We start from the raw sequence: 72,089 nt of genomic DNA, 5'->3' as shown, positions 1-72,089 counted from the left end.
TGTCATGATATGTAGACATGCAGATAATGATATATAGACAGGCACAGACAGGCAGGTAATGAACACAGAGAACAGGACATGACCAATGAGCAGGCAAGACACTCAGGGGTGGTATCTCACTATAAAAGGCACGAAGCATTCACATTCCACCTCTTTCCACTGATGAACATCTACAGAGTGAGTCAGGGTGCATGCACAGTATCACACCTCCAGCACGTGGCTAAGAGCTAGTCTGGTTCAGTCAGACAGAGTAACCACACTTAGGTTAGCAGAGAGTTGAACTTATAGAGAACAGTGCTAACTGCTACTGGTTCAATAAATCAGATTGAACTAACTTCAAGGTCTGGAGTATCTATTGGTTAAAGCTGCATCCAGTTGCAGCCTGTGTTATCCCAGAGTACATAACACAACACAGCCCACCCCAGCCCAGGCCATGGGTGGCCACCCCCCCCCCCCCCCTGCTCTGCACACCTCCTCCCCTGACTAATGGTGGCCCACCCCGACTGAGACTGGCCCTCCCTTGGGGCTCTCCCACCCTGCTCTGAGCTCCGGGGCAGCAACCCCAATCCCTCCAAGCTCATTGCCTGGAAGCAAAGATGGCTACTCACCATCTCAGGTCCCCACAACAGACACCCCTCAACCCCACATACACACACACATGGCCGTTACCCCACAGCCCCCCAAGTGAGGACACCCCATAATGAGGTCCCGGGAACCCCTTCTTCAGGCCCCCCCACACCTCCTTACAGGCCACCGCCTTCCGGACCTCCCACCCCTCACCCACCCAACCTCACAGAGGCCCTTTCTTACCTGCCTGAACACCCCATCCTTCATACCCCCACTCCATCCTCCTTTCATGGGCATGGGCCCATGACCTTTGTCAATGCCCCCTGGCACCCACGCACTGCCAAACGGTCACCCAGGCAGTGCTCCTGCCAGCTTGGCAGTGCCACCCAGGCACCTTGGCAGTGCCAGGGTGGCAGTGCCACAGTGCCCACGTTCCAAGGGTGGCCAGGGGTCCACCCTGCCCTATCCCTGGCCTCCCAGTAGGTTCCAATGGCCTTGGACACCCTCCAGATGCCCTTCCACCTGGTTCATGTTTGTATGAACCAGTATTGAAGGGACCCGGCTGTGGGTGACTCTCTGGGGAGGCTGGTAGATCCAGGGAATCCAGTAACTACCAGAAAGTAAGCCTTACTGATCCTGATGACTTGCAGGACTTGGGAAGATCCAGTGAGGTTCCGTGGCCGTCGGGAAGCCTAAGGGAGACTTCATCCCGCCTTCCCCCCCATATCCCTTGATCCCTTTCACCCCAAGAGCTATATCTAATTCCTTCATGAAATTACACAACATTTTGGCGTCAACTACATTCTGTGGTCGCAAAAATCGCTATTCACAGATTCACCACTCTCTGGGTGAAGAAATTTCTCCCTGCATCAGTCCTAAAAGGTTTATCCATTACCTGCAAATATAACCCCTAGTTCTGGACTCCCCCACGATCAGGAACATTCTTTCTGAATTTACCCTGTATAACTCTGTTGGAATTTTATAAGTTTCTATGGGATCCCCTCTCTCTTGTAAACTTCAATGAATATAATCCTAACCGATTTAGACTCTCCTCATATGACAGTTCCATCATCCGTGGAATCAACCTGGGGAAACTTTGCTGCACTCCCTCCATAATAAGAATATCCTTCCTCAGGTAAGGACACCAAAACTGCACACAATACTCCAGGTGCAGCCTCACCAATGCCCTATACAGTTGCAGTAAAACATCTCTATTCCTACACTCAATCCTCTCGCTATGAAGGCCAACATACTATTTGCCTTCTTTATTGTCTGCTGTACCTGCAAGCTTACTTTCAACGACTGATGCACAAGGACACCAATGTCTCACTGAGTATCCATCTCTCTCAATCCAAGACCCATTGAAATAATAATCCGCTTTCCTATTTCTGCTACTGAAGTGGATAACCTCACATTTATCCACATTATACTGCATCTGCCATGCATGAGCCCACTCACTCAGCCTGTCCAATCCCACTGAAGCATCTCTGCATCCTCCTCACAGCTCACTCTCCCACCCAACTTTGTATCATCGGCAAGTCTGGAGATAATACAGTTAGTTCTCTAGTCCAAATCAGTAAGATATAATGTGAACAGTTGGGCTCCTAGCACAGATCCCTGCGCTACCCCACTTGTCACTGCCTGCCAATCAGAAAAAGATTCATTTATTCCAACTTTTTGCTTCCTGTCTGCTAACCAGCTTTTTATCCATCTCAAGACACCACCTGCAATCCCATGCGCTTTACCTTTACATATTAATCTGCTATGTGAGACCTTCTTGAAAGCCTTCTGACAGTCTAAATAAATCACATCCATTGGTTCTCCCTGGTTAACTCTACTAATTACATCTTCAAGGAATCATGGTAGATTTGTCAAGCATCGTTTTCCTTTCATAAATCCATGCTGACTTTGTTTAATTACACTACTGCATTCCAAATGCTGTGCTATGAAATCCTTGATAATGAACTCGCGCAACTTCCCCACTACCGACGTTGGACTCACTGGTGTATGATTCCCAGTTTTCACTCAACCTCCCTTTTTGAATAGCGGGGTTACATTCGCTATCTTCCAATCTGTAAGCACCATTCAGAGTCCAAAGAATTTTGGAAAATGGCCACCAATGGATCTACAATTTCTAGGGCCAATTCCTTAAGTACTCTGGGATGAGGTATATCAGGCCTTAGGGATTGTCCACCTTCAATCCCATTAATTTCCCCAAAGCCATTACTTTACTAATTACTAATTTCTTTCAGCTCCTCGCTAAAACTTGTGCTTCTCAGAATTCCGGTACCTTATTCATGTCTTCCTTTGTGAAGACAGAAGCAAATACAAATTTAGTTCCTCAGCCATTTCTTTGTTCCCTGTTAAGAATTCCCCCATTTCTGACTGTAAGGGGCCTGCATTCATTTTTATTAATCTTTTTCTCTTTGCATACTTATTGGAACTTTAACAGTCAGTTTGTATGTTCCCCGCTAGTTTACTTTCAAATTGTATCTTCCCCTTCTTAATCAATTCCTTAGTCAAACTTAATGACAGACGAATTGATGGCCGTCGTTAATTTTAAGCAGGGTTCCATGCAAAAAAGAGATAGGTCGGCTAGTTTATGCCAAAGGAGGCAGTCTGACAGGGCTCTGCCTGAAGTTCAGAACACCTGGCTGTACCATTCAGACCCAACCCGCTTTGTAAAAGTTCTGGCCTACGCTGGGGCATTGTGGGAGGTGGTTAGCAGTGGGGCGAGGGGGTTTCTGTCACAGTTTTATAACCTTGGAGTATTGATTCAGATAGAAGAACCATTCACTAGACTAAAGTTTCAGATAAGCAAAATATATCTGCATATTTGCACGTTCTCCCCGTGTCTGCGTGGGCCTCATCCCTACAACCCAAAGATGGGCAGGTTAGGTGGATTGGCCACACTAGATTGGCTCTTAATTGGAAAAAATTCTTGGGTGCTCTAAATATATAAAAACAAAAGATGGGCAAAGTATATATCGGGTGGGATTTCACAAAATGGGAACAAAGATTTTTAGCCTCGAGTTTCCTGGTGCTCGCAGTACCGGGAAACACAAATCTATAAAACTGCAATCACGTTAAATAATTTAATAATAACCTTTATTGTCACAAGTAGGCTTACATTAACACTGCAATGAAGTTACTGTGAAGAGCCCCTAGTCGCCTGTTCGGGTACACAGAGGAAGAATTCAGAATTCATCTAACAGCACTCTTTCGGGACTTGTGGGAGAAAACTGGAGCGCCCGGAGGAAACCCACGCAGACACGTGCAGACACCGCACAGGAAATGACCCAAGCCGGGAAACGAACCACTGTGCTATCATGCCGCCCCAAATATGGGGCCTCAGTGGAAAATGCATGGCTGAGGTCACACATAGCCCTGTTTTGTGCAATGAGGAACTCCGCTCGGCAGAACTCAGTGTTGCGAGAGACCGAGATGCCATTTAAAAATGACATACCAAGATCTAGTGTCCCCAAAGCAACCCAAAGGGCATGCACCTGGGGTCCTCCAATCACCTCGGAGAGCCCAACAAGGCCCATTTGTGAGGCCCACTATTGAACGGCACTCTCCTGAGGTCTCCAAGGTGAAGAAGATAGATTCCACACATCGGATACCTTGGGAGTCTGCACATTAAAGTTAGACTGGCTATCTTGCTTCAATATGCAGATGTGCTAAAAAATTATCCCACCCACTATGGGCAGGATTTACATCGCAATGTCTCGCAAGATCCAATGCGCTCTCGCGAGGTGTTGCAAGCTGGGTAGATCCCGCATGCTGGGTCTCCCGGCTTCTATCGGCCACCCTGCGCCCGCAGTGAGCTGTTTTTCGGGCACAGCATGGCTGTAAAATCGCGCCCATAGTGAGTGTGCCACCATTGTGCTCTCAATATTTCTTTTTTTTTACCCTACCGCTCCATATTGGTGCAACCTCAACATTCACAGAAGAGGTGGAGGCAGCCTGCTGACTACTATGCCCTGATGTCTGTGATGACCTTGTTGTGCATCCTCTAGACTAGAGGACTGAGACCTGGACAGACGCACCTGCTTTAGTTCTCCTCAGCCTGAGCAGCTAGAATTGCTGGGATGACAGTCAGAGGGGATTGGATAGCCCACAAGAGTCCTGAGTGGATTGCCCCAGGATGCACGGCTGGTGCTCCCCCTGTGTGTGCCGAGGGGACCCATACTGACACATTGTGTGCAAGTGGCTCCTGGCGGGGGTGGGGGGAGATCGAGGTATCTTGTTCCCCTCTCGAATAGCCATTGATGGATCCCACTCATGACTACAGCAATAAGTAAAAGTAAAATCGCCATAGTCCCAGATGATCCCCCTTTGAGAACAGACTGGTGGTGATTTAACCTGTGAGTCACCACACCTCAGGCATGGGACAAGGCTGAGAAGGCGGAGCCTTTATGAATAACCTCAGCTGGTACAGGAATTGAACCCACACTGCCTCGCTCTGCATCATAAACCAGCTATCCAGCCAAATGAGCTAGGAGGGTTCAGTTCCATATAACGATAATGCGCACATCTGAGCACAGATCTGGCTCAACCTCTAGACCAAGAGGTAGTCGGCATGATTTAGTGGCGACCTCAATGTGCCAGCATGTCAGTGCCACAACAACAGGTACAACAGGCCTCCTCCTGTTCTAATCTGCTGATTGCCTCTGACAACCTTGGCTCCTGTGGCCCTGCCTGCATTTATAGTTCCAGCATCTCTCTGGTTTGTTTAGTGGATAGGTCATTGGCATATTGGGGGAATGCCAATCTCATCTTTAGCACAGGAATGGTCTGTCCACACTGCCATCTGTTCTGTAAAATGGGTGAATGGCCTGAGCTCCGGCAGTCATCACCCCCCCCCCCCCCCCCCACACCCCGAATTGGGAATTTGTTTCCCGCTGCCGATCTTGTCTTGTGTAGAGAGATGGACAGACGGATGCCAAAGCAGATGATAACTTGCCTGCCTTCAGAATGTTCTGAGTGGACCTATTTAAGGGCTGAACCTGACTTGTGCAAGATGTGGCAAGAGATGAAGACGTGAAAGTGCGTGTGAGAAAATCAGTGATGATATCCCTCGTGTGAGATTCTTGTGGATTGTAAAGCTGCAAATGCCTGATGGCCTCATTGTGACGACTTTCCCATCCGTCACCATACTCAGTCTCCAGAGCAGACAAATCTGCCCATTGCATGCTGCAAGACTGCATCTCATTTGAAGAAATTTGAAAAGGTCAAACTGAAAGGTGCCTTAAAATGTCTCTCTTAGCACAGCATGGCTTCTGAAAGTTATACACAAAGGTCATTGTATATTGTGGTAGTGTCAATCTACTCTTCATTAGACAAAATGTTCACACCATAACAATGCATATGAGCAGATAGGAACAAATGTATCTTGTAAGGTGGTGTGAGAGAAGGCTTTTCGGAGGATGTGGTTTGACTAGTATTTTTGTTTGGGGGGATGTTGGCAAGGGTGCAATCAAAAGCAACATTACAAAGTTCCCATATCGGGGTGCTGAGTAACAACAGGAGCCCATAACATTTAAATGGGTTAGTTTCCTTTTAAAATTGTGTTTCATCACTAACTCTTTAAAACATGGTTGTGGTTTGTGAAGCGAAGCAGAAGCATCCAACCTTTAAAGTGCCACTCTCTCTTCTATTACAGTTGAATAAGTATTACCCCGAATCATGTTTTCTCGTTCCTGAATGTTGCCACACTAATCTTTAAGCCACAAAAGAGAAGACATTCAACGTGACCACACAGGGGAGCAGGGTAAAGATCAGCAGGTACAGCCATTAACTTAATGTGATTAACATACATGTACTTTGGACTGGTTGTTCGTCTAGTTCCCTCATTAAAGGGTTCAGCAGCTCTGAGTTCTTCCTAGTCTAGTGATGTCATCAGCATTTCCTCTTTAAACGAGACAAAATATTCAACAGTAGTTAAGAAAAATAAAGGGATGAAAGAGAATTTGTGCAGCAAGAAATAGGCAGATTTACAGATGATAACAAAAGAATAATTTATTTCACATTGCAGTCATTCTTCTTGAATATGGGTGGGCTGGCGTGGTTGCAGTGTTTGCCTAAGCAACATAATTCACTGTCATAGAAAAGAAATTATTGGCGTGAAGCCAATAATCTAGTGGACATTTTTTAAAAACTTTAAGCACAAAGTAAGTTTATGAAATTATCAGTCAGAATTTCATGGCCCCCCGCCCTTGATGGGATTTTAGGCAGGGGTGGGGAAAATGTGAAATTAAAGGAACGTGAGTCCCCCCTGGTTTCTGCCCGCCCCTACTACACAGCGATTTTTACACTGTTGGTCACTTAAAGGCCTTTTCCCACCAAGTCTCAATTTTTAGACAGGTGAGAGGATTTACCTGGCATGAGGGAAGCCGGAAAAAGAAAATGGGCTTAGATTTGGGATGAGAAGTGGGGAGTAGGGACAGCACCTTCTCTCAGAAGTCCCCTTCTGACTGTTAGCTATCCCCGCCCCTCCCCCAACCACCCAATGAAGGTCCGGCGGTCTCTGGACCTCACGCCCCCATCGTCTCAGTCTTTCCCCGATGCCCTGATTACCCCCTCCCCGACATTTGTTGTGTTATGTTATTGCTAGTAACATAAGCTGCTACTTGACGGAGGCTCTGCTGAAAGATGCTCCAGACTCGGAGATAGTTTTAACGCATTTATTGAACGATTAACAATTCTCCCAAATATGTTCGACACTCTGTTAACCTGCCTCTCTAGTAACTCAGTCTATTCTTCTAACTGCACATGCTTGCTCTTGACCACGTGCTATTGTGTGATGTTGCTGTTCATCAACCCTGTCCTACTCTCTAGGTCTCTGACGGTGGAAGAGGCAGAGCCTGTGTGCCTTGTCCTTTTTATATGGATGGTGTAGTGCCCCCTTGTGGTAAGGCCACCTCTGGGTATCCTGATTACCCATTGGGTGTGTCCTGTTCTAATGACCCATTGGTTGCGTGTCTGCATACCATGACATCGCTGGTGCTCCCTCTAGTGGTTACTTAGTTGTAGTGTATTTACATTAACCCCTTGTGCATGTACAGTGATGCATATCACTGCAACATTCTGAACCTCCCTGCCCGGGGATCCTTTAAACATACCTGGTCCTCCAATCCCAGGACTTAGACCTAGGCATCCTCTTGAAGTTCCTCTTTAGTCCACTGCAACTCCTGCGACAGCAGGGATAAGAGAGCTATCGATCAATCAGATTGACCGGCAGATCTCTAAGGCGGGACTTCCTCCTGATTTGAGGGGCAGAGGTCCACTTGAGGCACCTTCAAGGGTGGAGTGCTTGTGGGGCACTCGGAGTTGGTGAGTGTGTGTCACCCACCAACTTTCGGATGATGGGAAGGGTGACCCCACCATCCAAAAAATAATTGCAGTACAGAAGGAGGCCATTTGTCTCATGGTGACCATGCTGGCTCTCTGCATGAGCAATTCGTCTAGTGCCACTTCCCAATGTTTTCCCCTGCAAATCTTTCCTTTTCAGGTAATGAACTAATTCCCTTTTGAAAGCCTCAATTGAATCTGTCTCTCCCACACTTTCAGGCAGTACATTCTAGATCCTAACCACCCGCTTTGTGAAAAGATTTTCCTTATCACGCCACTGCTTCTTTTGCCAATTACCTTAAATCCGTAGGTTTATGAATAAACAACTTGCACAGACCCAAGAAATTACTTTCTTCTCTGGACGTCCTTAGAATAACTACAGGGGATTCAGGAGACAAAATGTGTTTGGCCGCAGAATTGTGCATGTGAATTGCTAGGTGCGATTATCCGTGTCAGAGTAGGCTGCATGCAAACTGTGCTCCCTGCTAACCAACATGATTGCAGTGTGCAGTCAGCATTAATTGCGTTGCTGATTGGCCTCATGCCTCAACAGGGACTCTAAAATCATATTGCAAGGCTGGTGCCACTTAAAACCTGCTTGAACCAGCCTGTCTCTCCGAAAGGGAAGGAGCATTGTGATTGAAGCAGTTGCTGAAAGTCACTCTGCCACTGATTCTGAGCTAAAAAAACACTTCATTATCATCAACGTGAGTTTGCCACCAGTTTAAGCTGGTCCTTGGCAATAATTTGTCAAACTACTGATAAATATATGCCTTAATGTAAACTATAGGGAAAGGGGAGGAGGCCGTCCCCGAGTTTACCTCAGATGGAACAGGTATTGAACACTGTGTGGTTAGTTTTAATGTGAACCACGTGCTCTCACTGTCCAACCAATTGAGCTAACTCAGCTCAACAATGGAACAAAATATGATCAGTGCCCAAGGTTTTCTGCTGCTGGTGGTGGAGGCCTTGCTTGAGGAGGTTTTATCCACATGGGGCCAGGAGGCTCACCAGACAAACTCTGAGAAGACAATGGCACCAGATGATTGCAGAGGTAAATGAGCAGGAACCAAGTCCTGAGGAGCTTGTGCAATGCCACAAAAGGTTCAACAACCTGATATGAGTGGTTAAAGTCAGTGAATGTATCTCCAACCTCACCAACTACATCACTAGGTTCAGCCACTGCTCAATTCACCACAGCCACATCGTTCATCTACCAACAATCTTTGCTAACCATGACTCAAACCTGACGTCCATACGCTTCACCTCACCTTCACACACTTGGAACTTCTGTCAGCCTCACATCCACATCCCTCAGCTTGGACACACCTTTTTAACCACATCACCCAAATGTATTGCTCCACGTTCATTGACACATTTCCCTCACTCTTTGCAGGAAGAAGTGGTGCACCACTGAAGGCAGCAGTAGCTGCCCATTAGGGAACAGGTCAGGTTGCATTTTCTAACTCTGATGGATAAGACACTGCTCTCCATCATTGGAGCGGCCATTGCTGAGGTTGTGGCCAATATCAGGGCTGGAACCATCAAAGATAATGATGGTCAAGTCACAGAATGTATTCAAAGTATTGGATTTTAATGGCATCAGGGTGTATGGGGAGAAAGGCATTGGGACCGACGATCAGCCATGATTATGTTGAATGGTGGTGCAGGCTCCAAGGGCCAAATGGCCTATGCATGCTCCTAGTTTTTACGTTTCTATGTATTCTCATCCCTAATTCCCCTCCTTACATTCCATTTCCCTCTCATCTGTCACTTTCTGCTCGCACCCCACAACCGCACCCCCCTCTCCACATCACAGCATTAGCCCTGTAACATTCTCCTGTCAGATAACCAAGAATTGTCACCTGGCCAGGCAGTGCTGGAAGAGCAAGAAGGATGTGAATAAACACTTTCACTTGATTTGACACTTAGCTGCCAGCTCAGATTCTGTGTAAGTTAGGAGGTAGCTTTGAGGCGGGACTTCCATGTGTGAGACACTGGGTACGAGTGGTTGGCAGCCAGGGTGGCAGCCAGGGTTGGAGCCGGTTTCAGTTCGCAGGAGGGTAAGGTTGTACATGAGTAGAGACTCAGATAAGGACTTCGATGAAGCAGCCTATGGAGGAATTCTGTTGGATGGTACACAATGAAGTGATAGGTGAAGACTGCAAACGCGTGATCTCGAGGAACTTGAAGGAGTCTGGCACCAACTTGGCATAGGCCTTCCTGTGGAGCATTGGGGCCTATGCTTACCTGTGTTGAAGAAGTGTCCATCTCCATTCATGCACTTCTGGATCTAACCATGATCTAGCCTTGGATGGCTGATGTTCAAGCTTCCATTTGCAACACGAGCTGACTGCTGCACTGGGAGCTCAGGTTGAGGTAAGCAGGTTCTGCTTGCTGCCCATACACACACAGATTGCTGTCACCATGGCAGCAGATACCAGTGCTCCAAGAGGCTTTTAAAAGGCATCACAGGAGGCCAACAAACTGTGCTCCAGCAGATTGCTAGGATTGTCAATGTGCTAACCAGGATGAATAGCAGCGGCTCCGTTGAGCATGAACCTTTTCTCCTCTCTCAAGGTGATAGTATACACCCCGGCTACTGCTGCCATTCTGCCAATGCCCTTGCTGTTGCCCATCAGCCAGGCAATCCATCTGGAGTCTGCTGCTGGGCCTTCTAGGCTGTCAGCAGCCCCTTTTCACGGAGTCAGCAGCCTTCCATCAGCTACTGGATAGAACCAACGAGGTGAAGAATCACATGGAAGACAGGCATTAAAAGAAAGCAGCAGGGTTGATTTTTGTGTGCAAAGTGACATCATTTTATTTTTAAAGTTGATTTGGTATCCCTATCTTGCGGGTCTTTTAATTTACTTTGTGACAAACACTGCGACAATCAGTGATGGAGAAAAGATAAAGAGTAGGCCTTGAGGGGAACTTGAGCAGATGGGTTGTCTACAGACAGCTCGGATGCAAAGGGACTGTCTAGTTTTTCAATAAACACCTTCCTCCTTGTCCTCAGCCAGTCACTGTGAATGCCTGGAAGAAAGGGCTGTACCCTCTGCACCTTCGATACCTTCGGGCATCCCCACAGTCCTCAAATCTTGCCTTCAGATGGGAAAATGACCGAAAAATACCCTCCCCTACGCCTGCACTTCCGTTGGCGGTCATGTAGTAAGCGGCCGCACATTTGGTAGCTCCCGCTCAAGGTGGTATTTTTCAGCCCTTTTCCCACCTGAAGGCAAAATGTGAGGATTGTGGGTTTGCCCGAAGGCATCAAAAGTGCAGAGGCTGGCACATACGTGGCCAAAATGTTGCAGCAGTTAATGGAGGAAGGGGCCTTTGACCGGCCCCTGGAGGTCGACTGAGTGCACAGGGCGCTGGTGCGGAAGCTGCAAGCAGACGAGCGGCAAAAGGCAATGGTAGTGTGGTTACACCTCTTATTGGATAAAGAGAAGATTCTTTGGTGGGCGAAGCAGACGAGGGAGTGCACCTGGGAGGCGAACAAGCTGTGGGTGTATCAAGACCTGGGTGCAGAACTGGTGAAGAGGAGGGACGGCACGGTAGCATGGTGGTTAGCATAAATGCTTCACAGCTCCAGGGTCCCAGGTTCGGTTCCCGGCTGGGTCACTGTCTGTGTGAAGTCTGCACATCCTCCCCGTGTGTGCGTGGGTTTCCTCCGCGTGCTCCAGTTTCCTCCCACAGTCCAAAGATGTGCGGGTTAGGTGGATTGGCCATGCTAAATTGCCCGTAGCGTCCTAAAAAGTAAGGTTAAGGGGGGGGTTTGTTGGGTTACGGGTATAGGGTGGATATTTGGGTTTGAGTAGGGTGATCATTGCTCGGCACAACATCGAGGGCAGAAGGGCCTGTTCTGTGCTGTACAGTTCTATGTTCTATGTTCTAATTGTGTCAAGGCTGTCCTCTTCAAGAAGGGGGCAAAGTTGTACCCGACTCACCGGACTGTACCGGAGTGCTGTACCCGACTCACCTCTGGGTGACTTTCCAGAAGTGAGAATGTTATTTTGGCATGCCAGAGGAGGCAATGGAGTTTCTGAGAGACAATGGATTGGCAAGAGAATTGAAGGAGGACATTGAACTTTGGAGGAGTTTGTGAGGTTTCTTTGTTCTTGGGTAACTTTACCCCTTGAAATGTTCCTTTGGTTTTGATGGCAATATGTTTGAAGGGCAGGTCCCTCCTGGGGGTAAATATCAAGGGTGAGAGCATCTTTTCTGTTTTTTGGGGGGAGCATGGATGTTGGTGGGGGGGGGGGGGGGAATGGGGGTAGGCCAGTGGGTTTGGAGGCCCTGGGCGGGAGCTGCAATGCTACTGGGCAGACTAGTTAATGGGAGCACAGTGGGGCTGGCCAGGAGATAGGCGCAGGGGAGGGTGATGGGACTGTTGCATTGTTTGGAAGGGGGGAAAAGGGAGGGGTTGCTGACAAGGGTGTGGTTGCTGTAGTGCAGTTGGAAAAGGAGTGATGACGGTGGACATCGAGGGTGGGCCTCAAGGGTCGCGTGACATGGCTGGCCCAATAAAGGATATGGTTGATCGGCAGGGGAGGTGGGCGAGCAGCCCACCTCCAACCAGGTTGGTCACATGGAACATGAGGGGACATGAGGTGAAACGGTCACGTGTGCTCGCGTACCTGAGGGGTCTGAAGGCGGACATGGCTTTTTTGCAGGAGACTCACCTGAAGATAGGGGACCAGACAAGGTTGAGAAAAGGATAGGTAGGGCAGCTGTTCCTCTCGGGACTGGACATGAAGACGAGTGGAGTGACGGTGCTGGTGAATAAGCAGGTGGCGTTCAAGGTGGAGAACATTGTGAACGATCCTGGGGCGGGGGGCGGGGGGGGGGGGGGGGGGGGGGGGCAGTTTGTGATGGTTTGTGGGAAGCTGGAGGGGATGCTGGTGGTCCTGGTAAACGTTTATGCCCCAAATTGGGATGATGTAGATTTGATGAGGTAGATGCTGGGGAAGATTCCTGACTTGGACTTGCACCGTTTGATTATGAGCCAAGCTTGGATCATTCGAGCCCGAGCTCGGGGAAGGTATCAGCAATGGCGAGGGAGCTGAAAGGGCTTACGGAGCATATGGGAAGGGCGGACCCATGGAGATTTGGGAGGCCGAGGGCGAAGGAATTTTCATATTTCTCCCATGTGCACCGGGTATACTCCCGGATTGACTCTTTTGCGTTGCTAGCGGGGGTGGTCGACTCAGAGTATTCAGCGGTTCCTGGATGGATTGGAGTTTCCAAGAGTGGACGAGGAGTTGGTCAGGATTTGGGGGCCCCTATCAGGGTTGAGAGAGGTGATGGAGTATGGGGGCAATGCATGCAGGGAAGGTTCTAGGCCCAAATGGGTTCCCGCTGGAGTTACATAAAATGTTAGTGGGACCTGGGCCCGCTGCTGATGATGGTATACAATGAGGTGAGGGAGAGGGGGGAACTTGTCCTTGTCGCAGACTTCCATCTCCCTGATATTGAAAATGGACAAGGATCCGGACGAAAGTGGATCATACCGTCTGATATCGCTATTGAATGCGGAAGCCAGGTTGTTGGCGAAGGTGTTGGCTTTGCGAATTGAGGGCTGTGTCCTGGGGATAATAGGCGAGGACCAAATGGGTTTGTGAAAGGGAGACAGTTATTGGCGAATGTGAGGAAGCTGCTTAATGTGATTGCGATGTCTCCGGAGGTGGAGGTGGCAGTGGCGATGGATGCTGAGAAGGCTTTTGACTGGGTGGAGTGGGAATATCTTGGGAAGTGCTTGGGTGGTTTGAGCTTGGGCAGGGGCTTGTGGAGTGGGTCCGGCTGCTGTTTGTGCAGACAAACTGGGTGAGTTTGGGATTTTATGGACTGCACCGTGGGACACGGTGGGACGCCCGCTCTCCCTGTTGCTCTTTGCCTTACTATACAGCCATTGGCAAAGGCATTTAGAGCATCGAGGTATTGTAAAGGGATTGTGCGGGGGGAGGGGCGGCGCTGAGCACAGGGTTTGTACGTGGACGACTTCTTATATATTTCGGACCCACTGAGTGGTATTGGGGGCATTATGGGGTTTTTGGAGGACTTTGGGCAGTTCTCTGGGTACAAGTTGAACATGGGAAAGAGTGATTGAGACCAGAGGGCAGGAGAGGAGGTTAGGGGAGTTGCCGTTTAAGGTAATGATGGTGAGTTTTCAATACCTGGGCAGTCAGGTGACGCAGGGATGGGCGCAGCTGCCCAAGTTAAATTTGACTTGGTTGGTGGAGCAGATGAAGGGGGATTTTAAGGGGTGGGGTGTGCTGCTACTGTCGTTGCCAGGACGGGTTCAGAGAGTAAGGATGTTGGTGCTGCCAAGGTTCCTGTTCATATTTCAGAACCTCCCGATCTTTGTCCCGAAGTCATTCTTTAAAAAGGTTAAAGCGCTGATCTCTGGGCTTGTTTGGGCAGGACGAGCCAGTGGGTCAAAAGGTTTTTTTGGGAGGGGGTGCGAGGAGTGGTGGGGGGGTGGTCAGCGTTGCCGAATATGATGAACTGCTACTGGACGGCGAACATTGCCATTGTTAGCAAATGGTTAGTGGTGGAGGGGTCGGCCTGGGGGTGGATGGAGGCGGCTTCTTGTAGGGCAATGAGCTTGAGGGAATTGTAAACAGCATCTCTGCCATTCTGTAGCTATGACTCATCTTTCATTCTCACTCCACAGTATAAATACTTCCCACTTTCTCTGTCTGTTAGCTTGACAAAGAGTCATCGGACTCGAAACGTTGGCTATTTTCTCTCCCTACAGATGTTGCCAGACTTGCTGAGATTTTCCAGCATTTTTCTCTTTCGTTTTAGATTACAGCATCCACAGTAATTTGCTATTATGTCAGCCGCTCTTGCTGGCCATGTACTCTGTGAGCCCAGTGATGGAGTCGGCTTGAGGGTATAGGGGCAGTGGAGGCAGCATTTGGGACTGGAGGGTGCCTCGATGTGGGCGCCGATGGGGTGGTGGTTGGGGGGGGGGGGGTGGATGCGAGTGGAAGAGATTGAGAGATTCAGGGAGCTGTTTGTAGGGGGCAGTATGAGCTGCCCAGGGGGAATATTTTCCAATACTTGCAAGTTCGGGATTTTGTGAAGAGAGAGGTGCCGTCCTTTCCCAGGTTTCCACCCTTGGGGCTGCAGGACAAGCTGCTGTTGAAGTGGGAGATAGGGGAGGGGAAAGTGTAGAGATCTACAAGGAGCTGATTGATTGGGAGAGGGCCCAGGTGGGTGATATAAAGCGGAAGTAGGGGAAGCAGCTGGCTGGGGAGATGGAGGCCAGGACGTGGGAGGAGACCCTGTGGAGGGTGAATGTGCCCTCGTCATGTGAGAGACTCAGTCTTATTCAGTTTAAAGTAATCCATGGGGCGTATATGATGGCTGCGCAGATGAGTAGGTTCTTTGAGGGAGTGGAGGACAGGTGTGGGCTGTGCGGGGGAGGCCTGCGAATCGTGTCCACATGTTTTGGGTATGTCTGAAGCTAAATGGGTTTCTGGCAGGGGTTTGCAGACGTGATGTCCGAGGTGTTGGGGTAAAGGTGGCCCCGAGTCCAGAGGTATCGATATCTGGGGTGTCAGAAGATCTGGGAGTCCAGGAGGCGAGAGAGGCCGATGTTTTAGCCTTTGCCTCCCTGATAGTCCGGAGATGGATCTTACTTGGATGGAGGATCTCGGTGCCACCGAAAGCCGGGTGTGGGTGAGCGACCTGGCAGAATTCCTGAGGCTGGAGAAGGTCAAGTTCATCCTGGGGGAGTCGGTTGATGGGTTCACTCAGAGGTGGAAGCTGTTCATTGACTTCTTTAAGGAGGATTTCGGTGTCCGCAGAGGGGAAGGGGGGAGAGGTGGGGTAAGGGGGTTAAAATAGGGAAGGCAGGATGGGAGGAGGGGGTATGATTGGGGGGTCAGCGGGGGAATAGTTGTTGATTATTTATAATGTTGTATAATTTTACTTCTGTTTTTTTATGAAAATGCTTGAATAAAATACATTTTTTTTAAAAAGGGCTATCCCCTACCGCGGCACTGTGGTGCAGTGGCTAGCACTGCTACCTCACGGCACTGAGGACCCGGGTTCGATCCTGGCCCCAGGTTACTGTCCGTGTGGAGTTTGCACACTCTCCCCGTCTTTGTGCCGGTCTCACCCCTACAACCCAAAGATGTGCATGGTAGGTGGATTGGCCACTCTAATTTGCCCCTTAATTGGGAAAAAACAGAATTGAGTACTTTAAATTTGATAAAAGAGAAAGGCTGCACCCTCATGATGATGAGGTTGTGCAGCAGATATAGGAATAAGATTAGGCCATTCAGCCCCTCAAGCCTGTCCCACCATTCAGTGAGATCATGGCTGATCTGTGACCTAACTCCATATACCTGCCTTCGGCCCATGTCCCTTAATATCTTTGCTCAACAAAAATCTATCGATCTCAGCTTAAAAATTAACAACTGACCTTGCTTCAACTGCTGTTTGTGAGAGAGAGTTTCAAACCTCTATCATCCTTTGAGTGAAGAAGTCCTTCCTAACATCTCCCCTGAACTTTTTAGCCCTACTTTTTAGACTATTCCCCCTAGTTTTAGAATCTCCAACCAGTGGAAATAGTTTATCTTTATCTACCCTGTCTTTCCCTGTTAATATCTTGTGGCAGGCAATGAAATGAAATGAAATTGCTTATTGTCACAAGTAGGCTTCAAATGAAGTTACTGTGAAAAGCCCCTAGTCGCCACATTCCGGCGCCTGTTTGGGGAGGCTGGTACGGGAATGACAGATCAGACTGGGCTCAGGGTCACAGTCTGGTGAGCACATCACAGATACGGGTCCACAGCTGGTGGAGGAAATGACAGCCGAGGTCTGACACTCGGAAGACTGCTGAAGACCAGGTTCCTGCTGAGTTCCAGGCAGATGACGAGCCTCTGGCGCCTGATGGAGATGGAAAGATAGACAAGGCAACGTCAGGCAGAGATGTCAGAGGCAGCACAGTGGCACAGTGGTTAGCCCTGCTGCCTCACAGCGCTAGGGTCCTGGGTTCAATTTGGGCCTAGGGTGACCGTCTGTGTGGAGACTGCACATTTTCCCCATACGTGTGTGGGTTTCCTCCGGGTACCTCCCACAGTCCAATGGTGTGGACATTAGGTGGATTGGCCATGCTACCTGTCCCTTAGCATCACAAATATGTGCATGTTGGGGTAGAGGGGAGTGGTTACAGGGATAGGGTGGAATGTGGCACTGGGAGGGTGCTCTTTCAGACAGTCAGTGCAGACTCAATGGGCCAAATGGCCTCCTTCCGCACTGTAGAAATATTGTGATTCTATGTTCTGACCTCTGAAAATGATGTCTGTGCAGAGTGTTCGATGAGGTTGTAGCATCTCCTGCTGCTGTTGCCTGAGGTGAGATGTTTGTGGATGCACGGGGTATTCCAGGGGAGTTACATCTGCTATGTGAGTGGCACTGTAAATTAAACAGTGAACCTCTAAATTAACTCATTAACAGTAGAAAACCAGAGGCTGTCCGACATACCTGGAGAAAGGTGTGGTGGGACCGGTCAATCTGGCCTTCCTTGGTGATCTGTCACTTTGAGCTAACCAGCAGTTGGAGGCTGAAAGTAAGTGTTTTGTTACCTGTGTGGTCGGTAACATGTGCTACTAAATTCTTGGTTAATGATGAGGTCTTCTGAATCTCGATGAAGAAGACTCGAACTCCGCCAGTAGTAACAAAAGGTTTATTGAGTAACTATAACAATAATTGCATGAGTTCTTTACTTTAAGTTTGATACTAGTGATAAGGTTACAGTGACTGCACATAACTCCACTAACCATCTGAACTAATCTGATACTCCTGTCCTGGTTACAGTACACTCAAAAGAGAGCGAGAGACACAATGTGGTTGCTTTGTATACCCCTGTTGGTCCGACCCTCGAGTGATCATGTGGTGCTACTGGTTACACATTAACCCCTTGAGTACATGCACTTACAGTAAGGAGGCAATGGGTGAGTTAGCCTTGACTGCAAGATGGATTGAGTGTAGGATTAAGGAGGTATGTGTGCAGTTGACTGAAGCCTTTGTCAGACCTCACATGGAGATGTGATTGGCCTGTTCGTCTCCTATGGACCTCGCACAAAGTGTTTGCTACCTAACTGCAGTGGACTTCATTGAAGGACCAGGTTCTTAGTTCATGAGCTGAGAGACAGTGGAATGGGCATGTGTGTTGGACCGTGCCGAGGACTGTGAGACTATCCATGTGAAACAGCACCAGCAGGGCTCTGCAGGGTCCATGCAGAAAAGATGATGGGCGGGATTCTCCGAGCCCCTTGCCGGGTCAGAGAATCCTCGGGGGGGGGTCAGCCTCGCCGCCCCGCCGCCGGCTGCCGTATTCTCGTTTTTCGGGCGGGGGCGGGATTCCCGCCACACCGGTCGGGGGCCGTGGCAGCAGCCCCCCCCCCCCCCCCCGGCAATTCTCCGGGCCCCAATGGGCCGAGTGGCCGTCCATTTTTGGCCAGTCCCGCCGGTGTGAATCACTCAATTCACGCACCGGTGGGACCTGGCAAGTGAGTATGCATGAGGGGTCCCCGGGAGGGCTGACGCGGGGGGGGGGGGGGGGGGGGGTGTGGCCTGTGATCAGGGCCCACCGATCTGCGGGCGGGCTTGTTCCATAGGGGAACTTCTTTCTTCTGTGCCGGCCCCTGTCGGGCTCCACCATGGCCGGCATGGAGAAGAGAACCCCTGGGCAAGCGTTGAAATATGCCGGCAATCTGCGCATGCGCGAGATCAAGCCGGCCCTTCGGTGCATGTGCGAACTCGCACCGTCCCTTTGGCACCGGCTGGAGCAATGTCAACCCCTCCGGCATCCATCTAGCCCCCGAAAATGCAGAGAAGTCCGCACTTTCAGGGGCTGTTGACGCCGGTGTGGGGACTCCCCAGAAGGGAGAATCCCGACCAATTACTTTGGCTCAGGTGTCCAGAATGATGGATCACTGTCTCAAACTATTACTAAGGCCAGCTAGGGCAGAGACTTGCAGGGGTCTCCACAATTGGAGGGTCTGGAGTAGTTGCCACTCAGCAACCCACAGTGCAGGTGAGACATTCCCAATGAGTGGACTCCAAAGTAACAGCAAACCCTTTTGGCATGATAAAGATTTCAAATGGGTTTGCTATGGTCAGGTGTTGACTGGAGGGGCAGGAAACAATTTGCATGGCGGAGTTACCTTGAGGGCCAAAATGATGCTTCCATGCAGCTCCTCCCTCGACCTTGCTATCTGGTTCTGACGGGAAGAATTCTCTGCAGGATCTGCCCCTCATTTAGGTGTGAGGATGATATACCTGCATCCCTGCCAGCGTTAGTTTTGATATGCTTCCAAGTGGCCATGCACACCGACTTTGTGAGGGCATGGAAAAATCCCAGTTCTACTTACAGGTGCCCGAGGTTATGGGAGAAGGAAGAACTGTGCAGGCTCTAATGTACACAGTTAGTGCCAGGGCTCTGTTAGTAAGCCCAGTTTGGCGTATGCAAAGGGTCAGACCACAGTAAGGCAGAAGCTAAGTAGTGCAATTTAATTCAACTAGCATAAATCAAGGTGCATTAGAGCAAAGTATATTTGTGACTGATAAAGAGCTGGAACCTTCTTGCCAGCCTCTGTCAGTATCAGATTGTCATAGGCCTGTATGTCATCTTGATCTCCTATGTCTCGCTCTGCCAAGATATTCCCCCTTTGTAGCATGGGTTTGTGCAGGGCTTAACAGACAATGATGCTCCGGGACAGTCTCTGGTGAGTATTAGAGAGCCTGCTTAAGGAGTTCAAACATTTGAACTTATCTTTGGAAGATTTTTTGCCTGATCAATCATGGACCTGGTGGAGGCATGTGTGGTGTTGTAGCTCTCCTGTCCAGATGGTGGTCTGGTGTCATCAACTAGGTCTTATGATGGTATCCCGTGACCCCAAGGAACCATCCCTGCAATTGCTGAAGTCCTTCAAAGGCCTGTGACAGCTGAGAGTGTGTCAGAATGTAGGTTTCATGAGAGCTCCCTGGGAACAGCACAAAGAGATGCAGGTTTTCCTTCTGTAATCACGTGTCAGCTGCACATTCCAAGAGTGAAATCCTTTCTTCTTGATGAACGTGACTAACTGATTCCATGGAGCCACACATATGCAGTCAATAGCCTTTGCACTTGCAGGAAACTTGAGATTGCTGCAAAACCAAATCCGCTGGCAGCCTGGCTTTCGAGATCCTGGTAGGATTGGACAAATTGTTGCACTCTCTTGAGCAGGATGCCTGTCACCTCCCCGGATGCACTGGCGTGACACTGACTGGGTGATGCCTGCACAGGTCCCAAATGGATCTATGGAAGAGGCCCCTGGCAAAGCAGTTTAGGGCAGCCAAGATCTTTAATGCCATTAGCATGGGATTCTGTCCAGGTCCTTGCAGTTGCAGGTCTTCATGGAGAAGCTCCATGAATGCAGAACAACCTAAGGTGCCTCCAACATTGCTCATTTGTAGATGGTCGGGCCAATGTATGGTGTTGAGCTTCTTGAGTGTTGTTGGAGCGGTACTCATTCAGGCATTGGGCAGCACGGTAGCACAAGTTGGTAGCACTGTGGCTTCACAGCGCCAGGGTCCCAGGTTCGATTCCCCGCTGGGTCACTGTCTGGGCGGAGTCTGCAGATTCTCCCCGTGTCTGCGTGGGGTTCCTCCGGGTGCTCCTGTTTCCTCCCACAGTCCAAAGACGTGCAGGTTAGGTGGATTGGCCATGATAAATTGCCCTTAGTGTCCAAAAAAGGTTCGGGGGGTTTATTGGGTTATGGGGATAGGGTGGAAGTGAGGGCTTAAGTGGGTTGGTGCAGACACGATGGGCCAAATGGCCTCCTTCTGCACTGTATGTTCTATATATACTGATCTATATATACAAGTGAAGAGTATTCCATCACACCGAATGGCCTTCTTCTGCACTGTAAATTCTACGATTCCATGATTTTATGAACTTTAGATAAAGCGCCAAGGAGGGGTACAATCGTAGCAAAAGTCAACAGCAACCAATCAGGACCTAACCTTAAAGTTGTTGATGATCCCCTGAAATAACGTTGTGGGAAATCCTTCCTGCTGCTGACTATGTGTTAAGTGGATGTTATTGACTATTGGCTAACGTGTACTCTTTTTACATCACAGTTCCTCATTGAGGTTCCCATATCAGTTGTTTTGTCTTTGTAACTTCATATCTTGTGGGGGCAATAAAATCCATCTTCCATAAATAACGTCTACATTTCCATTGTCCATACTCTCCTGCCTCCATGATAAGGACACACCAGGTTCAGCCTCTAGCTTCCCCTGAGAAGTCCTTGCTGTTGAGGGGACAGAATGACAAGCACCTGGTGACATCACACTTTTCGACACAATGGAAAGTGAAGTCTAGCTTTGTGCAGGTACTAGGCAGCAATCGCTCTGAAACCATCGTTACCAGCTCCACACATTGTTACTGAAACACTCCCTGTTCCTCAGTCCTTTAAACACTTCACTTCTGCCACCACAGCTGACCCTGATATCAGCCCCATCTTATGGGCCAGTTAGATAACGAACCGAATTGTGCGTGGTGTGGATCCCAATTCTGGCCTCTCCTGCTCTTTAACCAGCGCGCCCGGATCTGCGCCGGGCTCAATATGTTGGTTGAATCTCGCCCCGGATTCATTTGGGGAATTTCTGCCTCTAACCGAATTGAAAACACCAAATAAATGACAGATTTCCATTGCCCAGTTCAATGGCGGACTGATTAAGTCTTGATCTCTTCCATGCCCTTCAAAAAGGACAGTGAAAAGATACGGGTGATGATTTTCTATACTGACAGACTGAACCATGTTAGACCAATCTGCTTTCCTATCCAATGTTCTCAAGGGGATGAAGGTCAAGAGGGCTTTCTAATGGGAAGGGTGACCCCCTCAACTCGGTTGCCACTTGGATAACATAGGTGACCATTTATTTATTCAATGCTTTTCCAAGAACTTTTGATCTTCTGAATATTTCATTGGAGGAAATGAAATGAAAATCGCTTATTGTCACGAGTAGGCTTCAAATGAAGTTACTATGAAAAGCCCCTAGTCGCCACATTCCGGCACCTGTTCGGGGAGGCCGGTACGGGAATCGAACCGTGCTACTGGCCTGCTTGGTCTGCTATCAAAGCCAGCAATTTAGCCCAGTGTGCTAATCTTTGCTCATCCACTGTTAGATTGTTGGACTCTTTCCAGTTGTTGGCCATGGCTATTCCTAGATTTCACAGCTCAATAAAAAAAAGCATAGCAATCTTCGCAGAAAATCCAGAACACGTTTAAGAATTCTGTGAAATGCAATTCACTGTTAACGAACCGTCTCGAAAGCAAATCTCATTTCCTTCATCGTAAAATTCATTATTTGTCTTTTCAACCCATACAGTCCCTCTCAGTAGCTGGGAAAGGTATTCTCTCATATTCTGTCATTTCTATTTATGCCATGTGCAGAAGCAATAGCGTTTTAAAGGGCAATGCAACTCGAACCATGAACCGTGTGTGGGCTGAAAGGTCACTAAAAATTACAGTAAATGCGGTTTTTTCCCCTCCAGGTGGGTAATGCTGGTAATGTAAATCTGTGTGAGCCTCACATTTCTTAGTATTATCCGGGATTGCTGGCTTGGAAGTAAAATAAAATAAGTAAAGTACGTTGCTTTTCAGTACAACACTGCGCGTGTCCCAGCAATCATCATGCAAATGGTTTGTTTGGTAAATGCTTGTCTTTGATCCACAGATAGTGCTCAGCACGCTGACCTAAGCTGAAGTAAAGCTAATGATTTAGTCAAGGGTTGATAAACAGAGGTCCACAGATTTAAGGTAATCGGTGTAAGAATCAGAGGGAAGCGGAGGAGATTTTTTCTGATGCAGTTACGATGTGGAATGCTCAGCTTGAGAGGGTGGTGAGGCAGGTCCGATACTAACTTTTAAAAAGGAATTGCTTGGGCAGTTGAAAGGGAAATATTTGCTGGGGTATGGGGAAGGGGCAAGGGAACAGGAATAATTCTGTTGCTCTTTTCTCCAACATAACAGTGGCAGATGGAAATTTGACGGGTGTGGGTACGGGGACAGCAGCAGCAGCAACCCGGGGAGGGAAAAGGGGAGGGAAAAGGGGGGGGCCGACAATGACTATGTTTGTTTATTTAATTTTAATATTTTTAAAGTTCTTTTGTTGTTCATTAGGGTTGGGGGGGTGGGGGGATGTGATACATGCGCCGATACGGTCTGGGGGTGTCACAGTTATTATGGGTTATTTTGTTGCATTTCATTGTTTGTCGTTATGTTTTATATTTTCTGTAAAAAAAAAGAAAAAAAAAAAAACACAAAAAGAATACAAATAGATAGAATGGAACCTTATAAGGTTATAAAATATAATCTATACACTAAAGAATAATTGGCAGTACAGGGGGACAAATATTGTTTCACTCTTTTAATAGCTGCAAAATGAATTAGTTGGGTAGAGGAAGAAAGAGAGAAGTGAAATAAAAACAATGTGAATTCCTAGTCCATATTCTGTGAGCGCATGCATAGAACCTGTGACATCCCATTTGAGATGATGTGGAGGTGCCGGCGTTGGACTGGGGTGAGTACAGTAAGAAGTATTACAACACCAGGTTAAAGTCCAACAGCTTTGTTACAAACACTAGCTTTCAGAGCGCAGCTCCTTCCTCAGGATACACCAAAGCTAGTGATTTGAAACAAACCTGTTGAACTTCAACCTGGTGTTGTAAGACTTCTTATTGATCCCATTTGAGGGTAGGAAAATGGGCACACAGCTCTTTGCTGGCTACAGGCAGGAATGCGTTTTAACATTACTGCCAGCAAACGCCAACATCTGTAGAACGTGGAATTCCCGCAGCAGAAGATTTCATCCTTTAAGGAATATAGGCAGCACCAGTATAATGACTAGTTAGCCTGGAATTGAATGCCACAAGAGTTGCCCCTTGACCAGTCTGACAATTCGTACTCACCAATGTCGAAGCCTGACAAAAACACAGCTCTTGCATTGCCTATTCATACAATAGTAAGGCACATATTCAGGATCTTCCGAGGCTCCTTCATCATCCTGGGACATTACATCTCTATTACTGGCAAACACGCCAGCTTCACTTTACATCATCAGTTAATGATGTCCATGTTGGCTGTGTCCATATATCTTCATTTTCAGAGGGTCATGGGTCATTGCATCTTTCTTCCTAAAGAGTTGCCAGAAGCAGAGTCCTTGAATATTTTAATGGTGGAGGTGGATAGATTCTTGGTTAGCAAAGGTTATCAGGGGATAAACAGGATGCAGATCAGAGGGTACTATGAGATCAGCCATGATCTTATTAAATGGCAGAACAAGCTCGAGGGGCTGAATGGCCTACTCCTGTTCCTTGTTCCTATGTTCGTGCAAACTAAAATGGGACTTCCTTGCCTTATATTTCCTAATGTTTATGCCTAAAACATTATCAAAAATGCACTTGCAGAAAATGATCATACTTCCAAAATCACTTTCTCACCTTCAAAATGTTGATTCTTAACCCCAAAGTATTATAAGTGACGAGAAAGTGTTTTTTTTGCCTATTTGCAATTAGTGTGCTGCCATTTATTGCTATTCTAATCAGAAAGTTAAGCTTCATATAGCCACAAGCCGTACCCACTGTCCAATCAGCCCTCTACCCCCGAATGTAAATATGGCAGCTCAGGCAAGAGGTAGAGATGTAGAGGCGCGGAGGACAGGAGCAGAGTGGTGTCCCATATGGGAGGGGTTAGTACGGAGATATAGGGAAAACTTGGCCGATGTGGTCAGACATTTGATCAGGCACCAACAGATCCCCGTGTGGTAGGGCACACTTGGTGGGAAGACATGAGCGAAATGCACAGGAAACGTCCGTTGATCTGTAAGAAGCCATTGGCCGCACCTACGGCATCATTGAAGTGAAGAGCCATCACCACACCTCCCAACCCAGCAACTGCAAGGTTGACGCCTTAGCCAGAGACGGTAACCCTGAACCCAATGAATGCAAGCAACTGACAGACGCGGGTCTGGAGGCCAGGGGAGGTAGATGATTCCATGGATGAACCTCCCATGGGGGTATTACAAGAACAACTGCGGAGCGCAGTGTTCTGAAGTGTGTGGAGCACAAACATTCTGAGGTGTCCAGATGATGGCAATCGGACGCCTCCCAATAAGCATGGTACACGATTTCCTGATGAAAACTGCCCCATTACCTTTGCTCCATGCGCGCTAGTGTTTGTGCATTGTTTCACCCTTGTCTCCCCATCCCTTCTTCTCCTCCCTGCAAGTGATTTGCAATTCGAACTGTCCATTGCCTCTCACTGATCAGACTCTGAGAACACCTTCATTATCAGCACTCACGCTGAGCCGTAACAGACCACCAACCCATACTACACTGTGTGCCTGCCACACAACTCCATGATCGTCCCCCACTACTCAAAGAAATTGCTATGTACACTACTTGCACCCTTCCCCCAAGTGTATTTCACTGGGATCAACCCACAATTATATTCCCCCCCCCCCCCTAATCAGAGTCCGATTTTCAACTTCACTGTGCGCGGGGATCACCCCACCTTTCACAGACTAGGAGGCAGTCCCTCACTGACCACATACTCTCGTCCTGTTATCTGTCCTTGGAAACCCAACATATCACCATCGTGTTCCTGCTGTTCCATCCACCGGTCTGTTCAGAGCTATGAAGTAGCCCCTTCCTAGGAATACACACTTGTCCTGTTCTTCAACACACTCGGTTCGTGGAGTTATGGCATTTTTCCCGCCCTACCCGGGGACCCACAGACCATTCAAAACACTTGGGTAGTGAAGTAATGGCATTTCCCCGCCCTACCTGGGGACCCCACACATTCTTCGCCCGCCGCGTCCCATAAGCACTTCTCTCACCACTACCCTCTTCTTCCCTCTGACTCCCACTATCTGGAATCGCTACTTACAGTACCGAACACTTGGCAGGTCTCAAACCAAAACCTTTGCCCCACACCTCACTGTTTGGCTGTGGGACAAAAAATGTATTCAGTGACTCAAGTCACAACTTATCCTCTTCTTCACTCTTCTACCGAGGTCCCTTTGGACCGACCCCACATGCTATTTATGCTGAGCAACCTTATGGTGATTGCTGCTGTGAAGGAATCGGGCTGCCCTACAATTCACCCCCCCCCACCCCCTCCTCAGGTCAGACCTCTGTGGTCCTGGGACGAAACCGTATACAGCGGCCCGTCTTGAAGTTCGGCTGGTTAAGCCAAACCTCAACCAGTATATGGTTGCGTTAAGAAGGAAGTGGTCGAAGAAAGGTTCTGACCACTCCAAGCATCAGCCAAGAGGATGCTGTGCTGGGTTCGAACATGTTTAAATAAAATGCGGAAAGGGGGGGAGGGTGTCACGGATGGTGACAGTATGATAGAATGAACACAGACATTAGGCGTGCGATAATAAGACACTATGCTTGGTCCCCCAGGACACCCAGAGACAGAAAACCCAGGATGTCACCCGCCAGATGCAGAAGGCACAGCCAGAACTTGGTGGAATGATTCCTGGGATTGGGGCTCTAACCTTCAGAGACACCCATTGTTCGACTCCTCTCCCACCTGGCTGATAAGCTGATCCTATTTACCTCAAACTATCTCATCATCCTCATAGTCCAATTCCGCAGGTGGACAGCAGAGATCAGATTGATGATCAGAGTGAGAGTAAGGCCGATCAGGGATACTGGAAGGAACTTGTGCCGAGTGTCTGAGGAGATGGTGAGGCTCTAAATGAATATTTTGCTTCAGTATTCACTGGAGAAAGGGACCTTGTTGCTCATGACAACAGTGTGAACCAGATTAATAGACTCGAATTGATATTAAGCAGGAGGATGTGCTGGAAATTTTGAAAAGCATCAGAATAGATAAGTCCCCTGGGCCCGATGGGATATACCCAAGGTTACTACGGGAAGCGAGGGAGGAGATTGCTGTGCCATTGGTGGTGACCTTTGCTTCCTCACTTTCCACTGGAGTAGTACTGGATGATTGGAGGGAGGCGAATGTTGTTCCCCTGTTCAGGAAAGGGAATAGGGAAATCCCTGGGAATTACAGACCCATCAGTCTTACGTCTGTGGTGAGCAAAATATTGGAAAGGATTCTGAGAGATAGGATTTATGATTATTTAGAAAAACATAATTTGATTAAAGATAGTCAGCATGGCTTTGTGAGCGGCTGGTCATGCCCCACAAGCCTGATTGAATTATTTGAGGATGTGACGAGACACATTGATGAAGGTCAGGCAGTGGATGTGGTGTATATGGATTTCAGTAAAGCATTTGATAAGGTTCCCCATAGTAGGCTCATTCAGAAAGTTAGGGGGCATGGGATACAGGGAAATTTGGCTGTCTGGATACAGAATTGGCTGGCCGAAAGAAGTGGTCTATTCTGGGACATCTGCTCTTTGTGGTTTTTATAAATGACTTGGATGAGGAAGTAGAAGGGTGGGTTAGTAAGTTTGCCAATGACACAAAGGTTGGGGAAGTTGTAGATAGTGTTGAAGGCTGTTGCAGGTTACAATAGGACATTGACAGGATGCAGAGCTGGGCTGAGAAGTGGCAGATGGAGTTCAACTTTGATGAATGTGAAGTGATTCATTTTGGAAGGTCAAATTTAAATGCTGAATACTGGGTTAAAGGCAGGATTCTTGGAAGTGTGGAGGAACAGAGGGATCTTGGGGTCCACGTACATAGATCTCTCAAAGTTGCCACCCAGGTTGATAGGGTTGTTAAGAAGGCGTATGGTGTGTTAGCTTTCATTAACAGGGAGATTGAGTTTAAGAGTCGTGACGTTTTGCTGCAGCTTTATAAAACCCTAGTTAGACCACACTTGGAATATTGTGTCAGGTTCTGGTTGCCTCATTATAGGAAGGATGTGGATGCTTTGGAGAGGGTACAGAGCAGATTTAACAGGATTCTGCCTGGAATGGAGGGCATGTCTTATGAAGAAAGATTGAAAGATTTCTCACTGGAGCGAAGAGGGAAGAGAGGTGACTTGACAGAGGTGTGCAAGGTGATGAGAGGCATGGATAGAGTTGATAGCCAGAGACTTTTCCCCAGGGGGGAAATGGCTGTCACGAGGGGACATAATTTTAAGGTGATTGGAGGAAGGTATAGGGGAGATGTCAGAGGTAGGTTCTTTACATAGAGAGTGTTGGGTGCGTGGAATGCACTGCCAGCAGAGATGGTGGAGTCAGAGTCATTGGGGACATTTAAGCGACTCTTGGACAGGCACATGGACAGCAGTAAATTGAAGGGGTGTAGGTTTGGTTGACCTTAGGTTAGGATAAATGGCCGGCACAACATCATGGGCCGAAGAGCCTGTAATGTGTTGTACTGTTCTCTGTTCTATGTTCTATCACGGTGCCTCAGGATATGGGACCAATGTTTACTGCATGGGCTCTTTTAATTCAGCCAATCTAAAGATCCCCGGGGACTGATATGTATTTTGCAATGAGTATCCAAGTTGGCTTACATATGACCTTTGTAGAACTGCAAATCCTGTTTCCATTGATCTCCACGACCAGCGATATTTTCTGAAATTTGTACCGGAAAGTATTTCTCCACTTGTGTATTAGGTTTACGATATTTGAAAAGGCCTTCGACAGAGTCGAATGGAAATACCTCATAGAGGTACTGGAGCGGTTCGGGCTTGGAACAGGGTTCACCGCTTGGGTAAAGCTCCTATACAACGCTCCCATGGCGAGTGTACGGACCAACAATACCAACTCCCAATACTTCCAGCTGCACAGGGGCACCAGACAAGGATGCCCACTGTCCCCGCTGCTGTTCGCCCTAGCAATCGCGCTCAGGGCAGCAAAAAATTGGAGGGGGATCCAAAGGGGAGGTAGAGAGCACAGAGTCTCACTCTATGCGGATGATCTGCTCCTCTATATCTCGGACCCACAAAGCAGCATGGACGGAATCATAGCGCTCCTGAAAGAGTTTGGAGCCTTCTCGGGCTACAAACTCAACATGAGCAAAAGTGAGATCTTCCCAGTACACCCGCAAGGGGGGGGGGGGGGGGGGGGGGGGGGAAGCACTAAAGGGGCTGCCGTTCAAACAAGCCCGAAATAAATTCCGCTACCTGGGGATCCAAATAGCCCATGACTGGAAAGGGATCCACAAATGGAACCTCACCAGCCTAACGGAGGAAGTTAAAAAGGACCTGCAAAGATGGAACACACTCCCGCTCTCCCTCGCGGGGAGAGTCCAGACGATCAAAATGAACGTACTGCCCAGGTTCCTTTTCCTGTTTAGATCCATTCCGATCTACATCCCCAAGGCCTTTTTCAAAGCGCTGGACAAACATATCATGGCGTTCGTATGGGGGGGTAAAAATGCTAGGATCCCAAAGAAGGTCATACAAAAAACAAAATCCAGGGGGGGGCTAGCCCTCCCGAATCTACAATTCTACCACTGGGCGGCAACAGCCGAGCGAGTAAGGGGATGGATCCAGGAGCCAGAAGCCGAGTGGGTGCGTGCGGAGGAGGCCTCCTGCATGGGAACCTCCCTCCGGGCCCTCGCCACGGCAGCACTCCCATCCCCACCCAAAAAACACTCCACCAGCCCAGTGGTGACAGCCACCCTCCAATCCTGGAACCAACTGCGGCAGCAATTTGGCCTGTACAAAATGTCGGACAAGGCTCCCATCTGCAACAACCATAGGTTCAAACCAGCACTGACCGACGCCACCTTCAAAAGGTGGAGGCAGGACGGGGGGACACTGACAGTCAGGGACCTATACACGGACGACAGGATCGCAACACTGGACGAACTGACAGAGAAATTTCAACTAGCTGGGGGGAACGAGCTACGGTACCTGCAGCTCAAAAACTTCCTACGAAAGGAGACAAGGACGTACCCACAACCGCCACGACAGACACTATTGGAAGACCTACTGGACGCAAGTATCCTAGAGAAAGGGAACTGTAGTGACATGTATGACCGACTGGTAGATAGGGACGACACCGTACTGGACGCAACAAGAAGGAAATGGGAGGACGACCTGGGGATGGAGATAGAGTGGGGACTCTGGAGCGAAGCACTGCATAGGGTCAACTCCACCTCCACGTGCGCAAGGCTCAGCCTGACGCAACTAAAAGTGGTACATAGAGCCCACTTAACGAGAAACCGTATGAGTAGGTTCTTCCCGGAGGTGGAGGACAAATGTGAGCGGTGCCAGAGAGGCCCGGCCAACCACGCCCACATGTTCTGGTCTTGCCCCAGACTTGTGGAGTACTGGACAGCCTTCTTCGAGGCTATGTCCAAAGTGGTGGGGGTGAGGGTGGAGCCATGCCCGATAGTGGCGGTCTTCGGGGTTTCAGACCAGCCAGATCTATTCCTGGGGAGGAGGGCGGACGCCCTTGCCTTTGCCTCCCTGATTGCCCGCCGTAGAATCCTGTTTGGCTGGCGGTCAGCAGCACCACCCAGAGCTGCAGACTGGCTGTCCGACCTCTTGGAATCTCTCCAAATGGAGAAAATCAATTCGCCATCCGAGGGTCGGACGACGGCTTCCACAGAACGTGGGAGCCATTCATGCAACTGTTCCGGGACCTGTTTGTGGCCAACGTACATGAGGAAGAATAGTCGGGTGGCCAAGAACCAGGGGAAAATGGACGGGAATCGGGGGAAGATAGCCGGGGGGAGGGGGGGGGGGGGGGGCTACGGGCTCGGTATGGGGGTTTGATGGCAAGCCAAGGCCCAAAACCAAACTATAAATAAATGCCTATAAACATGTGCCTCGGCCATATTGGGGAATGTAAAATATGTATGCTGGCTAAAGGGGGCGGCCACAATTATTGTTATGAAGATGCTTACCTGTAAATATTCATGTTAAATTTTTGTGTTTTCCTTTTTTTTTTTTCTCTCTCTCTAATAACTTGTAATTTGTCATATATAAAATATGAAAACTCAATAAAAAAACATTTATAAAAAAAGGTTTACGATATTTTCCAATCTTTGCTTTAGACTGACAATTGTATCTTACAGTAAGGACATTTCCATTTTTCTAACCGTATTGGGTCCATTATGCAATGTATATTATCTTTGTTATTCGTGTATTATGTATTACGGATTTGTGCATGTACAGTTAGGGTCTTAACTAACAGACAGGTGACTGGGGATGCAGGGCAGGTATTGGTCTGAGTCTGTGATAGAACATAGAACATAGAAAATAGAACATACAGTGCAGAAGGAGACCATTCGGACGACTGAGACTTCACTGACCCACTTAAGCCCTCACTTCCACCCTATCCGCATAACCCAGTAACCCCTCCTAACCATTTTGGTCACTAAGGGCAATTTATCATGGCCAAACTACCTAACCTCCACGTCTTTGGACTGTGGGAGGAAACTGGAGCACCCAGAAGAAACCCACGCAGACACGTGGCGAACGTGCAGACTCCGCACAGACGGTGACCCAAGCGGGGAATCGAATTTGGGACCCTGACGCTGTGAAGCCACAGTGCTAGCCACTCGTGCTCCCATGCTTTGTCTTAAGGATCAAGAGGAGGGATATGTGGCCTTCTGAAACGCCCGTCCGCAAAGATCGATGGAACATTGGGCAACACATGGACACAGGCAGGCTGCAGCTTGCAAATATATAAAGCCTGCAGTCCAGATGTTGCATTGGAACATCACAAATAGACGCAGGAGGAGGCCACTCAGCCCTTCGAGTCTGCTCTCGACCACTGACGGCAACAGCAGTGATACCTTCACCAGCCAAGGAGAGGAACATCCACACCATCCACAGAGGGCCCAGAGCCGGGGACACAGATGACCAGCAACAGACATCCAGCACTGCCAGACGACGGATTCCAGATAACGCCATATCTGTTCTGTACTTGCCAGCCACCCGGACAACAAGTTAGGGGCCATTCTTGTTCTTGTGTGTTAGTTTTGAGTTCAACTTGTATGTGTGTGTTAACTTTGTGTGCGTAATAAACTACTATCATATTAAACAACTTGTGTGGTCTTTGGCCACCGTATACGGGTTAAAGACAGACTGGTTTAGAAGACACAGCAGGGGTGAGTGGGGTGTGGGCTGAGGGGGGTGAGGGGGGCTGATGAGGTGGGTGTGGTTCGAGAGGGCTGTGGGAGTGCCTACAAATGTGTCATGGTGATCCACAACTAAGCAGGGTCTCACTTACTCGCCTGCCATCGACCTCCACCTTGGTGACCTTCCTATCCTCCGGGCCGCAGACCATGTCCAGTGTCCTCTGCTTGGACATGGTGAGAGGCTGCAGGTCTGGTGGTCCCCCTTCGGTCTTCTCCCACTCCCAGTGGTTGTGTGCGGCCTTTTCCTGGGGCGTGGGGGGCGGGGAGGGGGCATACAGAAACAATGACACTGTTAGATGCTCCGACGCATGCAGCCCAGCGGGTCCGGGCGACATTGACCACCTCTGCCACCTGGGCCCAGGCACGGCGAATGGCGGCGCCTTGCAGCCTTCCTCCTGGACCAGGGTTCAGCGTCATCCTTCTCTCCTCCATGGTGTCCAGGAGGGTGCCCAGCTCAGCGTCCCTGAACCGTGGCGCTGCTCTCCTTCCAGCCATCTTGTTGGCTGGGACGGTGCGTGTGGGGGCATGGATTGTTCAAGTGCGGCTGCGGCATGTGAGCCTCATGTGTGCCAATCATTGACCGGACGAATCCGGCGACATTTTGCACGGAACCGGTTGCATTCCACGTGGCGATGCTGCTTGACCATTCAAAATTGCTGAATCGTTGCAGCTGTTGTGCCATTTTCCTGTCGTAAAACACCATCGTTCCCACACCGGCATCATCACTTAGTCTCAGAAACGTAGAATCCAGCCCATTGTCAATTGTCATAAAAACCCATCTGGTTCACTAGTGTTCTTGAAGGAAGGAAATTTGGTCTACAATTGACTCCCGCCTCTTGGCTGACTTTTAAATGGCTTTGCAAACAATGCTCACACTGTTCAAGGGCAGTTAGAGGAAGGGCAATGAATGCTGGCCCAGCCAGTGGCACCCACGTCCCATGAATGGACAACAAAAAATGGTATGTTCGCCCTTCACCCTTTCCATCATTTGTCAGGCATACAGTTAGATGGGTTTATACTGGGCAGTTCATCCATTGCAATTGCAAAGTGCAATCGAGTGGAACAGCTCACTGGAGAGTAAGCTTAACTCCCAGCTACCGTTGATATCAGCACACATCCCCATGGCTCATTCAAAATACGGCAGATAGTTATTTTTCCTGAAAAAATAAACTTTTGCGCTGATATTGGAAAAATGTTTTCAAGGTATGTTCCTGCCCTCATTGTTAGCCAGTACCAACTTGATGGGCTGAATGGACTCCTGCAGTACTGGTTCTGTGATTGACATCTCTCAAAGGTGTAACATAGAACCTAGGCAAGAATTACATGGAAATATCTATCATAGCAAACTGAAACATTTTTTCAGTTGAAATTTTGTTTGTGCCACTATGCTGCATAGTCAGAGGACGAAAAGAAAAGTTTCTATTGGAAAAAGATGCTTACGACAATATTAATCTCTTGGAGCGCATTTCTAAACATTTCAATCCTGTCCTGAGTTAGCATATTTTCATATTGAGCAGATTGATCATTCCCTTCATGCTTTCTTTCATTGTGCTTTTACTCCGACCATTTGAAATTCTGACTGATATTTCGACATTTTTGGGGGTTTTCTCGTTGAATTCAAATCACATCTTTTGGTTTCAGTTGAACAATTTTGCAATAATTCTTCAGCACATTTTTCACACTAATTGTTTCATTTTCAATTTTCGCTCAACGTGCCACTGTGTTGCAATTGTTTCGTTTTCGATTTTGCTAACTAATTTACGGATTTCATCACACTGTCTGTTATTGTTTACTCCTGGAACGTCACTCGGCAGATAGTCTCCATGAGTAGTAAATAGGAAGTGAGTGGTTCAGTCAAAATTCATCATCTCCTGGATTATCTCGGCCTCATTAACGAGACTCCTTTCGGATTCTTAACGGCTTGGAAAGGCAATGGCAACAAAGTGCTGCCTTTTACATAAAACAGGACCCAAGTCATTTTAATGTCATGATAAATTATCATCCCGATTTCCATATTATCTTAGAAGTACATAGAATATACAGCACAAAAACAGGCCATTGATTCAACTAGGTCTTGCCAGTGTTTATGCTCCTCCCAAACTTCCTCCCATCCTTTCTCATCGAACTCCATTAGTGAATCAGTGTAATTCTCTATTCCCTTCTCCTGCATATGCTATCTTGTTTTCCCTTAAATGCATTTATTCCAGTTGTCTCAAATCTTCCACATTCACATCACAGTCCTTCCTGACTTTGTTTTTTGGTTGTCTTTAGCTGCTAGCTTTTCTCTTTCCACAGAAGTGGATATGAGGCACCCTCAATTACGATGCGAGAGCGAGGTCAGTAATCAAAAGGCTTTAATCTATAGAGAACAGGACAGCAATCCGAGAGAAGTGTGCTCACCACATGGAGCCTTATCCTATATACCGTTTCCTGGGGGCATAGCCAGAGGCGGAGTCCCCCAGGGTTCCAAGCCTCTTAAAGGGGCAAGGTATTAAAGGTCAGGTACCGTTTACGGCAGTTATTAATACCGTTCATCACATTCACTCCCTGTTTAAAAAAAACACATAGTCCGTCGGGGGTGAAGTGGAGTTATAAGTTCAGTCTTTGTGGTGGTCTGATAGTCCGTGCTGACTTTCGCTATTCCGGTGGTGGTGCCGTGGATGCGGTCGGTTCTGATGGTGGTATATCCGGGAGCACGGTTGACTGAGCCTTTGCCCACCTTTGGGGGGGGGCGGTATCAGGGGTGATTAGAGTGGTCGGTGCCGGTGCTGGCTGGGGGGCAGGGGGCGCTATGGGGGGGGGGGCGCTGTCGGAGTCGGCGTTCGGTGCGGGGCGGCGAGTGTCGGTAGAAGGGGGGGGTGTCGGTGGGGAAAACGTCGGGGTCGGTGGGAGAGTCGGTGGGGTCGGTGGGAGAGCCAGCGGGTGCCAGGTCTCGCAGGGATACTGTATCCTGCCTGCCATCGGGGTGCTCGACGTAGGCGTATTGAGGGTTTGCGTGCAGCAGGTGGACCCTCTCGACTATTGGTTCCGTTTTATGGCTCCTCACATGCCTCCAGAGTAGGACTGGACCTGGAGTCGTCAGCCAGGGTGGAAGCGAGACTCCAGAGGTGGACTTCCTGGGGAAGACAAACAAACGATTGTGAGGGGTCTCGTTCGTGGCCGTACAGAGGAGCGACCTAATGGAGTGCAGGGCATCGGGTAGGACCTCCTGCCAGCGGGCGATTGGGAGACTCCTTGACCGTAGGGCTAGGAGGACAGCCTTCCAAACTGTCGTGTTCTCCCTCTCCACTTGCCCGTTTCCCCGTGGGTTATAGCTCGTCGTTCTTCTCTCGGATGCTGTCCTGTTCTCTGTAGATTAAATTGAGGCACCCTCAATTATGATGCGAGAGCGAGGTCGGTAATCAAAAGGCTTTAATCTACAGAGAACAGGACAGCATCCATAAGACCATAAGACCATAAGACATAGGAGTGGAAGTAAGGCCATTCAGCCCATCGAGTCCACTCCGTCATTCAATCATGGCTGATGGGCATTTCAACTCCACCTACCAGCATTCTCCCCGTAGCCCTTAATTCCTCGCGACATCAAGAATTTATCTATCTCTGCCTTGAAGCCATTTAGCGTCCCGGCCTCCACTGCACTCCGCGGCAATGAATTCCACAGGCCCACCACTCTCTGGCTGAAGAAATGTCTCCGCATTTCTGTTCTGAATTTACCCCCTCTAATTCTAAGGCTGTGCTCACGGGTCCTCGTCTCCTCGCCTAACGGAAACAGTTTCTTTGCGTCCACCCTTTCTAAGCCATGTATTATCTTGTAAGTTTCTATTAGATCTCCCCTTAACCTTCTAAACTCCAATGAATACAATCCCAGGATCCTCAGCCGTTCATCATATGTTAGACCCGCCATTCCAGGGATCATCCGTGTGAATCTCCGCTGGACACGCTCCAGTGCCAGTATGTCCTTCCTGAGATGTGGGGCCCAAAACTGGACACAGTACTCCAAATGGGGCCTAACCAGAGCCTTATAAAGGCTCAATAGCACATCGCTGCTTTTATATTCCAACCCTCTTGAGATAAATGACAACATTGCATTCGCTTTCTTAATCACAGATTCAACCTGCATGTTTACCTTTAGGGAATCCTCGACTAGCACTCCCAGATCCCTTTGTACTTTGGCATTATGAATTTTCTCACCGTTTAGAAAGTAGTCTATGCTTGGATTCTTTTTTCCAAAGTGCAAGACCTCACATTTTCTCACGTTGAATTGCATCAGCCATTTCCTGCACCACTCTCCCAAACTGTCTAGATCCTTCTGCAGCCTCCCCACTTCCTCAGCACTACCTGCCTGACCACCTAACTTCGTATCATCGGCAAACTTCGCTAGAATTCCCCCAGTCCCTTCATCCAGATCATTAATATATATGGTGAACAGCTGTGGCCCCAACACTGAACCCTGTGGGACACCGCTGGTCACCGGCTGCCATTCCGAAAAAGAACCTTTTATCCCAACTCTCTGCCTTCTGTCAGACAGCCAATCCTCAACCCATGCCAGTAGCTCACCTCGAACACCATGGGCCCTCACCTTACTCAGCAGCCTCCTGTGTGGCACCTTATCAAAGGCCTTTTGGAAATCCAGATAGACCACGTCCACTGGGTTTCCCTGGTCTAACCTACTTGTCACCTCCTCAAAGAATTCTAACAGGTTCGTCAGGCACGACCTCCCCTTACTAAATCCATGTTGACTTGTTCTAATCCGACCCTGCTCTTCCAAGAATTTAGAAATCTCATCCTTAACGATCGATTCTAGAATTTTACCAACAACCGAGGTTAGGCTAATTGGCCTATAATTTTCCATCTTTTGTCTTTATCCTTTCTTGAACAAGGGGGTTACAACAGCGATCTTCCAATCGTCCGGGACTTTCCCTGACTCCAGTGATTTTTGAAAGATCTCAACCAACGCTTCCGCTATTTCTTCAGCCACATCTCTCAGAACTCTAGGGTGTAGCCCATCGGGGCCAGGAGATTTGTCAATTTTAAGACCTTTTAGCTTTTTTAGCACCATCTCTTTTGTAATGGCAACCATACTCAACTCAGCCCCCTGACCCTCTATAATTTTTGGGATATTACTCATGTCTTCCACTGTGAAGACAGACGCAAAGTACTTATTAAGTTCTCCAGCCATTTCCTCGTCTCCCATCACTAGCCTTCCGGAATCAGTTTGAATTGGCCCAATGTCTACTTTGGCCTGTCGTTTGTTTCTTATGTATTGAAAGAAACTTTTACTATCATTTCTTATATTACTGGCTAGCCTGCCTTCATATTTGATCCTCTCCTTCCTTATTTGTCTCTTTGTTAACCTCTGTTTGTTTTTGTAGCCTTCCCAATCTTCTGATTTCCCAGTGCTTTTGGCCACTTTATAGGATCTCTCTTTTTCTTTGATACATTTCATGACCTCCTTTGTCAGCCATGGCTGTCTAATCCCTCCCCGGATAATCTTTCTTTTCTTGGGGATGAACATCTGTACAGTGTCCTCAATTATGCATACAAACTCCTGCCATTTTTGCTCTGCTGTCTTCCCCACTAGGGTCTGCTTCCAGTCGATTTTCGCCAGTTCCTCTCTCTTACCCTCGTAATTACCTTTATTTAACTGTAACACCATTACATCCGATTTTGCCTTCTCTCTTTCAAACTGCAGACTGAACTCAACCATATTATGATCGCTGTTCCTAAGTGTTCCCTTACTTTAAGATCTTTTATAAAGTCTGGTTCATTACATAGCACTAGGTCCAGAATAGCCTGCTCCCTTGTGGGCTCCATGACAAGCTGTTCCAAAAAGCCATCTTGTAAGCATTCCATGAATTCCTTTTCTTTGGATCCACTGGCTACGTTATTTACCCAATCCACCTGCATATTGAAGTCCCCCATGATCACCGTGACCTTGCCTTTCTGACATGCCTTTTCTATTTCCCGGTACATGTTGCGCCCCTGGTCCTGACCACTGTTAGGAGGTCTGTACATAACTCCCATTATGGTTTTTTTGCCTTTGCGGTTCCTCAATTCTACCCACACAGACTCCACATCATCCGACCCTATGTCGTTTAGTGCCATAGATTTAATTTTGTTCTTAACTAACAAGGCAACCCCACCCCCTCGGCCCACCTCCCTGTCTTTTCGATAAGTTGTATATCCTTGGATGTTTAACTGCCAGTCCTGAACCCCCTGCAGCCATGTCTCTGTGATGCCTACCACATCATAATCATTCACGATGATCTGTGCCATTAGTTCGTCTACTTTGTTACAAATGCTACGAGCATTCAGGTAAAGTACCTTAATGCTAACTTTCTTATCATTACAGATATTGGAAGTCCTAAGATGTCCAAAGTTATCCTTCCTTTTTGTTGAATTCCTAGTCTGCATCAAGCTTAAATCCACCTGCCTACATGTTATCCTCCTGCGTATCTTGCCATTTAACTCCATGCTCCCTGTCGCTTTCACTTTCCCTTCCCCCCAACTCAGAAGTTTAAAGTCCTACTGACCACCCTATTTATCCTCTTTGCTAGAACACTGGTTCCAGATCGGTTCAGGTGGAGACCGTCCCAACGGTACAGATCCCCCCGGTTCCAAAACTGATGCCAATGTCCCATGAAGTGCGAGAGAAGTGTGCTCGCCACATGGAGCCTTATTCTATATACTGTTTCCTGGGGACGTAGCCAGAGGCGGAGTCCCCCAGGGTTCCAAGCCTCTTAAAGGGGCAAGGTATTAAAGGTCAGGTACCGTTTACGGCAGTTATTAATACCGTTCATCACATTATATAAGGGGGATTTTCTCCCCTCCCTGTCCCTTGCAACCCCCTCCCCCCACCCCCACACTCCATGGTGTGTTTCCCATGGCAAAGGCGGCTCACGATTGGCCAGCAACAGGATCTTCCAGTCCCACTAATGTCACAAGGGAGGTAGACCGAGCGCACAGGGCACTGATGAAGAAGCCGCAGGCAAACAAACCACCAAGGGCAATGGTGGGGGGTCTCCACCGATTCCTGAATAATTCCTGGAGAAATCGAACAGCAGGAGCAGGAGGTGGGGCTGACCATGAGTGCCACCCAGGCCAACACCCAACGGTTGGCGTTCGCAATGGCGGCATTGAGGGTTGCGGCTATGGATCAGCATGTCCAAGGCCTAGGGCATTCTGTGTAGGCGCTGGCCGAGGCTCAGGACAGGGTTGCCGCCTCACAGGCAACAATGTGCCAGAGCGACTTGGAAATTGCAGCGCCAATCCTAAGTGTGGCCCAATCACAGCGGGCCATGGCTGGGAACGTCGGCAGAATTGCCCAGCAGCTGGCCTGATGTGGCGCAGACACAGAGGGAAGTGGCCCAGTCCCAGAGGGAGATGGCGCTGTAGCTGGCTGATGTGGCACAGACCCAGAAGGTGATGGCACAGTCAATCGTCGATGTGGTGCTGTCCGAGATGGCTATGGTCGACTCCCTGTGCTCGATCCTGGTCAAGATCGGAGTGGGCCTCCAGGACAGGCAACGGCAGATGGCAGCGTGCCTTAGAGGATAGCCCCGCTCGCACCCCTGCCCTATGGAGTAGCTCAGGAGCTACCAGGCAACCCAAGGGAGGAGGAGGCAATGGGGCCCGAGCCGGTGGCTCCCGCAGGGGAGGTGCCGGAACACCGCAGCATCTCGGAGCTCCCTCTCTCCTGTCCCTGCCGCATCTGGTGGGCAGCGGGCAGAACACACCAGCTGTGAGACCCAAGCAACAATCGGGCCAATCCAGGCCTGGTCACCCCAAAAGGCGGCCACAAATGAGGACCCAGGTTGCAGGGCTGGAATCACAACAGGCCACCTCCACTCCCGCTGTACTATCTGGGGATCCACCAAGAAGTAGCATAGGGTCCAAAAGGCCAAAAAGCTAAACACCAGTTAAGTTGGCATGGGTGCAGGGCACAGTTCAGTGAAAGGGACTCTGTATCTATGTTGTCACATTAAACACTTGTTTACAGTGTTACAACCTGTCTTGGTGCTCTGTCAGATGGGTGTGTAGGGTGGGCTGGTCTGGGCTGGCTAGAGAGGGGATGCGGGGGGGGAATGGTGAGACTTTGTGGGTGGCCTGGGCTCCTTTGCCCTCCCCCGCCCCCCCCCAACAACCCCACCACCGTCACCCTCAGGATCCGATGGCACCGCGAGATGGAATGGCCAGCTCGCATGCAGGGATCATACAGGTGGAAAGTGATACCATGGGCAGGAGACAGACGTCATACAATCTGGAGCACCGGAGTTCATCGTAGAGCGGGTTGTCATTATCCTCCACCCCAGTGACACCTCCAGCCCAGGGCCCGTATCCTGTAGTGTGGCAGGTATGTATCACGGAGGGAGTTGCAGGCGAGGGGGTGTCCGGGGATGGAGAGGGTGGGGGGTAGGTGGTGGTGGGATGCGGCATCTGTGCCCCTGGCCAGTTTCCGCCCCCCCCTCCCCCAGTTGGTGAAACTGGAGGCGGTCAGAGGTTCCGATTGCGTTGGCCCTGGTGCACATGTCGTGTGGCCTACCATGCCTCTGCCTCGGCCCCATGTCCTGCCCATCCTCACCCTCTCCTGCATCCTCCTTGTCGGACGAGGATTGGTGTTTCTCCTCCTCCTCCAGCATGTTGCCCCTCTGCTGCACGCTGTTATGGAGGACACAGCAGGCTGCCACGATGCGGGCGACCCTCAGTGTCATACTGGTGGGCCTCTCCAGAGCAGTCCAGGCACCTGAACCAAAGCTTCAGGAAGCCAAAACACCGCTCGATCACGCTCCTGGCCATAGCGTGGGCGTCATTGTAGCTGGTCTCCACATTGGTTTGTGGCCTCCGGATAGGTGTCATCTGTCACGACCACAGTGGATAACCCCTGTAACCCAAGAGCCAACCCACCAGCCAGGGATTCATGCCGAACATGTCAAGAATCGCCGAGTGTGCCAGGATGAAGGTATTGTGCACACTGCCCAGTATCGGGCATAGACGTGCATGATGCGCAGCTGATGGTCACATATCAGCTGCACGTTCATCGAGTGGAACCCCTTTTGGTTGGTGTAGAGCGGTCTGTCATCTCCAGAAGCTTGTAGGGTGACATGTATCCCATGTCGATCACCCCCTGAACCCAGGGCATGTCGGCGAGGTGGCAAACCCCACTGCCCTGGCATCCTGGTGAGATCGGTCCACATCGAAATGAATGTATTGAGCCTCCTGGGCATATAGGGCCTCTGCGACGGCACGGATGCACCTGTGCACCGAGGTCTGTGAGATCACAGACATGGCCCCACTCGACGCCTGGAAGGACCCTGTCACGTAAAGTCCAGGGCAACCGTCACCTTGCCGGCCACAGGGAACGGGTGTCCTACTCCATGCCCTCGCGGTGCCAGGTGTGCCATGATCTGGCAGATATGTTCCACAGATTCCCTGCTCAGCCGGAGTCTTCAGCGGCATGCCCGGTCCCGGTCCATGAACGACAGGCGCTGCCAGTACACACGAGGCCTCATGTGGCGCCTCCTTTGCACCTCCTCCTTCTCGGCCTGTTGGGAGACCAGCCTCCATCCTGGGTGGCTGCCTCATGTTCCTTTGGGGCAAGCTCTGCTTCTGCAGCTTCCTCCTCCTCGAGCAGCGGCAGCTAGTTCAGCCGCAGGGCATCCCCCAGGGCTGCAGCGACAAGCTGGAAGGCCACCATTGCTGGTTGAATTCTAATATTATTGTTTGCAGTGGGTGAAAAGGCAACATGTTAGCATGGTGAATACTTCCGTGCCCAAGCAGGTCCACCGGGGTGAAATGGTGGCCCCGGTTGACACTGTGGGCTCTGCCCCCGCATGCCCCCCAATCCCCCCATCTCCATACCCCTGGCCCCGTCGGTACTTGGCACCATGGAGGGCTCTGGCCCCGGCGCCCATCCCTGATGCCAGGGGTACCATTGGCTGTCGCTGCCTTTGCCAGCGGTACGCTCCATGGCCCCGCCCGGTGCTGCCGTAGGGACTTCAGTGGATATTGCCCTTGGGTGGGCCACCTGATGCCCCGCCGGCGGGTGGCAGCCGGGTTGGGGGGGGGGAGTATGGCGGACGGTGGGGTGTGGGGATGGGGGCACTCATATGGCAGGTATCACTCTGCAGAACCAGGGGCCAAGGTGGGTGGTCAGTGGGGTGCACAGCAAGGTGGCTGCCTTGCAGGCCGCAGCAATGGCGGTCCGTGCCTGGACACCACCCCAGGCCTGCGGGGAGTCACCCCAGCCACATGGCTGTTCCCCCGTCACCCACCCTCCTTCCCGGCCCTGGCATGGAACAAGTTAGGGCAGCACGGTAGCACAGTAGTTAGCACAGTTTCTTCACAGCTCCAAGGTCCCAGGTTTGATTCCGGCTTGGGTCACTGTCTGTGCGGAGTCTGCACGTTCTCCCCGTGTCTGCGTGGGTTTTCTCCAGGTGCTCCGGTTTCCTCCCACAGTCCAAAGATGTGCAGGTTAGGTGGATTGGCCATGCTAAATTGCCCTTAGTGACCAAAACAAAAAAAAGGTTAGATGGGATTAATGGGATAGGTTGGAAGTGTGGGCTTAAATGGGGTGCTCTTTCCAAGGGCCGGTGCAGATTCGATGGGCCGAATGGCCTCCTTCTGCACTGTAAATTCTATGATTCTATGAATCTATGATACTAAGTTGCTCCACGTCTTGTGGAATCCCTCTTGCGACTTAACAACATGTTTTGAAACACAGGAATCAGACAAAGGGAACCTGCCAGGGGTACACTGATAAGGATAGCCCCTAGGGGGAGAAGGACATGCCCAGGCAGTGCACTGCAGTCTTGCACATTGATACTGCCAAGAGCAGTGTCAGCGTGCAGTGTCAGGGTGCTGGGGACAGTGCTAAGGTGCCAGAGTGCTATGGGCAGTATCGGGGTAATGCCAGGTGGCAGTGCCAGAGAGTGGGCCTTGAGGTGTGGATGTCCACATGAGGGGGGCCTCCCCATGTCCTGGGGCGTTTCCCCTGTGTCAGTGGCCGGAGGTGTGGGGTTTATAGGGAGGATCTGTTTATATTTTATTAAGATCAAGGGCAGCCAAGTCACTGGAGAACCAATGTTGCCAGCTCGATCAGACCCCACCCCACCAGCATGGCATGCTGAGATTAAGTGTTGGACAACATGTAGAGAAAAGGTGGCTGTGGGGCTGGTGTGCTGCACACTGGTTTTCCCACCTGGTCCACACTTAGAAAAATACAATGGAAAATTTTGCCCATGTTCGTGATAAAAGTTGAAATTCCTACCGCTGCCTTTACATTATGAAGTCTCCAACTCCCACTCAAATTGAGTGACTGAGTCAAGCGGATGGAAATGACAATGTGGGAATAGAGGAATGCTTTGTTATCCACAAACCCCCACATACCACATTCCTTTTTACAGGAAAGCCATGTGAAAACTAGGTCACAAAACTTCAAGCTCCAATGAAGGTCAACATGGCCAAGATGATTGAGTTTGCACCCTCACCCACTGAAGCAGCCCAATTTGCAATTGTAAAAAAGCTTTGTCCTCCTAAGGTTAACTGTCATATACTGTAGACTGGCCAAAGTAAATGATAAACCACAGAACATCTAGTTTAAATAATTCATTAAACAACTACTTGATAAAGATAACTAGGATAAATAAAATAATAAACTACTAACACTAATTGACTATTGTAGAGCTACTGCAAAATACGTCTATCCCTCAGGATGACCTACTCCCAACTCCCGTGCCACATGGTCTCATGGTGGATTTACACTGCCACCCAGTGGCTGGAGGTTGTGCATAACATGATGTAAAGAACTGCTTTATGCATATCATCACACCCCTTTCCTTTGGCAAATGAAATTATTAACATACATACATTGAACTATTTTTTACTTAAAAAAAAATTAGAGTACCAAATTTATTTTTTTCCAATTAAGGGGCAATTTAGTGTGACCAATCCACCTACCGTGCAAATCTTTGGGTTGTGGGGGTTAAACCCACACAAACACGGGGCGAATGTGCAAACTCCATATGGACAGTGACCCAGAGTTGGGATCGAACCTGGGACCTCGGCGCCGTCAGGCACTATTTTTTACATTTGACCATAATATGCATAACTATTTTTTACAGTCTATTACAAGTTCAGTCTTTTTGGCTTGCACCTTATTCTTGTAGACCTTCTTAAGTGTTGGCTGAATTTGTAACGGTTCTTCATTTTCTTTAGTGTTTGTTGCTTGAGTTTGATGTTCTTTGTGTATTGACGTATTATCCTCTTGTTGTGTCTATTCCATGTGTTCTTCAGATGTTTTAGGACTGTTGCATACTTCTTCTGGTGGTTTGCATCACAAATTGTTGCCATTCTTTGAGCAAAGCTCTTCCATTCCATCTCAAAACAGGACCGTCATCTGTAATAATAAGATACGAGTTTGCACCTGACTGTCTACCTTTGCCTGTTGAGACCATCCATTTCCTCTGGAGTCTTCTATTCTCACTGTATCCTCTGACTACAGAGGTTGAAGTCTTTTGGCAGACCTATCATAGAATCCCTTCTGTCTTGCTAACGAGTGGTTCACCTGCTCCTGATGAAAATGAGGTAAAGTCGTTCGTAGCTGCCTGTTCATCAGCATTTGAGCCGGCGAGAGGCAATTGACTAGAGGAGCCACATGATAGCTGAGGAGCGCCAGACACATATCATCGTGGCTGTCCAGTGCTTTCTTCAGGAGCTGCTTAACGATATGAACCCCCTTTTCAGCCTTGCCATTCGACTGAGGGTAATGAAGACTGGAGGTAACATGTCGGAAATCATACTGCCAAGCAAATTCTGTCCACTCATAACAATAAATTATTTTCATACATTGGACTATTTTTTACTTAAAATTTTTTTTTTAGAGTACCCAATTCATTTTTTTTATAATTAAGGGGCAATTTAGTATGACCAATCCACCTACCGTGCAAATCTTTGGGTTGTGGGGGGGAAACCCACGCAAACACGGGGAAAATGTGCAAACTCCACACGGACAGTGACCCAGAGTTGGGATCGAACCTGGGACCTCGGCGCCGTGAGGCAGCAGTGCTAACCACGCTCATGACCATGTTGGGAATACCGTGCCGCGCAAAACTTTCTTTCACATTCTTGATGACACATCGTGCCGTCGAATTCGACAACTGCGCTATCTCCAGGTAGTTAGAGAAGTAGTCTATTTAAATGGAGAAGGTCCATGCCAACCTTCTGCCACGGAGTTGTGACCATCTCGCCCATTTGCACAGGTTACTTGCTCTGCCTGCGCTGAAACCTTTGGCATGTTTCTCAGTTACCCACCATCAACTCAATGCCCCGGTTGATCCCTGGCCTCCCTGGATCTCCGCTTGCACTTTCCCATCGCCAAGTGCCCTACATTTAGCTTCACGAGGTTCATTGACCGAAGTGCCTGTGGAATCACAATCCGCTGATTCCGCAGCAAATATCCATTCACATCACTCAATTCGGCTCGAATATTGTAGAAACCTGAACATGAGCCTTTCGGCCTCCTTCATGGAGATACTTTCTCACTGTCTGCAGGATAGCACATTGGCAGTTTCTACTTCAATTATTTTGGACTTGTTGTCAGAGACTGGCAGAGACTCTGTCACCATATTCACATGGACCTTTACATCCTCATCCAGCTGGAGTAGCTCCACATTGCTGGTAGCTCTGGAAAGCGTGTAAGCCACAATAAGATCTTTTTGCGGTGTGTACACCAATTCAAAATCGTATTGTTGCAATTTCATAATCTTTCTTTGAAGTCTTGGCGACATCTCGCTAAGATTCATTTTCATGATGGCGACCAGTGGCCTGTGGTCAGTCTCCACAATGAAGGTCGGAAGCCTGTATACATAATCATGAAACTCTGTTACCCATTAATGAGCCCAAGACATTCTTTTTCGATTTGTGCGTATCTCCGTTCGATGTCAGACATTGCTCTGGAATTATACACCACCAGAAGCCAGTCTCCTTCCAGATCCTGCTGGAGTAGGACCGCTGCCAAACCATCCTGAGATGCATCAGTTGAGACTTTTGTATTTTTTGCTGGGTCAAAGAACGTCAGAACTGGTGCTGTTGTGAGCGAAACTTGCAATTCCTGCCACTCTTGATCATGATTGCCGGACCACTGGAATGCTGCACTCTTTTTTATGGTCTTCCTCAGATGTGTCGTTTTGGCTGCTAAGTTGGGAATAAACCTGGCCACAAAATATATCATGCCGAGCATTCGTAAAATGCCTTTTTTATCCTTAGGACGTGGCATCTGCAGAATCGCCCTTATCTTGTCTTGATCGGGGTGAACACATTGTGCGGAGAGCTTGTCTCCCAGGCAGGTGATGTTGTGCACCCGACATGACGTTTCACCCTGTTCAACTTCAGATCGTTTTTCCTGATACTTTTTAGGACCCTGTGAAGCTGTTTATCATGCTCTTCCTGGGTCGGTCCCCAAATAATAATGCACTCAGACCCCGGGAATCCCCTCAACTATATGCTCCACGTTACTATGAAAGATCTCTGAAGCCAAGATGATGTCAAATGGCATTCTTAAAAACAATATCTTCTAAAGGGTGTGTTGAACGTGCACAATTTAGTGCTTTCTTTATCTAGTTTAAGTTGCCAGAAGCCTTGTGACATGTCCAATTTCGGAAACAGGTTGCTCCTGCCTTTTCACATGCTATCTCCTCCCTCTTTGGTATCGGGTAGTGTTCACTTTTAATATTGAGATTCAAGTCCTTCGGAGCTATGCATATTCTAAAGTCTCCATTGCGCTTCTTTACACAGACTATGGAATTAACCCAGTTGGTAGGGACTTTAATATGTTTAATGACACCCAAGGCAGTTATTCTCTCTGGCTCTGCCTTTTTGTTTATCCCTTAATGGCGCTGGCACATATCTTGGCACATGAATCACAGGTTTTGCATCTTCTTTTAGCTGAATCTTGTGCGTGCATGGTAACGTACCAAAACCTCAGAAAATTTCAGGGAAATCATTCAGTATGGAGTCTACAGGGATGAGAGCCTGTTGCAGCATTGTCTGCACTGCAAACATGCCAGACTAGCTGTAGCTCCTCACAGGCCTCAAATCCAATTAAAGATCCATGGTCCGCCACCACCACAAATAATTTCAACTTGTGAATTTTATTTCTCACATTGACATTAAGCTCACACGCTCCTAATGATGAGATTTCGTTACCATTGTAGTCTCTTAACATTATCATTCTGTTGACTATTTTTGGTTCAATTCGCAGCTTTTTTACATCAAACAGGTTGATTAGATTGGCCACGCACCAGTGTTGAGCTTGACTATTATCACCATGCCATTTACTTTTATCGGCACCGTCTATTTATCCTTACAAGTTTCTGCCAGAACTCACTATTGCTGCAGATTGGTACAAAAACATTGTTATTTGGTATGACTTGGACCACCTTGTCCTTGCTGGAGATCATGGGCGGTATTCTCCGCCGGCTCCAAAAGTCGCGGAGGCCGGCGTGAACTCGGCCGAGGTTCACGACGGCCTCGGGGCCCACTCCCTGCACCTAATTCACCCCCACCCGGGGGGCTAGGAGCGGGCCCCCGTCGTTCCCGGCTGTGACCTCGGCCGCCGGAAATGACGCCCGAACAGCGCTTCGCAGATGTCATCCATGCTTCCGCAGGAACCCGCGCATGCGCGGATGACATCAGCGTGCAGACGACGCGAACCCACGCATGCGCGGTGCCGTCTTTCTCCACCGCCGCCCGGCAAGACGTGGCGGCTTGATCTTGCCGGGCGGCGGAGGGGAAAGAGTGCGTCCATTTTGGAAGCATGCCCGACGATCGGTGGGCACCGATCGCGGGCCTGGCCCCTCCAGAGCACAGTCGCGGTGCTCCCGTCCCAATCGGGCCCCTGGATGCCCCAAACAGGCATCCGGTGCCCGTTTCATGAATACAGCGACCAGGTGTGGTTGCTACCGTGGTGAAACAGGCGTGAAGGGCCGGCCGCTCGGCCCATCAGGCTCGGAGAATCGCCGTTCGCCGTGAAAAACGGCGAGCGCCGATTTTTCCAAGAGGGGGGGGGGGTGGGAGAGAATCGCGGGGGCGCCAGGGGGTGGTAAAAAATGTCGGGATGCCCTCCCACGATTCTCCCATGCCACGTGGGGAGCGGCGAAGTCCGCCCCATGTCTACAAAGAATGTGTCCTTTAGGCACACCTCATCAATGGCACTGATACTCTGTTTGTTCAGGCCTTCTCCTGGAATAACATTGGGTTGCAAAATTATTTCTTCCATTACAGCTGACACATAAGCAGGGCATTGCAGGGAAAATGCAGTTTGACACATCGTGAACATAAAATGGAAGATCAGGTCGGCCGCTCAAAATCGCCGCCCGCACTGGGAACGCGTTTTTTAATCGACTGCGTCACCACATTAATGGCGCCTGCCGTCTCTTCTGCCTTGGCACCAAAATGCCGACGATTTAATATGCTGATCTGTTTCTCAGCCATCTCACTCGCGTAACATATTTGAATCGTTCGAGTTGCAGGTCTGTTTCCCGCAGAAGCCGTTCGCGCACTTTATCATTCGAGATCCTAAAAACTATCTGATCGCATATCATTGACGACTGGAGTGTGCTGAAGTTGCACGACTGCGTCTTCAATCGCAAGTCAATAAGGAAGCTATCGAATGCCTCTCCTGCATTCTGGGTGCGCATACAGAATGTACAACGCTCGAAGGTTTAATTTTTTTAGGGAAGCCATGCCGATCGAATTAACTAAGCACTTCGTCGAAGCTTTTGCCGGCAGCCTCGTTTTGAAAAGCAAAGGTGTTGAAAATGTCAATTGCTTGGAGACCTGGTACAGTGAGCAGCAACGCAATACGCCTCTTATCGGGCTGTTCCTGCAGACCAAGGGCTGCAACGTAGAGATTAAACTGTTGCTTAAACACCCTCCAATTCTTGTCTATGTTACTGGTAATCCGAAGATGTTTAGGTGCCTTGATGCCTTCTATTCCAGGCTTCGAAGTTTTACCGCGCGTTAAGCACCAGATGCCAATGGCTTGCAAGGTTAGTAGCAAAAAAAATGTTTTTTTTCTCTTTTCCTTCAAAGTTATCTTCAGTGGTTTGGATTTTTTTCGTGCAGAATCTTCGAATTCTCAGTAAATCATCACACCTAGTACCATGTTATGTTCTGTAGACTGGCTGAAGTTCTCCAGGTCCTCCACCTTAGCTCTGAGCCCTTTGTTGCCCTCCGCCACCCTCCACAGCTCCTCACCCATCGAGGTGAACTGGTCACTGTGCTGCAACAGAGCCTCCTCCACCGCCTTCAGCTTCTCTCCTTGCTCCCGCATCTCAACGGACATCTTCAACACTGCCACCTTTACTGGAGCAATCGCCTCCTCCACCCATTCTTTCATCACATTCTTCATCTCCATCTACAGCACCTCCATGTGCTTTGTGAACAGCCTCTCAAACTCCCCCAACATCACCTCGGTTAGAGATTCCACTCTGAGGTGACCGGCTCCACCCAGCGACTCGACCTCCGCCATCTTTCTTTGTGCCGGAGTCACTCAGTCAACGGCAGACTTTTGTTCGCCTCTTTCTTTCCAGTGCTCTTTTTCTGGGTTTTCTGGATCTCCGACATCTCGCACACTCCTCATACCTTCCCACACCAGCTATTCAAAAACTATCCCTGAAAGCGGGCATAAAAGTTCAAAACCCAGAGGCTCGAGCAGGAGACATCTAACGTGAGACCTCCACCTACATACCATCATCGGAAGTCTGCAAGGTGTTTATTTAACATAGTACAAGTGAACATCACAATAAACGATTGTGCCCTGTCCCCTAATACTGTCCTAAGTGGTGCACCGTGCCATTTTAACCGGTGTCTACCTTTCTGACCTTATAGTCCCTAATGCTACATCTAGGTGGATCCCCAGGTGGTACATCAGGAGTGGAGATGGCTTGCTGCGATTCCCGACCTTTGAACTGGGTCCTTTTGGCTGCTATCCCCTGGACCAACCAGACCCAGCTGTTGCTCAGGTGTCCTAGGTGACATGCTGCCAACCTGTTCATCTTGTTGCCCATCAGATGCGGCAGGGACAGGAAGGAGGGAGTCCGAGGTGCTGCAGTGCTTCAGCACCACTCCATGGGACTGCCCAGTGGCCCCCGTGCTACTTTGTGGGAAGGGGGTGCGACCGGAGCGAACCCCAGAGGCTCCCGCGCCACCTGGCACTGCCAGCCCTGGAGGCCTGCTCTCTTCTTGACCAGGTCTCCATGCTCACAGCCATGGAGCACATGGACTGTGCCACCTCCCTCTGGATCTGTGCCACATCACTCGGTGACTGTGCCACCTCCCTCCGGGACTGGTGCAGGTCAGCCCGCACATGGGCAATACTGATGACGCCCTCAGCCATAACCTGCTGTGACTGGGCCAAGCTCTGGAGCACCATTGCAATGTCCAGGTGGCCTTGGCACACAACTGCCTGTGACAGGAAAGCCACCCACAGAGTGCCCCAGGCCTTGGACATCCTGTCCCATGGCTGATACCTTCACCCCCAATGCCGCCACCGCAGACGCCACCCATGCGATATTAGCCTGGGTGACACGCATTGTCGGCAAAGCTTCCCGCCCCTGCAGACAATTGTACTCCTCCAACTGCATCTGCAAGAGCTGGATAGTTGCTAACAACCCCTCAAGAAGTCCCTGGTTTTGTGTCTGCATCTCCATCATCAATGGGACATCCCTTTCCAGAAGTCCATGACCCGCCCCCACAGCATCTAGTCCCTGGGATCGGGCCGCCCTCTGACATCTGCCCCCTCGGGGCTTCCTGCCTCCACCTGATGTGCCACAGCACGAGTGTGCTGCGCACCAGATAGAGCCCCAGGAGCCTCTTCACTAAAGTGGTGAACTGAGGTGAGTGTTTCTGGGATGATGGAGGATGAAGGCAGCTTTGAGGAGTAGTCAGTGTTGTCCACGAACTGGTGGGCCGGGGTATCTCGGGCCGACATGGTGTATGTGCCCTGTGTATGTCCCTCTGTAGGCTCTTTGTGTCATCCTCACCACTTGCTTCCCCACCTATTTTTGCATCATCCACAAACTTGGCAATGGTACAGTCACTTCCCTCATCCAAGTCATTAATATATATTGTAAATAACTATGGTTCCAGCATGGATGCCTTTGGCACTCCACTGGTTACAGATTGTCATCCTGAAAATATCCCTCTTATCCCAACTCTCTGTCTTTGATCAGTTAGCCAATCCTGTGTACATGCTAATTTACTAATGCTAATTGGGCAGCATGGTAGCACAGTGGCTAGCACTGTGGCTTCACAGCACCAGGGTCCCAGGTTCGATTCCCTGCTGGATCACTGTCTGTGTGGAGTCTGCAAGTCCTCCCCGTGTCTTCGTGGGTTTCCTCCGGGTGCTCCAGTTTCCTCCCAGTCCAAGACATGCAGGTTAGGTGGATTGGCCGTGATAAATTCCCCTAAGTGTCCAAAAAGGTTAGGAGGGGTTACTGGGTTATGGGGATAGGATGGAGGCATGGACTTAAGTAGGGTGCTCGTTCCAAGAGCCGGTGCAGACTCGATGGGCTGAATGGCGTCCTTCTGCACTGTAAATTCTATGTTCTACTACCCCAACACCATGGGCTCTTATCCTATTAAGTAGCCTTTTGCGTAGTACCGTATCGAACCTTTTTTTGGAAATCTAAGAATATTACATCTATTGGGTCCCCTTCATCTATCCTGCTCCTTACCTCCTAAAAGAATTCTAATAAATTTGTCAGGCATGATTTCCCCTTCATTAAGCCATGCTGATCCTGCTTGATTATATTATGCTTTTCCAAATGCTCTGCTATTACATCCTTTATAATGGACTCTAACATTTTCCAATGACAGAAATTAAGTTAACTGGCCTATAATTACTTGTTTTTTGTCTCCCTCCTTTTTTGAATAAAAGTGTCATATTTATATATCAAGATATAGGCTGCACATTCTGCAGTGAATGAAGTTTGATTCTCCTAAAGTATTAATCGTACCAAAACTTTTTGTTTAATACAATGACAATGTAGAAGTTAAGAATTTCACATGAACAGCATGTCAGCACATATTTAGGATACAAAATGGCCTCCCTAATTCAAAATTAAAATAGAAATTTTGAGAACTTTGCACTGTGAAACTTCAACTTCACAATAAATAAAGGCAGACAGGACTGTCACAGATTCTCACTGCTAATGGGTGTAGACAGAGAAATACATGCATAGATACATAGGAGATAGGAGCAGGAGGAGGCCTTTTGGCCCTTTGAGCCTGCTCCACCATTTATCGCAATCATGGCTGATCATCTGACTCAATAGCCTAATTTGCCCCAAGTGCTAAATCCAGCTGGCTCTTGAATATATTCTATGTTTTAGCATCAACTACTTCCTGTGGTAATGAATTCCATAGGCTCACCACTCTTTGGGTGAAGAAACGTCTCCTCATCTCTGACCGAAATGGTTTACCCTGAATCCTCAGACTGTGACCCCTGGTTCTGGACACACCCACCATCGGGAACATCTTCTACCCTGTCTAGTTCTGTTAGAATTTTATAAGTTTATCTTTCTTCTGAACTCCAGCGAGAACAATCCTAACCTGATCAATCTCTCCTCATATAACAGTCCCGCCATCCCTGGAATCAGTCTGGTAAACCTTTGCTGCACTTCCTCGAGAGCAAGAACATCCTTCCTCAGAAAAGGAGACCAAAACTGCACACAGTATTGTCAGTCAGCAGGGATATGATGGGCTGAATAGCTTACTTCCTCACTGTAAATATTTATTGTATAAGTGTGAGGTTATTCACTTTGGACGCAAAGGCAGGAAGGCAGATTCCTACCTGAATGGATGTAAATTGGGAGAGGGGAGTGTGTAGTGGGCCCTGGTGTCCTTGTGCCCCAGTCGTTGAAGGTAACCATGCAGGTGCAACAGGCGGTAAAGGAGGTTAATGGTATGTTGGCCTTCATTGCGAGAGATTTAGAGTATAGGAGCAGGGATGTGTTGTTGCAATTATACAGGGCCTGTGATTTTACTTGCCAATATTTTTTGATGTCCTCTCTTCGCTTCTCTAATTTATTTTCTAAATTTCCCTGCTACACTTTTTATGCTCTTCTGCGGGATGGAAATCTCAGTGTCCATCATTTGCTTCCTTCATTTCTTTATCCTTGGTATTGGGAGAGAAAATCCGAACAAACATTTCACATGGTGTTGATAGTCACTGCTACAAGCTTGCACACAATAGAATGGAAATGGAAGTAGCACAGTAGTTTGCACAGTTGCTTCGCAGCGCCAGGGTCCCAGGTTTGATTCCCGCTTGTTTGTGTGTGTGGAATCTGCATGTTCTCCCCGTTTCTGCGCGGGTTTCCTCCGGGTGCTGCGGTTTCCTCCCAGAAGTCTCGAAAGTTGTGTTTGTTAGGTGAATTGGACATTCTGAATTCTCCCTCAGTGTACCCGAACAGGCGCCGGAGTGTGGCGACTAGGGGATTTTCATAGTACTTCATTACTATGTATTAATGTAAGCCTACTTGTGACAATAATAAAGATTCTTATTAAAATAGTGGGCAACAAAGATTTAACATTAAATATGTTTACCGAAGTACAGCATATATTCAAATTGATCAGTGGAAAGTGAAAGCGTAAAGGGCACTTGGGATATAGACAAGCTATTAATGGGGAACATGTAGGCCGCGATTTGACCAAATTGCAACGGAGTCCCATGAGGAACGCCGAGAAACACCTATCGGGGCTTTGTTTCAATTCGGGGCCACAGCAAGTAACGCTCCGCCAAGGCTACACTTAGTCCTATTTGCTGCACTGTGGAGCTACACTCACCAGAACACCTCAGTGCAGGAAAGGATCGGGATGCCTTTTTAAAATGGCGTCCCAATCTCTTGACCCTCTTCGCATGACTACCGAATGCCCCCAAAGCCTCGACTCGCCAATAAGGGGGTCCTTGGGACCCCTACAACCCACCTCACATAGGTGGGCACCCCCAGGCCCAATCTCTGCCGTGGAAAAAAATGGAGTCTGGTACCTTTGCACTTAACCAGAGTGGTGGGGGGAGGGAAGTTGATCTGATGAGCATGCCTGTACATACAAAGGCAAAATTCCCTCTGTTTTGTTTGGAGTGCACGGGTTTTTATTTATGTGCACAATCCCCGTATCGTAGAATCATAGAAAATCTATGGTACAGAAAGAAGCCATTCAGCCCATCATGTCTGCACCATCCAAAAAAAGAGAAAAATAATCCATCCGTAGTCTTTTGGGCTACAGCACTTCAGATGCAGACCCAGGTACCTTATAAGTGAGTTGAACATTTGAACCTCAACTACCAACTTAGGCAGTGAATTCCAGAAGCCCAGCACCCTTTGGGTGAAAAAAGCTTTCCTCATTACCCTCTAATCATTCTATCAATCACTTTAATTCTATTCCCGATGTAATTGACCCCTCAGCTAGGGGAAATGCATCTTTCCTATTTACCCTATCTAGCCCCTCATAATTTTGTGCACCTCAATTAGAACATGGAATTCCTTAGAACATAGAATTCCGAAAGTACAGAAGGAGGCTGTTCGGCCCATTGAGTCTGCCTCTGAAAGAGCACTCCACCGAGGCCCATTGCCTGGCCCCATCCCCATAACCCACCTAACCTGCACATCTTTGGTTACTAAGGGGCAATTTAGCATGGCTAATCCACCTAACCTGTATATATTTGGATTATGGAAGGAAATTGCTGGAGGAAACCGCGCAGACATGAGGAGAACATGCAAACTCCACATAGACAGTCACACAAGTCCAGAATCAAATCCGGGACCCCGGCGCTGTGAGGCAGATGTTAGAGTGGGTTTCCTCCCACAGTCCACAGCTGTGAAAGTTAAGTGGGTTGACCATGCTAAATTGCCCATTAGTGTCCAGGGATGTGCAGGTTCGATGAGATTATGGGCATAGGGTGGGGGAGTGGGCCTAGGTAGGGTGCTCTTTCAGAAGGTCGGTGCAGACTCGATGGGCTGAATCATTGAATCATAGAATTTAGAGTGCAGAATGGCTTCCTTCTGTACTGTAAAGATTCTATGAATCCTGTTTTGGGCCAATCTTTCCAGTTTTTGCCATGTACAGCCCTTGGCTCTCATCCCCTTTTCAGTATCTCATCTCCACGTGTTTCTTGGCCTGCCTTTCTTTTTCTTTCCTTGCAGGTTCCATGTGAGATTTGTCCATGTAATGTTGTTTCATGGCCTTGTCAGAGTATGGCCTATCCAATTCCACTTTCATCTTTTGATTTGAGTGTTGTTTTGTCTTCCCCCAAAACCCAAAATTATTGACAGTATTTGGCCAGTGTATCCTAAGGATCCTTCTGAGGGATCTGTTGATAAAGGGTTCGGTTTTTTTCAATGTTGTTTTGGTGGTCTATCATGTTTCACAGCCATAAAGGAGAACAGACTTTACGTTGGAATTGAAGTTCTTTAGCTCTGTAGCCATGGTGATGTCCCTTGATTTCTGAATGTTGGGAAGGGTGATGGATACTGTCCTGGCCTTCCCAATTCTGGGGCACAATTCTCCCCTACCCAGCAGAGGGGCGGGTCCCGGCGTAGCGGTGTAGCGCCAACCATTCCGGCGTCGGACCTCCCCAAAGGTGTGGAATTCTCCGCACCTTTAGGGGCTAGGCCCACGCCGGAGTGGCTCCCGCTCCACCGACTGGCACCAAAACCGGTGCCAACGGCCTTTGGCGCCACGCCGCCTGTCGTCGGGGTTGGCTGAAAGGCCTTCGCTGGTTGGCGTGAGTCCGTGCATGCACCGGAGCGTCAGCGGCCGCTGATGTCACCACTGGCGCATGCGCAGTGGAGAGGTTCTCTTCCGCCTCCGCCATGGTGGAGGTTGTGGCGACGGCGGAAGAAAAAGAGTACCTCCACGCCACAGGCCCGCCCGCCGATTGGTGGGCCCCGATCGCGGGCCAGGTCACCGTGGGGGCACCCCCCCCCCCCAGGACCCCGGGGGCCCGCTCGCACCGCCAATCTCGCCGGCACAGAGGTGGTTTAAACCACGTCGGCGGGAGGGGCCTGACAGCGGCGGGGCTTCGGCCAATCATGGGCCAGAGAATCGCGGCGGGGGGCATGCCGATCGGCGGGGGGTCGGAGAATTCCGCCCCTGATCTTTACATCCTCACCTGTCCCACTAGTAATACTTATGGCACTACCCAGATAGATAAAAAATGTTACTTCATCCCATTCGATGTTCCTTATCTTAATGGACTGTTGTTCCTGGTTTTTAATTCGATACTTGTGTCATGTGACAGGTTTTATCTTTATGCTTAAACATAACTTTGCATAACTATGGTGCCCTGTTTAACACCGGATTGAGCTGCAAGTTCCCACACCCCAGCCAAGAGCCGCACAACTTGTCTTCTCTACTCTTGTTGAAATGGTTATCTAAACTTCTGTCAAGATTCACATGCATACCATACACAAAAATATTTTACATGCCTGCACATATGCAGATATATCTACATACGTACAGACTCACAGATAGATTTATAAATATACACATAATAATAGCAGCCAACAGTACATTAAATGTTACTTTCAAACTCATTTATATCATTCTTTTGTGAAAAGTGCTCTACAATGTTTTCGGAACATTCCTAGCAGTAATACATGTGATATTGGCATTCTAATGCAGTCAATATGACACATGCAAATATTACAATTGAAACACTGCATGCTGCTCTGAACTGCTGCCCTGTAGTGGAAGGATGATTCAGACGATAATGACACCGTCAAGTGAAAACATGTTGGCGAACTTGCTCTAAACTCAAATGCCATTCCTGAAACGTATTTTTAGCACACTTCATCTAAATGCAGAGCACAGTCATTTAAACATTCCTGCGGTCAACAGTACTTTTAAAATTACTTGGCAACAAAGATCATCTTTTACCAATTAATAAGAGCTAGTGCTGATCAGAATCATGAATAGTTCTTCAACAAACTTTTAAAAACTTTTATCATAATAAAAATTGCATCCTACAGATCATGATAATTTACCCAGCCTTAGGCCTGCAAAACAGAATGGAATTCCTCTCCTAGAGATTTCCTTTACCTGACGTTGATGAACAGAAGTATCCAGTGCATGGTGCCCATGTTCAATATAAACTGATGTCTCCATCGGTATTCCAGTTAATATTTTTCAACAGCAGGAGGAAGTAAAGAAAGGAGTGTATTACCAAAGGGAAGACACCAATGTGACCTGACAGCAGACTAGAGAGATGCAACATACCAGCAGGATGTAATTGTTAGAAGGAAATCATGGTTTAAGTGGTCAGACTTAATATAAAAACATGTAAATGATTTCACATCACACCTTCCAACACATGTTCAGGCTCACTTCACAGTACGGTACCTTTTAGCCTGTTTTAATGCTCCCTGCAGAAAATTGAGTTCAAATGTTAAAATTGAGTTAAAATGTTAGCATAACAGTATATCAGCATCCTTCACTCCTCCAGCAGACACGGAATTTTATTTGTGATTGTCCCAAACAGTCAATTAGTGAGCAACAGAAAAATGGTGGATCCTTCACTTAAATTTCTACCTCAATTATTAAGTTCTCTGTATCAACATGCAGAAATCTACTTTGATTTTCCTGTGAAAACTTAAAATCGGAACTTTCTCAATTTCAGTAACTGGAATTGCAGGATCAAGAGTGATACCACTGAGAATTAATCATTGTTCTAGAGTTGCTTTTTAAAAAATAAATAATTCTTGCTATCTTTAACTGGTGATCGACACACTATTCTGTTTAAAAGACAGAGTGGATCTTTCCCCAACTCTCCGAAGTTCTAATAAATCAGTTTCTAACATTAAAACTTTGAACTCCCTGAATGCCAGACCCCTCACCATAGAGATTTCCTGATGAACATCATTGACTCTTGATAATTTCCGCTTTAGATGTGTTTAATTTGTTGTGTTAATGTTCCAATTATAGGGGATTCTGAGGACAGGAGGGGTGAGTCTTGTGAGAAACCTGGACCAAATGGGCTGAATGGCCTGTTTTGGCAGTTTCTGTGAAAAGATGGAGTTGCATCGTCTCTTCCACGTTGCTATGGTGAATGCCTGTGGATCAACACAGAAGTGATGGCAGAGTTTGTGTTTGGCCCTGATCTATCTGTGGCCGTACTAAAATGGAGCACAGTCTGTATGTGAAAGAATGTAGAACATAGATCTTTCCTGGAAAACAGAGAATTGTGGCCCAATTTGTCATCTTGGTGTTGCCGCTTGGAGTTTGTGGTGCTGTGCCACACTGGCATCAAAGCTTAACCTGCTACTTTGAAACATCAGAAAGTGATTGCTCAATTTAATGAGGATTGTACAGGAGTGAGGAAACCGATCTAGGTCAGATATTAAATCGCCTCCGAAGTTTTGAAGAATTGTCAAATGGCACAACATGCGTATTAGCTCTATTGTTTAGATGACACAGATAAACATTAGATGCATTGGCTTTCCTGTCTGTCTAAACACCCACCTTGAGAATGGACAGATCAAATCGATAAGGACAGCAGCATTATTGTAGAACATCATGTGATTTACAGAAATGTTTAGTGTCAGGCTGACGTGGCCACTGCTCTTTATTTTAAAAAAGAGTAGTTGAATCCTATTGGTTTGTGATAAGCTTTTGCATTAAAGCGCTGTTACAGGAAGTTAGAGGGTGTTTTTTCCCACCATACTCTGACCACTGTGTAATGTGTCATGGTTTTCTCAATGATGCTATTATTTGTGGACAAGAAGTATTAATATGATGCAGGAGATAAAATGCAAAAATAATCTTTCCACTTCTGCCTGCAATGGAGGGGAAACTGTTGGAGCTTATTTAAAATTGGTAAGGGTGTGACTAATCTTTTTTCCAACATATTGAAGAGAGATGTTCAATACCCCCAAATTGTGGTGAAGCTCAAATTTAGCGCTGTGTGTTCAGGCAACACCAAAGGCTTCTCCCACCTGCACCTACCGATACTGTCTATCCCACAGCCATTAGCGCTCTCACAAGTGTTAATTGGCTGGATGGGGACATTTCACCCCTCAGACGGGAGGTAGACACACCTCAGAGAGCATCCAGCCAATCAGATTAGCTGGCAGCTCTCTTAGTCTCTGCAGTGCTAGAGGCTGCAATGGACAGGACTGGGTGTGTGAGCAAATCCCCAGGGCCATTTCTGGCCATTGGAAACTTTAACCACTTTCACAGCAGAAACCACTTTCAGGTTATCTATGGCACAGGGTAGTTCTTGGCCTTTCACTTCTGTGTGTCAACAATTTACCTCAGTTTACCTCAGATGAGCCACATCAGTGCATCACATTTATAATTTCAAAACTACCTAGGAGTATGACTGAATACACTACTTGATTGGAGGACCGTAGCTCCAGCAAAACACTCCATGAGCTCGGCACAATGCAGGACAAAGTTTGATCGGCACCTCAGCCATTATCTTAAACATTCACCCGCTCCACCAAAAGCGCACAATGGTGACAATGTGTCCCATCTACAAGCTGCACTGCAGCAACTCACCAAGGCTCCTTCACCTGCCCCAAACTCTCTACAATTTTACATTTGGATGTTTAAGGCCTGCGCCCTCCTGCCCACCCTTGCCCCCAATTGAGGCCCTTAAGTGACCAATTATTGACTATTTAAGGGATGTTGCCCTTCAGACTGGCAAGAGGAGTTCAAGGGTTCAAGGGCAGGGGGGAAATCCCGAAAATCAACCAGGTTCAGGCCTCAGGTGGGAAGACAGTGGGGGGAGGGGTGGGTGTGGGGTTGGTGGTGGGTGTGGGGGGAGAGGTTGGATCCTCCATCAGCACCCTCCTTTTAAAATTGAGCACATTCCCCCAACCTTCCACTGCTGTCCCCCACCCAGAAGGGCCAGTCGCTGAAGGTCCTCCCTACTTCCAGCCTCTTCAGCAACACCCCTACACCTCTCTGCCCACCTCCCCTGTGCTTCACCTTCCCTCCCCATCCCAAGACCTTCAAAACTTCCCTGGTCCTGTGATTTTGGGAGCTAGACCCTGGGGATTTGCTCACAGTCCCAGTCCTGACCATTGCAGCCTCTAGCACTGCAGAGACTAAGAGAGCTGCCAGCCAATCTGATTGGCTGGAAGCTCTCTGAGGTGTGTCCCCCTCCCTCCTGAGGGTGAAATTAACACTTGTTAGAGTGCTAATGGCTGTGAGATAGACAGTATCAGCAGAGATTTTGTCATGTGAGAGTACCTTTAGAAATGGGTGTTTATTACTGCAGTGATGTCAGAGAGTGGGTGGAGCTGGGCTGTCTGTCAGCTTTTTAATTTTGTTTTATGCTGTTTGCTGCAGGGTGTGTTTTAGTTTCGTTTTCAGAGCTAGATAGCTGCAGTCACAGCCAGAAGGGGTATTAGTCTCTCTCTGTAATCTAAAAACTGCGAATCGATCCTGGTGATTTAAAACGAATAACAATAGTGACTTTAACCTGATGCGCTTCTGGTAAAAGGTGTTTTAAGTCTTATGGATGTTAAAAGGAAAGCTGAAAGGATTACTTAGTGTTGTATTCTTTGGAGGTTGTACTTGACTTAATGGTTGCTTAAATGTTCACTGTATGTTTTAAAAAGGTTAATAAAATAAACATTGTTTTGCTTTAAAAAATACTTTTCCATTTCTGCTCTGCCACACTTGTAGAGTGGGCCGTGTGCTCCCCATACCACAATCTAGTAAAAGTTGTGGATCAGGTGAACTCCATGATACACTTTGGGGTTCTCTCTAAACCCTGGTCAATAACAATGTGTTCTCCACAAACTCTTTGGCTGCTGGGAAGGGAAAGCCCACTATCTTAAAAATCCTGGCCCTGGAAATAAAAAAGTTGGCAAAAATGACCATGTATTTGTCAAACTGTCGTTATAACAGATTCACAAATATCCTTTAGGGAAGGACACCTGTATCCCTACCTGGTCTGGCCTACATGCTACTCCAGTCCTACGCCAATGTGGTTGACCCTTAACTGCTCTGTGTTTGAACAAACTGATCTAGTTCATGAAGAAACACCACTGCCTTCTTGAGGCAAATGGATGGGCAGTAAATTCTGGCCTTGTCAGTGATGCCACATCCCAGGAATGGTAATATGATAGAATTCTTCATCAAGATGGAGGGGGACATATTTGCTTCTGAGACTGGGGTCCTGCATATTAATAAAGGAAACTATGAGGTTATGAGGTGTGAGTTGGCTATGGTGGATTAGGAAATGCCCCTAACAGAGATGACGGTGAATAGGCAATGGCAAACATTCAAAGAGTGCATGGGTGAACTGCTACAATTGTTCATTCCGTCGGGTGCAAAACTAAAATGGGAAAGGTGGCCAAACCATGGCTTACAAGGAAAATTAGAGATGGTATTAGATACAAGGAGGAGGCATACAGATTGGTCAGAAAAAAAGAACAGACTGGAGGATTGGGGGCAGTTTAGAATTCAGCAAAGGAGGACAAAGAGATTGATTAAGAACAGGAAAATAGAATACGAGAGTAAACTGGCGAGGAACATAAAAACTCACTGTAAAAGTTTCTATAAGCACCTGAAGACCAATCTGTAGGTTCCTTACAGTCAGAAACAGAGGAATTTATAATGGGGAACAAAGAAATGGCTGATCAACGAAATACATATTTTGGTCTGTCTTCACAAATGAGTACACAAATAACATACCAGGAATGCTGGGAACACAGGGTTTAGTGACAAGGAGGAACTGAAGGAGATCAATATTAGTAGAGAAATGGTGTTGGGGAAATTGATGGGATTGAAGGCCAATACACCCCCAGGACCTGATAATCTACATCCCAGAGTACTAAAGGAAGTGGCTTGCAAAATAATGGATGCTTTGCTGGTTATCTTCCAAGATTCTATAGACTCTGGAACAATTCCTATACATTGGAGGGTAGCTAATGTAATTCCATGATTTAAAAAGGTAGATAATAATAATAATAAGAAGAATAATCGCTTACTGTCACAAGTAGGCTTCAATGAAGTTACTGTGAAAAGCTCCTAGTCGCCACATTCTGGCGCCTGTTCGGGGAGGCTGGTACATAGAGCGAAAACAGGGTATTATAGATGAGTCAGCCTGACGTCAGTAGTGGGGGAAATGCCAGAGTCCATTATCAAAGATTTAGTAGCAGATCACATGGAAAACAGTGGCAGAATCAGGCAGAAACAGCCTGGATTTATGAAAAGGAATTATGCTTGACAAATTTACTGGAATTCATCGAGGATGTAATGAACAAAGTTGATAAGGGGAAACCAGTTGATAGGGTTATTTGGGCTTTCAGAAGGCTTGTAAATTAGCTTCTAAAATTAAAGCGCAAGGGTTGTGTGTTGGCGTGGATAGAAAACTGGTTGGCCGACAGGAAACAAAGAGTAGAATTAAACGGGTCTTCTTCCAGATGGCAGGAAGTGACTAGTTGGGTACCGCAGGGATTGGTACTGGGACCCCAGGTATTCACAATATTTATTAATAATTTAGATGAGGGAATTAATTGTATTTTCTCCAGATTTGCAGATGATACAAGCCTGGATGGGAGGGTGAGTTGTGAGGAGGATGCAAAAATCCTTCAGTGTGATTTTGACAAGCTGAGTGAGTGGGCAAATGCATGGGAGATGCAGTAGATTGTGGATAAATGTGAGGTTATTCACTTTGATAGCAAAAACAGGAAAGCAGATAATTATCTGCATGGCTCTAAATTGAGAGAGGCGAATGTGCAATGAGACCTGAGTGTCCTCTTACACCAGTCGCTGAAGGTAAGCATGCAGGTGCAGCAGGCAATAAAGAAGGCACACGTTGGCCTTCATTGCGAGAGGATTTGAATACAGGAGCAGGGATATATTGCTGCAATTATAAAGGGCCTCGGTGGGACCACACTTGGAATATTGTGTGTTGTTTTGGTCTCCGTAACTGAGGATATAGGGGGAGTGCAGTGAAGGTTTGCCAGGCTGATTTCTGGGATGGCGGGACTGACATATGAGGAGAGATTGGGTCAGTTAGAATTATATTCGCTGGAGATAGAAGAATGATGGGGGATCTCATAGAAACCTATAAAGTTCAAACAAGACAAGATAGGGTAGATGCAGGAAGAATGTTCCCGATGGTGAAAGTGTCCAGAACTAGGGTCACAATCTGAGGATCCATTTAGGGTAAACCATTTGGGACTGAGATGAGGAGAAATTTCTTTACCCAGAAATGGTGAGCGAACCTATGGAATTCACTCCCACAGAAAGTAGCTGAGGCCAAAAATTGTGGGCTGGATTCTCTGCACCCCGACGGCGAAATCGCGGCTGGCACTGTGTCGGTGAATCCATTTCCCGCATGGAATCGGGACCGGCGGCGGATCCCCGATTCTGTGGGCCCCCAAAAGCGGCGTACTCTCGCCACCCAGCTCCTACCTGGGACCATTGCTGGAGGCCCGGTGCGCCATTCTCTGCCCCCGACAGGCCGAAGACCCGATGGGGTGGATCTAGCGTGGCAGTTGCGGACTTAGTCTGCGGCCAACCTGGTCGGGAGTGGGCCAATCGGAGGGCAGGGGGGATCGTATACGTGGTTGGGAAGTGTTTGTGCAGGCGATCAGGAGCGCGGGCGATCGGGGAGTTTATTTTCAGGGTCCAGCTCCGCGGCCTGTGTCTGCCATGGAGCACGGCACCGCCGCCATGTGCATGCGCAGCCATGTGCATGCGCGGCTTCCGACCCTGAAGTGCAGTGGCCCGTATCTGCAGCAAAAGCTGCTAGATATACGCCGGGTCCCTGCCAGCCCCCTGCAGGGCTAGGAATATCTGGCCATTCACGGCAGTTTTTCAGGCGTGAAGGCGTGAATAGGCTATTGATTTGGATGCTCAGCCATAATTATAATGTATGGCGGAGAAGGCTCAAAGGGTCGAATAGGCTGGGCGGAATTCCCCGACCCTCCCGGGGGTCGGAGAATCACCCGGGGCCGGCGTCAATCCCACCCCGCCCTGTCCCAAATTCTCCGCACCCCGAGATTCAGCGGGCGCGGGAATTCCGCCCCGCCAGTCGACGGGCCCCTCGCGCCGGTTGGCGGGACTCCCACGGCGATTCTCTGGCCCGCGATGGGCCGAAGTCCCACCGCTGACAGGCCTTTCCCGCCGGCGTGGTTTATACCACCTCTGGTACCGGCGGGATTGGCGGAGCGGGTGGGCTCCGGGGTCCTGGGTGGGGGGCGCGGGGCGATCTGACCCCGAGGAGTGCCCCACGGTGGCCTGGCCCGCGATCGGGGCCCACCAATTGGCGGGCGGGCCTGTGCCGTGGGGGCACTCTTTTCCTTCCGCCCCGCCATGGCCTTCACCATGGTGGGGGCAAAAGGCCGTTTGCGGCGGCCGGTGGAACGGGAGCTACTCCGCAACTTTGGGGAGGCCCGACGCCGGAGTGGTTCACGGCACTCCGTCCTGCCGGGACCCCCGTACGGGAGAATCCCGGCCCCTATTCCTGCTCCTATTTTCTATGTTTTTCGATGTTTCTATGAATGAATTTTAAGGAAGTTTAATAAAAGTTTAATAATGGTCATTAATCAATCAGCTGAGGCAGCATTGTTAGAAAATGCAGAAACTTGAGAAACATCAAGAAGAGGAAGAACAAATGGACATGAATGAGATGCAGATGTTAAGATGGATGTGTGGAGTGATGAGAAAGGATAGTATCAGCAAACCATCACACCAGCTGGAGGGGGGGGGGGGGGGGGTCTGTGAAGATTGCAAGAGAATCGAAGAAAGCAGCCAAGAAGAGTTTGAAATGGTACAGTCATCAGTTGCACAGAGAGAGAGGAGGTGAAGCAAGTGATGGAGATGGGACACTCACGAAGGAGAAGAACAAGTTTTAAGACCAGATGAAAAGATGTGGTTGCGAGAGGCTTAACACAGCCTGATTGGAAGAAGAATGGACGATGAACAGGAGGAGCTGGAGAATGATGAGCAACCAGCATTGTAGCAAGTAAAAGGAAAGAAGCCAAAAGAAAAAGGTTTCTGCCTTCTTTAGTGCATTATTCAAATTTTCATTGGAAAACTGTCTGGGAAGAAGAAAGGGATTGGTTACAGAAGTAGTTAGCTCTTATTGTCATGTGGCTGGGGGAAAAGTGTGAGGTTGTCCATTTTGGAAGGACAAATCTGAATGCGGAATACAGGGTTAATGGTAGGGTTCTTGGCAATGTGGAGGAGCAGAGAGATCTTGGGGTCTATGTTCATAGTTCTTTGAAAGTTGCCACTCAAGTGGATAGAGCTGTGAAGAAGGCCTATGGTGTGCTAGCGTTCATTAGCAGAGGGATTGAATTTAAGAGCCGTGAGGTGATGATGCAGCTGTACAAAACCTTGGTCAGGCCACATTTGGAGTACTGTGTGCAGTTCTGGTCACCTCATTTTAGGAAGGATGTGGAAGCTTTGGAAAAGGTGCAAAGGAGATTTACCAGGATGTTGCCTGGAATGGAGAGTAGGTCATACGAGGAAAGGTTGAGGGTGCTAGGCCTTTTCTCATTAGAACGGAGAAGGATGAGGGGCGACTTGATAGAGGTTTATAAGATGATCAGGGGAATAGATAGAGTAGACAGTCAGAGACTTTTTCCCTGGGTGGAACACACCATTACAAGGGGACATAAATTTAAGATAAATGGTGGAAGATATAGAGGGGATGTCAGAGGTAGGTTCTTTACCCAGAGAGTAGTGGGGGCATGGAATGCACTGCCTGTGGTAGTAGTTGAGTCGGAAAAGTTAGGGACCTTCAAGCGGCTATTGGATAGGTACCTGGATTAGGGTAGAATAATGGAGTGTAGGTTAACTTCTTAAGGGCAGCACGGTAGCATTGTGGATAGCACAATTGCTTCACAGCTCCAGGGTCCCAAGTTTGATTTCGACTTGTGTCACTGTCTATGTGGAGTCTGCACATCCTCCCCGTGACTGCGTGGGTTTCCTCCGGGTACTCCGGTTTCCTCCCACAGTCCAAAGATGTGCAGGTTGGGTGGATTTGCCATGAAAAATTGTCCAAAATTCTATGATTAACCTAGGACAAAAGTTCGGCGCAACATCGTGGGCCGAAGGGCCTGTTCTGTGCTGTATTTCTCTATCTAAAAAAGCCTCACTATAATTCGGGAAATATTTCCAAAGCAAAAGTGTTGACCTGTAATTTCATCAACCTGAAACTTTCGAGACTGAGATGATGGATTTTACCACACAAAGACCGTGTTGAGGTACGGATCATTCATGATCTAAACGAATGGCAGGCCAATTTTGAGGGGCTGAATGGCATTTCCTGTTACTATAGTTCGATGATGTGCTGAGTTATTAGAAAATCGCCTGGGTGTCCTGTCCACGAAAGCGGGACAAATCCAATTAACCCAGCCAATCAGTAAAGTGATGGAGAGAATCGTTGACAGTAAGCACCATCAAGCTGCAGAATTCCCAGCCTCCGAGCAGCCTTTAGACATAGAATTTACAGTACAGAAGGAGGCCATTCGGCCCATCGAGTCTGCAACGGCTCTTGGAAAGAGCACCCTACCCAAGGTCAACACCTCCACACTATCCCCATAACCCAGTAACCCCACCCAACACTAAGGGCAGTTTTGGACACTAAGGGCAATTTATCATGGCCAATCCACCTAACCTGCACATCTTTGGACTGTGGGAGGAAACCGGAGCACCTGGAGGAAACCCACGCACACACGGGGAGGATGTGCAGACTCCGCACAGACAGTGACCCAAGCTGGAATCGAACCTAGGACCCTGGAGCTATGAAGCAATTGGGCTATCCACAATGCTACCGTGCTGCCCAGCACCAGCAACAGCACCACCTGACATAAATTTCTCAGTGATGCCCAGTTTGGGTTCCCAGGGCAGGTGAAAGTGACTGCCTTTCACATCAATGTGTAATTTGACCAAGTATGGCTTTAAGGAGCCCTGACAAAATTGGAGCCAATGGGTATCGGGGAGGGGGGGGGGGGGGGGGGGGGGGCTTCCCGCTGGTTGAAATCATACCTGGCACAAGGGAAGATGGTTGTGGTTGTTGCAGATCAACTACCTCAGTACAAGGACATCACTGCAGGAGTTCCTGAGGATAGTATCCCAGGCCAAACTATCTTCAGCCGGGGCAGCACGGTGGCGCAGTTGTTATAATTGAGACTTTGGCGCTGAGGGTCTAGGTTTGAATCCTGGCCCTGAGTCACTGTCCGTGTGGGGTTTGCGCATTCTCCCCGTGTCTGCCTGGGTTTCACCCCCACAGCCCAAAGATGTGCAGGGTAGGTGGATGCGCCCCGCTAAATTGCCCCTTAATTGGAAAAAAAAATTGGTTACTCTAAATTTATAAAAAATAATATTAAAAAAACATCTTCAGCGTGCTTCATCAATGATCTTGCTTCCATCATAATGTCAGAAATGAGGATGATCGCTGATGATTACACCAATGTTCAGCACCATTCCCGACTCCTTAATACTGAAGCAGTCAGTCCATGTCCATATGCAGCATCTGGACAATATCAAGGCCTGGGCTGACAAGTTGTAAGTAACATTCACGCCACACTAGTGACAGGCAATAACCATTTCCAACAAGATAGAATCTAACTATTGACCAGAAACAGAATTGGACTACAAGAGCAGGTCAGAAACTAGGAATCCTTTGACAATTAACTCAACTCCTGACTCCTCAAAACCTGTGAACCATGTACAAGACACAAGTCAGGAACGTGAGGGAATACACTCCTCTTGTCTGGATGAGTGGAGCGCCACTCAAGAAGCCTAACACCATCCAGGACAAAACAGCCCACTTGATTGGCACCCCATCCATAGAACATAGAACATACAGTGCAGAAGGAGGCCATTCAGCCAATCGAGCCTGCACCGATCCACTTATAGAACATAGAACATAGAACAGTACAGCACAGATGCCCTCACTTCCACCCTATCCCCATGACCCAATAAACCCTCGTTCCTAGCACCACCGATGCATAGTTGCAGCAATGTATGCAATCTACAAGTTGCACTTCAGCCACTCACCAAAGCTCCTTTGACAGTACCTTTCAATATTGCAACCTCTACCACCTAGAAGGACAAGGGCAGCAGTTCACAGGAACATCACCAACTGCATGTTACTTCCAAGCCACATGCCATCCCGACTTGGAATATATCGCCGTTCCTTCACTGTTGCTGGGTCAAAATCCTGGAACTCACCTCTTCACAGCGCTGTGAGTGTGCCTAACCCACACAGACTGCAGTGGTTCAAAAGGCAGCTCACTACAGCTTTCTCAGGGGCAATTGGAGATGGGTGGCAATTGCTGGCTTAGCCAGCGATGTCCACATTCTGTGGAAAAATAAAAATATATATCTGGATATTTCTGTGTGGAGAAAAGTATCAGAATATATTTACCTGTAACATGAATTGTATGGAACCTCTTTCCCATCACATTTATCTGCTTCCTTTCCTTTTTCTCTTCCATCACATTCCTTCATTTGGGTTAAATCAATTCAACATGGTCCACGCAACATACCTCATTAAGCAGAAAGAGAAAATGTATGTTGTAGACCACAAAGGCATGTTCTACCATATCATGTCTGGTGAGCACTTAGACAACTAAAAGAGGTGGGGGTAGGGGGGAATGGTAAATTCAGACACTGAAATATTCTACTGGGCGGGTATGGATTCATTGCATACAATCGATAATTCTTCTGTTGAAGATGTATAAATTTAATCAACCTCCTCTTATCTATCATGAAAAATGGAGAACACAAGGCAAGTGTTGATGGAGGACAAATGACATAAAATGTGCTGTTTGGCCTCCATCCTGTTAGTAACAGTGTTAGCCATCAGCTGCTGTGGACAATCTAAGCAGATCCAGCAGGCCAATCAGAGTGAGCAGAGTACATCCCTGGTCAGAGGGCAGGCGGGAAAATGGTGGGAGATCTAATTCTTGCTGCCCAGGCCGATGCATGAGGAACGACCACTTGAGTAAATTTATGGAGGCAGTCCATGGAATGCTACCACAGGCAGTGATCAACGGATTTATAATAGGAGGGGAAGGAAGAAAAGTTGTCAAGAAAGGAAGTGTTAAATATGCAGAACTGCTCACAAAAAACTATTTCAGCAATGGACCCACTCAATAGCTGAATGGCATTGCACAGTACACCACCCAATCGTGGAAGATCCCTGAAGTATGCTGAGAAAGTGGACGTCAACCATGGTAGGGGGACAATTGTCATTAGTATTCCTAGGTGAGAGAAAGGGGGAGCTTCTGATTACTATGCAGTGGATTCAACTGGGAAGTAGATGGGAGCAGATATCAGGGGAGGAAAGGGTCTGGCCTGATTGTGATAATTTCAATATACTTCATTTATAACAAAAACACTTTTGGTTCTTTAAAACCGAGGAGAATTAATCATTGTACAAACAGAAATTCTCAGTGCTTAAACTCATGGAGAAAAGACCCAAATGTCCAAATCTGGGAGTCTATAGCTTCTGGTGATATGGTATTGAAGACAACTGTTTATATGTGGTCTGTCATTGGGACATGAGTTATCTCCTGTGTGTAAGTGCCTGGATTATGTGCCTCAGCCATACAAAAATGTCAGTTGTTGAAATGTGCTCACCTCCCATCCAGTTCAAATTTAAGGGCAGCACGGTAGCATTGTGGATAGCACAATCGCTTCACAGTTCCAGGGTCCCGGGTTCGATTCCGGCTTGGGTCACTGTCTGTGCGGAGTCTGCACATCCTCCCCGTGTGTGCGTGGATTTCCTCTGGGTGCTCCGGTTTCCTCCCACAGTCCAAAGATGTGCAGGTTAGGTGGATTGGACATGATAAATTGCCCTTAGTGTCCAAAATTGCCCTTAATGTTGGGTGGGGTTACTGGGTTATGGGGATAGGGTGGAGGTATTAACCTAAGGTAGGGTGCTCTTTCCAAGAGCCGGTGCAGACTTGATGGGCCGAATGGCCTCCTTCTGCACTGTAAATTCTATGAAATACGAAGCAGCAACAGTTGCCATTCTTCTGCACCAACACCTCTTAAAGCAGAATGCAATGTGGCTTTTTGGAAGAGGCAAATCTGTTTTTCTGTTCATTTGCTGCAACACTTTGTGTGCAAGATGCAAATCTGGATTGCATGCTACATCGAGGCAGATATAAATAGATCATCCCTCACGCGGGCACAAGGCAACTGATGAGCAGATAGCGGCTGTGAAAAGTATCAGCAGGAAGGAGGAAATATGGTTACTACAAGGTTCTCAGTCCAAAAGCATGACCCCAACCTTCCTCTCACTTGCTATTTCAATTTACCATCTTGCTCTCTGTCGTGTTATGTACTCTGGGATAGCACAGGCTGCAACTGGATGCAGCTTTAACCAAAAGATATTCCTGACCTTGAAGATAGTTCAATCTGATTTATTGAACCAGTAGCACAGTTAGCACAGTTCTCTATGAGTTCGACTCCCTGCTAACCTAAGTGTGGTGACTCTGTCTGACTGAACCAGACTGACTCTTAGCCACGTGCTGAAGGTGTGATACTGTACATACACCTTGACTCACTCTGTAGATGTTCATCAGTGGAAAGAGGTGGAGTGTGAGTGCCTCGTGCCTTTTATAATGAGATACCACCCCTGAGTGTCCTGCCTGCTCATTGGTCATGTAATGTTGTCTGTGTTCATTAGCTGCCTGTCTGTGCCTCTCTGTATATCATTGTCTGCATGTCTGCATATCATGACACTCTCATGCCCACATTTCTGTCCACAACCTGCGATAATATTCCAGTGCAGCCAAACGCAAACAGGAGGAAAAGGACCTCATCTTCAGATTAGGCATTTCTGGACTTTGAATTCAACAATTTTGGTCCATGGACTCTCTTCTCCATATTGATTTTTTTCCCGAACCCCTCCCTCCCCTCTCCACACAGGACCAGTCTACAACTCGTTCTTGTGTTTTGCTTTCAGAGAGTGCAGATCCTAGTTCTGCTATTAAGACGCTCCGCTGTCTAACATTTATGCCACTATTAGCACCTGCCTCAGTCTTTAACATTATCATTAACACTTCCTTTGTCTTGTATCCGTGACATCTTTCTCAAATCTCTCCAGAGCTCCCATCGAAATCTGACCTTTTATTTTGCTCCACCTTTTCTCTTCAAATATAAAGTCAGATTTCTTCCTCTTATTAGTTCTGAAGAAGCATCACATGGGCTCTAAAGGTTAACTCTGTTTCTTTCTCCCCAGATTCTGCCAGACCTGCTGAGCTTTCCCAGCATTTTCTCTTCTTATTTCTGTTAGTAGATGAAGTGGGTCAGCGTACTGCCATAATCAAAAAGCAAGTTCCCCTTCAGTTGAATTGCAGGAGCATTTCTTCGAGTTGGAACATGAAAGGGCAGAATTTTCATATCCTTGCCCATTTAGCCAGGTGCAAAGGTCAGGGAGAGGGGCAAACCACACTTGCTTCACTGGGATTTTGTCCTTCACTGGAGTTTTAAGTGCTTCCTGGATAGATCCACATAAGACCTGGGGCTGTACCATTGATCCAATGCAAACAAGACAGAATGCGGCATTCCCAACCTTATTCCTATATATTTGGAGTGCAACTGCTTCCATTCTATTTTAAGTAATAAATTAGATCTTTGAAACTGTTTCTGATTGAAAGAACAACTACATCTTAAAAAGTCTAATCACTACAGCTGAAATATTAATTATATTGGTGCTTAATATTAATAAGGAAATATTGATATTTCTAATTTTTCACATTGAAACAATACCATTTCACTAAAATCAGAGGAAGAGACAATTAAACATGTCCTGTTCTATTCCAATTCCAATTCTCTTCCCATACCTAGCAATGCAACAAGGCAGACTTTTGTTTCCACAGCTAATAACTCCAGGGACAGGTCGCTAAGCTGTTGCTGGGACCCATAGAATCATAGAATTTACAGTGCAGAAGGAGGCCATTCGGCCCATCGAGTCTGCACCAGCTCTTAGAAAGCGCGCTCTTTTTAAGCCCGGGCCTCCACCCTATTCTCGTGACCCAGTAACCCCGCCTCACTGTTTTGGACACTAAGGGCAATTTAT

This window comes from Scyliorhinus canicula, chromosome 4 (assembly GCF_902713615.1).
Source record: "Scyliorhinus canicula chromosome 4, sScyCan1.1, whole genome shotgun sequence".
NCBI classification, from domain to species: Eukaryota; Metazoa; Chordata; class Chondrichthyes; order Carcharhiniformes; family Scyliorhinidae; genus Scyliorhinus; species Scyliorhinus canicula.
Note: the sequence above shows the minus strand (reverse complement) of the source record.